Source organism: Balaenoptera acutorostrata, chromosome 5, assembly GCF_949987535.1.
Source record: "Balaenoptera acutorostrata chromosome 5, mBalAcu1.1, whole genome shotgun sequence".
Lineage (NCBI taxonomy): Eukaryota > Metazoa > Chordata > Mammalia > Artiodactyla > Balaenopteridae > Balaenoptera > Balaenoptera acutorostrata.
In genome coordinates this window covers 126910476-126982564 of record NC_080068.1, presented here as the reverse complement: position 1 = coordinate 126982564, position 72089 = coordinate 126910476, and the positions used below count along the sequence as shown (strand labels likewise).

Genomic DNA, 72089 nt, shown 5'->3' with positions numbered 1-72089 from the left:
TTGATTTATTATCAGTATAACAGAAATATTATAATTTTAAGGCAAATTCAAGTAAAATTTCCTCCCTAAGGTTCAGAATGTTAAAATAAATAAAATAGAACTACTTGGTGAATATTAAGTTGAAGGGAAATAATCTGATGCCAATAAAATGAAAGAAATTATTGACTTTCTCATGTCAATTTTTTTCCTAGGATTTAAAAAGAATCTTGATCTTTTATTATAAACTTCTAGTCTTCTATCATTTTTCTTAATAGGTGACATCCTTCCTAGCTTTATTGAACTTCTTCCCCAGTATGCACTGCATAATGGGCCATTTCAATAATGACATGCATATACCAAAATAATGTGTTTCCTTCGCCTTCTGCTATTTTTCTTTGACAATCCCCAGCCCTGGTTTGCCCTCCTTGTCTGCTTCCTTCATTCTTGCTCCAAGGATGCTGAGCATTCCTAGAGAAAGTCACAGAGCTATTCAGATATTGCTAAGTGTCTTCACAATGAACTGTATCTACTTCTTAAAATAGAACCCTGATTTTTTTTCAGGGCAGCAATGTGTCTAGCTAATACAATTTATTTCCCAGCCTACTTTCTGTAGTTCTGGTAAATTAGATGTGTGCTGAGAATGACTGGGAAAGTTTTACTTTCCTGATACAGGTGCCACCCATTTCCTATTCCCTATTTCTTCCCTCATCTTCTTCCTGGCCCCAATGGATATGAGAAGCTGGAGGTAGAATGTCATCTTGAGACTATGTAGGGTCACCAACTGTCCTGGTTTACCAGGGACTAAGGAGGTTTCTCAGTGTGTTACTTTCAGTTTTAAAACCAGGACAAGTTGGTCATCCTACCATGAGCTGACAATGAAGTGAAAGATACTTAGGATGACAGAGAGAAAGATGAAGGGGGCTTCCCGAGTTCTGTTGAGCTACTATCTAAGCATGCCATCAGGCTTTTTATTACACAAGAGAAACAAGCCCTTATGTATTAAACCATTGGATGTGGGTTCTGTTACACGTGCTCAAACACAATCTCTAACTGCACTCACTACCTTCATACAATCTGGTCCGTTTGAAGTGGACCATAGTCCATTTGAATGGTGTAACCTGTAGTTGTGCAGTGAACAGCCTATGCAGCTGTATGTGGTGACCCTTACCCAAACTATACTTCCCTAAAGCCATGAACCTCCTAATGTTTCAACCATGATTTGATCTTACAGACAATGCTGTTTTTCAGATACACTCCTTCTCAAAATATCTCCAAACCGTTTCCCTTTCTTTCTTCCATGTGAACTCTTAGAAAAAAGGATTACTTCTCAAAGTGTACCTCTCCCAGGATAAAGTTGGTCACTTCTCTTCCCACCTCCTCTGGGCTCTCAGTTCACCTGATTTGATTGAAAAATATTCAGTTTTATTATCCTTTTTTGATTATAACAACCAATTTGATGAGATTCTCACATCAAGGTATGATCCTTGGGTAAACCAGTTTGTCCCCATGTTAGATATTCTAGTATTAAAAGTAAAATTTTGATTTTTAATGAGTTTGTTCACCCAAAATTTAGATCTATCTTTTATCTGCATAAGTTTCTTAATTATGTGTTCTTAGCAAAATATAGAATCCCCTAAGAAAAAAGAAACAGAAATGAAACAAAACCTTTTTATTACTTAAGGCTAATGCTAAACCAAAATGTTTTATTCTTTTTAAATTTTGAAGTAGTCAATCTCTAGGCATTCAGAAATTAAATCAACATTATTGAGATTATGTGCTTCTGATTTAGATTACCCCCTGACACACCATCCCAGTTATATATAAAACTATGTTGGCAAATTGAGAGGGCAGCTTCTGATTCTCATTTATTTTAAGGCACTTTGCTAGAACCAGATGTTTTTTGTTTGAAAATATCATATGGCTGTCTGGCAGGCTAGAATCAGAGATGTTCTTGTTGAGTAAAGGTTTCTAATATGATAAGAAATATGCAGTGGGGAGAAAAGAAACTTGGAAATAAATATAAATTCTCATTCAGTCTATAAAATTTTTAAAAGTTCACTTCTGTCTCATTTCTCTAGTTCTCAAATGGATAGAAAACTAGGATGGTATAAATAATGTTTCAGTTCTTCAAGACTATTTCAATTGCCCAAAAGACTAGATGAAGAGAGAGACAGAGAAATAACGTAATAATTGCAGAACACTAGGATATTTCTTATTTCCTCCAGGTAGTGTTTTAGTTATTTATGACCATATAACAAATGACTCCACAACTTAGAGGCTTAAAATAGCAATCAATTTGACATCTCTTATGGTTCTGTGGTTCGACCGGGCTCAGCTGGACAATGCTGCCAGTGGGCTCACCTGGGATTCTTTGTGAGGTTGCAGTTAATGGTAGCTGGGGCTGGAGTCATCAGGAGGCCCAACTAAGACGCTGGGCTGGCTGGACCTCTCCACATCTCCATCTGACCTCAGGTCCTCTCCATGTGGCCTTCTTGTGTGGTCTCTCCACATGGTCTCTTCAGCAGGGTAGCCAGACTTCTTCAACAGTGATTCCCAAAGTTGAGCATTCCAAGACGGGACACAGAAGCTGTCAGTCCTCTTCAGATCTAGGTCTGGAGTGAATATAACATCACTTCTGCCACATTCCATTGGTTAATGCAAGTCACAGGTCAGACCAGGTACAGTGGCGAGACAACTGCTTAAGCGTGTAAATTTCATCAGGTATGCTTCCTTGGGGGTGTCTCTGTCCTACCTACTCCGGACTGGTCGCATTAACAGTTGGAAGAAAGGCATAAAAACATTGCTTCCTTTTTCAGGAGCATGGAGATCTATACATGTGCCTTTCAGAAAATAATTTGGGATGGTATTTTCAGTATGGTTCTAGAATAGCGATCATCTCTGATAGGGTGCTTGCTGTGTTTCATGGTTAAAAGACTTGGCAGATGGCGGACCTCAAACAATTCAGTTCCAGACTTGGGATTTTAGTCACATTTTTCAGTCAGAAGAATTTTTAAAAACAGAGAGGGCTTACTCACAATTAAATGAACACGTAAGGGACGAGCTAAAGGAATGATCACATTTTAGGCTAACTGAAGAGTGCTAATAAGAAATATAGGCACCCAGATAAAACTGACTATTAAGGAAATTATCAATTACCTTTTGGAGGTCATTTGACATCTAGCCTAATGGAGAAAAAATAAAACAAACGAGCTTTCTGAGGAGTTAACTGCCCTGCCATGGGCCTCTTGGCGCTGCTATATTGTACAACTGTCTCTGCCTGCACCATCACCATTAATATAAACGAGTTCCCTGGCAACGTGTGTGGGATGGGAAGCGTGGGATTCCCAGGAGCCTCTGTGACCTTAGAAAAATGCCTTCCAAGATGAGTTACTCCCACAGACACTTCGTTCAGCTTATTTTTATGCTTTCTAGTATATAATACTTATCTTCCAAATTAATACAAACCTATCTCCCAGAGCTTGCTAATACCAAGGCAGGTTGGCCTAGTGAGTAACAGACCTGGAAAAAGACAAAATAAGGAATGCTTCTAGAAGAGCAGAGAGACTGAGGACAATAATATCTCTCATTTCTCTGGGAACCTATCAAGTTAATAACTATGTACAGCAAATCAAGAGATTAATTATATTAATATTTCACTGTAATTTGGTCAAAGAAGACATAGTGGACATAATAAAGTTATGCAAGTCTACTTTGATCAATGACATTTAGCACTAGTTTCAAGTTACTATAATTATATCTAATTATTGCTATTTTTTTACATATAACCATGTGACCTAGGAGTCAGGAAGGTAATATTGCTAAATCAGTTTCGGCTGTCCTCAGATGTTTAAAATGAGGTTCAGAGACTACTTCACAAATGACCTTTACTAGGATGAAAGATTTGATAAACGGATATGGCGACTCTGTGGTTGGGTATGGGCTTATAGAAGAAAAAGTAGGAAAATGCAATTATAAGGATCCATGGGAGGGACATATTTTAGAGGATCCTAATCTGCTTCTTTAAATTCCTTGCTGTATTTGAGAGGTGGACCAGAAGACGAATTCCGGATTCATTCTGTCATGTGTACCGTAGGTGTAATTTTGGAGTCTATTGAGAGTTTTTGTTCTAAAAGCTTGGAGGATACGGTGGCGCCTTGTGAGCAGCTACTCAGTAACCACAGCTCGTGTGTCTGAATTCCCCTTGGCTGGAAATTCTGCAAAATAGATCTTATTTTGGAGTTTGTTTAATTCTTTGAAGGAAAGGCCCTATACCTTACACATTTTGTAAGTAAAAAACTCTTTTTAGGCTTGTCTTCAAGAACAGGAACAAATACAGCTGGCAACGGTAATTTTAACATGTAAGGCTTAAATAAGCATTCTTTTCAAAAGGGTATTTAAGAGGGCGGCCACAGCTGGATGTTCCTATCATTATGCTTACTCTGTCAATCAAAGGCTTTCTATAGTCTAGGACCACATCAAGTCCAATTAACATAACTAACATAACTTGTGCATGTCTGTGTAAACCAAGCACTGTTACTATTAGTAGTATTAAAATAATCTGGAATAGGTTTAGTAGACCTTCCTTCATATTTATTTCCAGCTTCTACCGTGGTCGTGTTTAATAGTGTGTGAGATACATTAGCAATGAACAGAGTTCTTTAAATTTGCGGGGAAATCTGAAAGACTGCCAGCAATAACTCTTTTCTGGACTCTTTCCAGATGCAAAGTAACTAACCCCTTCCTCTCAAGGATGGTGTGCAGGATACTAGCTGAAAAAACAAAATTCAGCTTGATATGAGAGGCTAGGTATAGCCAACTCCTGGTCTTGGTAGTATTCAGTGAAACTTTCAAGCTTTCAAGCTGATCCTACCAGGTACTTGGTGTGCTAGTCAGGTGTGCCCTGGCCTGCTGCTGCTGCCTTTGACATGCATGAACTCACCAGGCTGCCACTTCTGAGAATCAGTGGCAAACACGGAAAATGAAAGGTAAGGTATATCTGAAATACATGAAACAGAGGCTGAGTCACCCTGTAATAGAGCGTATATCAAGTAGGCCGAATGCTTTTACAATGAACAGCATTCTTTTAAATTTGTGACATAATCTGAAAGACTGCCAGTGATAACTACTTAAAGAATTACTTTGGGGCTTCCCTGGTGGCGCAGTGGTTGAGAATCTGCCTGCCAATGCAGGGGACACGGGTTCGAGCCCTGGTCTGGGAAGATCCCACATGCCGCGGAGCAACTAGGCCCGTGAGCCACAACTACTGAGCCTGCGCGTCTGGAGCCTGTGCTCCGCAACAAGAGAGGCCGCGACAGTGAGAGGCCCGCGCACCGCGATGAAGAGTGGCCCCCGCTTGCCACAACTAGAGAAAGCCCTCGCACAGAAACGAAGATCCAACAGAGCCAAAACTAAATAAATAAATAAATTTATAAAAAAAAAAAAAAAAAAAAAATTACTTTGTCACAAACTACTATGTAAAAAATAGATAAGTAACAAGGATATACTGTACAGCACAGGGAAATATAGCCATTGTTCTGTAATAACTTTAAATGAAGTATAATCTATAAAAAATACTGAATGTTGTACACCTAAACTAATATAATATTGTAAATCAACTCTACTTCAATTAAAAAAGATGAATTACTCTGTAAATAAACCTGAGTGACCTATACTAGTTAAACCAGAGGACTAAAATGAGTCCTCTAAATTTTCACAGCATTTCATTTAGAATCACTGAAACTCCAAAATCAAAGTGTTCGTCTTCTGCAGCTTTTTAAAGTACCGTAATTACTGAAAACAAAGGTTTCAAAGAGTAAGATACTGAAATTTATCTCTACCAGTCAAAGAAGGAATTAAATGTATTACTTGATGAGAGTACAAATATTATAAAAGACCCTGTTTTCAAATTTATAATTGGGCTTTGGAATATCTCAATTTGTGGGGAGACTCTTGATGGGGCTGCTGTTTTTAATTGGATAAAATTATATTTTGTATCCAAATGGGTTAAAAATCAGAAGACATATAATTTTGCAGTATCTAAATTTAATTGAAACCGTCAACATAAACATATATAAAGAAAATTTATACGAGGAGCTTTGTTTTGTAAAAATATTTGTTGAAAGATGTTACTCTGTTTTAAAAAACACACACCTCAAAAAAGATTTGAGCTGAAAAAATTGTACATTTGAGCTGAAAAAAAGAAATTAGAATGTATTTTATAAGAATATATTTTCTTTATCAGAGTTTGCTTTGAACTTACTAGGTACCTCAGTACTTATGGGAAAAACTTTCAATTAGAATTATTATGGTCCACCAAGAAGCATTAGTTGAAGGTGTCAATAATTTCAAATTTAGGGGCTTCCCTGGTGGTGCAGTGGTTGAGAATCTGCCTGCCAATGCAGGGAACACGGGTTCGAGCCCTGGTCTGGGAAGATCCCACATGCCATGGAGCAACTGGGCCCGTGAGCCACAACTACTGAGCCTGCGCGTCTGGAGCCTGTGCTCCACAACAAGAGAGGCCGCGATAGTGAGAGGCCCGCGCACCGCGATGAAGAGTGGCCCCTGCTTGCTGCAACTAGTGCCGCAACTAGAGAAAGCCCTCGCACAGAAACGAAGACCCAAAACAGCCAAAAAATAAATTAATTAATTAATTAATTTTAAAAAAGCCAACGTTTAAAAAAAAAGAAAAAAAATTCAAATTTATGCAACTGTGAAGAAGATTTCAGGCAATTTTATGAACAAATTAAAAATAAGGAAAATCATATTTAAGAAAATGCATTCTTTAGAAAAATACCAGTACTTGATGGTGGAGAAAATATGCTAAGAAATTGATTAAAGTATGTGAAAATGCACTAAGTGTAAATACGTAAATACTCTGCCTATGTCATTTTTAGCATTCAGGTAATTGGTAAAAAGATATTTTGTAAAATTTGGTATGTAAATATATATTTATGTTTTAATATATATTTTATTGTATTTTTTGAAAAATAATGTTTAAATAGAATATCTCTGTCAAATACAATACAACCAAGTTTTCAGTCAATAAATAAGTATATCTAAGAATTATACAATTTTAATTGTTTTTATTGTCTCCTTTTTGTTCTCAAAAATGCCCTGGTTTGGTCAATAATAGGCCCACTAAGCCAGACTGTTTTTTTCTTTTTTTTAAACAGTGGAGATTTCAGACTTTTGGTGAGAGAGACAGTAATTTGGCCGAGAGGAGTTGGAAAGGGCTTAAAAAACATCATTGCTTCATATCAAAAACTGGTGAGATAAATGGGTATTCTGAAAATAAAGAATGGCTAGAGCAGTCCCAAGTTTCCTTTGCCATCTGTGTCCATCCATCTTTATAACCTAGCACTATGCCCAGCCTAATACCATACCTGTAGCAAGTCTCTAAGTAAGTGAGTGTGACAAAAAGGAACAGACATGCTTTACATGCACGGAAACTTGCTACATACCTACAGGGGTGTGGAGGGCATAGTCCCTGCTTTTCAGAAGTTTTTCTATTAGGGAAAGCAAAATCCATAAAAATGAAACGTGAAATAAACTTTAAAGTAAAAAAAATTCTAAATGGGTCTGATGATTAATTACAGCTTAGTTATTGCTAAAGTTATTTAGAACAGCATTTCATGATGGTTAGTTACCTTAAAAAAATAGGCTCACTAAATCAAAAGTTTCTGTAACTTCTCTCCCTATTGGGCAGAAATTATTTTAATTATTGTATTAGCAAATAGTTTAATGGAAATGATTATATGATGTACATATTTCTTATTTAAAATTTTCTCTAGGAGATTAACCAACATGGCGGAGTAGAAGGACGTGCACTCACTCCCTCTTGCGAGAGCTCCAGAATCACAACTGGCTGCTGGACAATCATTGACAGGAAGACCCTGGACTTCACCAAGGAGGATACCCCATGTCCAAGGACATAGGAGAAGCCACAGTGAGACGGTAGGAGGGGCGCAATCAGAGTAAAATCAAATCCCATAACTGCTGGGTGGGTGACTCACAGACTGGCGAACACTTATACCACAGAAGTCCACCCACTGGAGTGAAGGTTCTGAGCCCCACGTCAGGCTTCCCAACCTGGGGGTCCGGCAACGGGAGGAGGAATTCCTAGAGAATCAGACTTTGAAGTCTAGTGGGAATTGATTGCAGGACTGTGACAGGACTGGGAGAAACAGAGACCCCACTCTTGGAGGGCACACACAAAGTAATGTGTGCATCGGGACCCAGGGGAAGGAGCAGTGACCCTGGGGGAGACTGAACCAGACGTACCTGCTGGTGTTGGGGGGTCTCCTGCCGAGGCAAGTGGTGTCTCTGTTTCACCGTGGGGATAAGGACACTGGCAGCAGAGGTCCTGGGAAGTTCTCCTTGGCGTGAGCCCTCCCAGAGTCTGCCATTAACCCCACCAAAGAGCACAGGTAGGCTCCAGTGTTCGGTTGCCTCAGGCAAAACAACCAACAGGGAGGGAACCCAGCCCCACCCATCAACAGTCAAGTGGATTAAGGTTTTACTGAGCTCTGACCGCCACAGCAACAGGGAGGGAACCCAGCCCCACCCATCAACAGTCAAGTGGATTAAGGTTTTACTGAGCTCTGACTGCCACAGCAACAGTCAGCTCTACCCACCACCAGAGCCTCCCATCAAGCCTCTTAGATAGCCTCAACCACCAGAGGGCAGACAACAGAAGCAAGAAAAACTACAATCCTGCAGCCTGTGGTCCAAAAACCACAGTTACAGAAAGACAGAGAAGATGAAAAGGCAGAGGGCTATGTACCAGATGAAGGAACAAGAAAAAACCCCAGAAAAACAACTAAATGAAGTGGAGATAGGCAACCTTCCAGAAAAAGAATTCAGAATAATGATAGTGAAGATGATCCAGGACCTCGGAATAAGAATGGAGGCAAAGATTGAGAAGATGCAAGAAATGATTAACAAAGACCTAGAAGAATTAAAGAACAAACAAACAGAGATGACCAATACAATAACTGAAATGAAAACTACACTAGAAGGAATCAATAGCAGAATAACTGAGGCAGAAGAACGGATAAGTGACCTGGAAGACAGAATGGTGGAATTCACTGCTGCAGAACAGACTAAAGAAAAAAGAATGAAAAGAAATGAAGACAGCCTAAGAGACCTCTGGGACAACATTAAACGCAACAACATTCGCATTATAGGGGTCCCAGAAGGAGAAGAGAGAGAGAAAGGACCAGAGAAAATATTTGAAGAGATTATAGTCGAAAACTTCCCTAACATGGGAAAGGAAATAGCCACCCAAGTCCAGGAAGCGCAGAGAGTCCCATACAGAATAAACCCAAGGAGAAACACGCCGAGACACATAGTAATCAAAGTGGCAAAAATTAAAGACAAAGAAAAATTACTGAAAGCAGCAAGGGAAAAACGACAAATAACATACAAGGGAACTCCCATAAGGTTAACAGCTGATTTCTCAGCAGAAACTCTGCAAGCCAGAAGGGAGTGGCATGATATACTTAAAGTGATGAAAGGGAAGAACCTACAACCAAGATTACTCTACCCGGCAAGGATCTCATTCAGATTCGATGGAGAAATCAAAAGCTTTACAGACAAGCAAAAGCTAAGAGAATTCAGCACCACCAAACCAGCTCTACAACAAATGCTAAAGGAACTTCTCTAAGTGGGAAACACAAGAGAAGAAAAGGACCTACAGAAACAAACCCAAAACAATTAAGAAAATGGTCATAGGAACATACATATCGATAATTACCTTAAATGTGAATGGATTAAATGCCCCAACCAAAAGACATAGACTGGCTGAATGGATACAAAAACAAGACCCATATATATGCTGTCTACAAGAGACCCACTTCAGACCTAGGGACACATACAGACTGAAAGTGAGGGGATGGAAAAAGATATTCCATGCAAATGGAAATCAAAAGAAAGCTGGAGTAGCTATACTCATATCAGATAAAATAGACTTTAAAATAAAGAATGTTACAAGAGACAAGGAAGGACACTACATAATGATCCAGGGATCAATCCAAGAAGAAGATATAACAATTATAAATATATATGCACCCAACATAGGAGCACCTCAATACATAAGGCAACTGCTAACAGCTATAAAAGAGGAAATCGACAGTAACACAATAATAGTGGGGGACTTTAACACCTCACTTACACCAATGGACAGATCATCCAAAATGAAAATAAATAAGGAAACAGAAGCTTTAAATGACACAATAGACCAGATAGATTTAATTGATATATATAGGACATTCCATCCAAAAACGGCAGATTACACGTTCTTCTCAAGTGCGCACGGAACATTCTCCAGGATAGATCACATCTTGGGTCACAAATCAAGCCTCAGTAAATTTAAGAAAATTGAAATCATATCAAGCATCTTTTCTGACCACAACGCTATGAGATTAGAAATGAATTACAGGGAAAAAAACGTAAAAAAGACAAACACATGGAGGCTAAACAATACGTTACTAAATAACCAAGAGATCACTGAAGAAATCAAACAGGAAATCAAAAAATACCTAGAGACAAATGACAAAGAAAACACGACGACCCAAAACCTATGGGATGCAGCCAAAGCGGTTCTAAGAGGGAAGTTTATAGCTATACAAGCCTACCTAAAGAAACAAGAAAAATCTCAAGTAAACAATCTAACCTTACACCTAAAGAAACTAGAGAAAGAAGAACAAACAAAACCCAAAGTTAGCAGAAGGAAAGAAATCATAAAGATCAGAGCAGAAATAAATGAAATAGAAACAAAGAAAACAATAGCAAAGATCAATAAAACTAAAAGTTGGTTCTTTGAGAAGATAAACAAAATTGATAAGCCATTAGCCAGACTCATCAAGAAAAAGAGGGAGAGGACTCAAATCAATAAAATCAGAAACGAAAAAGGAGAAGTTACAACAGACACCGCAGAAATACAAAACATCCTAAGAGACTACTACAAGCAACTTTATGCCAATAAAATGGACAACCTGGAAGAAATGGACAAATTCTTAGAAAGGTATAACCTTCCAAGACTGAATCAGGAAGAAACAGAAAATATGAACAGACCAATCACAAGTAATGAAATTGAAACTGTGATTAAAAATCTTCCAACAAACAAAAGTCCAGGACCAGATGGCTTCACAGGTGAATTCTATCAAACATTTAGAGAAGAGCTAACACCCATCCTTCTCAAACTCTTCCAAAAAATTGCAGAAGAAGGAACACTCCCAAACTCATTCTATGAGGCCACCATCACCCTGATACCAAAACCAGACAAAGACACTACAAAAAAAGAAAATTACAGACCAATATCACTGATGAATATAGATGCAAAAATCCTCAACAAAATACTAGCAAACAGAATCCAACAACACATTAAAAGGATCATACACCACGATCAAGTGGGATTTATCCCAGGGATGCAAGGATTCTTCAATATACGCAAATCAATCAATGTGATACACCATATTAACAAATTGAAGAATAAAAACCATATGATCATCTCAGTAGATGCAGAAAAAGCTTTTGACAAAATTCAACACCCATTTCTGATAAAAACTCTCCAGAAAGTGGGCATAGAGGGAACCTACCTCAACATAATAAAGGCCATATATGACAAACCCACAGCAAACATCATTCTCAATGGTGAAAAACTGAAAGCATTTCCTCTAAGATCAGGAACGAGACAAGGATGTCCACTCTCACCACTATTATTCAACATAGTTCTGGAAGTCCTAGCCACGGCAATCAGAGAAGAAAAAGAAATAAAAGGAATACAAATTGGAAAAGAAGAAGTAAAACTGTCACTGTTTGCGGATGACATGATACTATACATAGAGAATCCTAAAACTGCCACCAGAAAACTGCTAGAGCTAATTAATGAATATGGTAAAGTTGCAGGTTACAAAATTAATGCACAGAAATCTCTTGCATTCCTATACACTAATGATGAAAAATCTGAAAGAGAAATTATGGAAACACTCCCATTTACCATTGCAACAAAAAGAATAAAATACCTAGGAATAAACCTACCTAGGGAGACAAAAGACCTGTATGCAGAAAACTATAAGACACTGATGAAAGAAATTAAAGATGATACAAATAGATGGAGAGATATACCATGTTCTTGGATTGGAAGAATCAACATTGTGAAAATGAGTATACTACCCAAAGCAATCTACAGATTCAATGCAATCCCTATCAAATTACCAATGGCATTTTTTACGGAGCTAGAACAAGTCATCTTAAAATTTGTATGGAGACACAAAAAACCCCGAATAGCCAAAGCAGTCTTGAGGCAAAAAAATGGAGCTGGAGGAATCAGACTTCCTGACTTCAGACTATACTACAAAGCTACAGTAATCAAGACAATATGGTACTGGCACAAAAACAGAAACATAGATCAATGGAACAAGATAGAAAGCCCAGAGATTAACCCACGCACCTATGGTCAACTAATCTATGACAAAGGAGGCAAAGATATACAATGGAGAAAAGACAGTCTCTTCAATAAGTGGTGCTGGGAAAACTGGACAGCTACATGTAAAAGAATGAAATTAGAATACTCCCTAACACCATACACAAAAATAAACTCAAAATGGATTAGAGACCTAAATATAAGACTGGACACTATAAAACTCTTAGAGGAAAACATAGGAAGAACACTCTTTGACATAAATCACAGCAAGATCTTTTTTGATCCACCTCCTAGAGTAATGGAAATAAAAACAAAAATAAACAAGTGGGACCTAATGAAACTTCAAAGCTTTTGCACAGCAAAGGAAACCATAAACAAGACAAAAAGACAACCCTCAGAATGGGAGAAAATATTTGCAAATGAATCAACTGACAAAGGATTAATCTCCAAAATATATAAACAGCTCATTCAGCTCAATATCAAAGAAACAAACACCCCAATCCAAAAATGGGCAGAAGACCTAAATAGACATTTCTCCAAAGAAGACATACAGACGGCCACGAAGCACATGAAAAGATGCTCAACATTACTAATTATTAGAGAAATGCAAATCAAAACTACAATGAGGTATCACCTCACTCCTGTTAGAATGGGCATCATCAGAAAATCTACAAACAACAAATGCTGGAGAGGGTGTGGAGAAAAGGGAACCCTCTTGCACTGTTGGTGGGAATGTAAATTGATACAGCCACTATGGAGAACAATATGGAGGTTCCTTAAAAAACTAAAAATAGAATTACCATATGACCCAGCAATCCCACTACTGGGCATATACCCAGAGAAAACCGTAATTCAAAAGGACACATGCACCCGAATGTTCATTGCAGCACTATTTACAATAGCCAGGTCATGGAAGCAACCTAAATGCCCATCAACAGACGAATGGATAAAGAAGTTGTGGGACATATATACAATGGAATATTACTCAGCCATAAAAAGGAACGAAATTGAGTCATTTGTTGAGACGTGGATGGATCTAGAGACTGTCATACAGAGTGAAGTAAGTCAGAAAGAGAAAAACAAATATCGTATATTAATGCATGTATGTGGAACCTAGAAAAATGGTACAGATGAGCCAGTTTGCAGGGCAGAAGTTGAGACACAGATGTAGAGAATGGACATATGGACACCAAGGGGGGAAAACTGCAGTGAGGTGGGGATGGTGGTGTGCTGAATTGGGTGATTGGGATTGACATGTATACACTGATGTGTATAAAACTGATGCCTAATAAGAACCTGCAGTATAAAAAAACAAACAAAACAACTAATACTAAACTTTCATTGGGTTATTTGTATGGAAATATGTTAATATAAATGTTTCAGACATTACATGAAATTTCTAAAAATCTTATATTTGTATTTGTATGGAAATATGTTAATATAAATGTTTCAGACATTACATGAAATTTCTAAAAATCTTATATTTGTATTTGTATGGAAATATGTATGGAAATATGTTAATATAAATGTTTCAGACATTACAGGAAACGTCTAAAAATCTTATATGTTCTGGTATAAGGTTATAAGTAATAATCCTAGTTACTACTTTAAAATGTATATCTCAGAAATAACTAATTTTCTTGTCAACTGCATTATTATGAACTTTCATCAAATCTTTAACCATGGTCATTTTTAAGTCTTCTGTCATTTACAGACAGTTCTGGGTGTACTCTGATGATTTTGCAAATATGTTCCTATAAAAGGGTTTCATCTTCAAGAAATTCATGGAAAAGACTCTGACAAGTACAGGTTTCTGGTAACTGACTGTACTGCTGAACTGAATGAATAAGCATTTTCAGAACTCTAATGAAAAACTGATGAACTCATAAAAGTGCTAACAAAAGATCAAGATGAAAAAAAAAATTAATTACATGGGACTGAGTGAACTGATGAGGATGAGTATAATTTTTGTGACTTTCTGTCTGAATTAAAAAAAAAAAAAATCCCACAAGGACTCAGAGGCAAAGAATATACAAATCAATTTTCACTGCAAAGTAAAGAGCTGTTACAGTGGAGGATTACTGGACTGAATGTCAATATTATGACATAGTATGAGTGTGTTTCATGTTTGGTAATTGCAATCATTGTTGCTTTTGTTGTGGTCATCCATGTACAATGCTTGGTGTCAGTCTATTTATCTCTTGTAAAAATAAAATACAGTGTGTGTGTGTGGAAAAAATAAATAAATAAAATTTTCTCTAAACATGTAATTTTACAACCATGAAACTGAAGGAGTCAACTTTTCCAATGACAATAATGTATGGCAAACAAGTTAAGTGGTAATTAAAATTGCTTAAGCAAACGAATATCAAAATTGTATCTTTTAAAAAATCAATTTTCCTCACTCGAATTCTTGAGGATTTATACTCTTCTGCATTTTTTGCTTGTGTTTTGGAAAAGAACCTCAGAATTTGCAACAAATGTGTTAAAGTTAAAGATTAAGATCAACAAACTTCAAATGCCATGGATAGCCAGGGAATAAACAGAATGCAAGAGTAAGCAAAAGCACAATCCATTTTTCTAGTTAAGAGTGATAGCTAAACTTTGGAATTCCTAAAAACAGATGGGAGACTGGCTCAACATTTAAGAAATAAGCACATTTAAATTAATGGAGAATGGGAGGAAAGCTCATGGTTTTAGCATAAATAATAAAATAATAAAGATACATTTCCTACTCCATCAGTTGACAGTACTTTCCCAGCAGAAATTTGGAATCTAATCCAGGTCCACGTGAATGCAAACAACTGGCTTGTCTAGTTCAAAAGTAACTGCCCTGTGGTCAGGTCCTCTAGGGCAGTTCATGTTATTCTGCATTCTGACCTCGACCATAGTCTTTTTCTCATAGAGTGGCCTCTGTGGGTAATCAATTGGTCCAGAAGGGCAGGGGCCTGAGACCCAATCGTGATTGCTTTCAACCTCCATCTGGCCATGTCCTTCACATGAGGCAGGTGGGAACATCGCCCCACACCCCTACGATTTTTAGTTTTACAACCTTCTACCCGGTCTTTACTTGCTTCTCTTAGCCCCAGACTGATAAAGTTAAAGCATCACCGGAATTTAATAGATTGAAAGGGGACCCGGATGACTGAGGAATACAACGGGCCCGGAGTGGCCTTTGGGGACAAGAGGGTTAAGGGAGTGGCAAGGGGCAACTCTCCCAGCTCAACTGCCCCTCCTAGCATCGGACACGGCCCCCAAAGCCAGCGGAGTCCCTCAGCCTGGAAGACAAAGGAAGGCTCAGGGCCGAGTGCTGAAGGGGGGGCAGCGACTCGCGTGAGCTCCGGGACGCGAGAACGCAGCCCCCGCCCCTTTCTCCGCCCCCGTCCCTGAGAAAGGCGGAGCCCCGAGGCCGCCCCCAGAATGGTCTCCCCGCGGCGCAGGCAACGGGTCCCAGGCGGTTGCACACGCCCAGGCACGGGCGGCGACTGGACGGCCCGGTGGGGGAGGGGCGAGGCAAGGGGGCGGAGCCGGCGGCCGAAGAAAGGCCTTGCGGCCGGGAGGGGCGGGGCTTGTGCCGAGGGGGCGGGGCCGAGGGGCGGGGCGGAGCCGGCCGGTCCGGGGCTGCCTGAGACAGTCACTGCCCTGACGACGGCGGCTGCGGCGGCGGCGGCGGCGGCGGCGGCGGTTGGCCAGTGGGGGTTGGGAAGAGCACAGCCAAGGCTGCTGGGGCAGCTGGAACTGGCAGTTGCCGGGGGCCAAGAGGAGGATCTGGAACCCGGAGCGTGCTCCGGGCCGGGCGGAGGAGGCGGCTGCAGTTGGAGACCGGAGAGCGCTGGCGGCGGCGGCGGCGGCTTCTCAGCGAAGCAAGTGTTTGAAGCTGAGAGTCCTCGGCGGCGGCGGCGGCGGCGGCGGCGGCCGGGACCGAGGTAACCGAGGGGCGGCGGCGGCGGCGGTGGAAGCGAGGCCCCACGCTCAGGTCGGATTCTTGGGGGCATGTGCCGGGGGCTATGACCTGACCCACCCACCCAGCCACCCTGTCCTGCCTCCGGCCCCAGACCCGACTTCTCCCGTCGTTCCGCCGCGGGCCGGGCGGGGGCGGGAGCGGCGCCCGGGGTAGGGGCGCGGAGCTGGACGCCGCCCGGAGGCGACCCCTCCTCAAGGATTGGCAAGGACGTCGGGCACCCCCTCCCCCTTCAAAAGACACACCCCGATCTCGGGGCGGGGCGGGGTGTCGAGGCGTTCCCAGCCTTCTGGAAGGAAGACCTCGGTGTGGAGGCTGCACCTCCGTCCGTGGCCTCTCCAAGGTGGCCCCCCTGTGGCTCCTTGGGGCTGTTGAAACCAAAGGTGGTTCCCGTCGCTGGGAATCCCGGAGTTCCTTTTGTCTGTCAGCTGAAACTAGAGGCCGGAACTGTAGGCGAACACCCACCGGTCCTGAAGCCCTCCGCTCCTTATCCCTTTCCTGCCTGGAAGGCACTCTGCCCCGCAGCCTTTTCTGCGGCCACAGTAGTAGATTTCATTCCTAACCCCCCTCCGAAACGTTCCCCCCTTCGGCTCAGAGGAAGGAAGCATTCCCATAGTACTTGTGTTCGGATTTATCATTCATGTAAGCTCACCCGCCTTTTTTTCTTTCCAACCCATTCCCATCTAGCCACAACCCTGATAATCATCCCCTAGGTTTTGCAAACTATCAACAAAGAAGTGTGGCTAGTCGCGTAAACAGAGCCCTTGACTGGCTGGGCTGTGCAAGTTAATGTGGGTAAAGTTAATGTGGCGCTGTTCTACCAAGCTGGTCGGAAAGACCTTTTTGGCTAGAGTTAAGGATGTTACTGCATGTGCCTAAAGTCTTTTTTTTTCTCTCCTTTCTACAGTGAGGCTTTAAAAATCCAGGGTAACTTGATTAAAATGTAGCTGTTTGGGAAGCCTAACTATAGAGGAAGAAAAATACAGAAAGGAAAATGTAATTATGATTTTGGGGTAGTTGTCCAACTTTTTGAAAGTGCCGAAGATGAAGTGTATGGATTTTTGAGATTACTGTAACTGGTAAATTGTATTCTTTGATAAGTAAGCTTTTAGCATGTGATATTTTGCACTGAGATATTTTTGTTTTATTTTAGTTACTGGTGGGAATTATTGATTACCTGGACATCTTAAACCGAGAAGCCTGTGAACAGGTTCATTAAGAATCTATCTTGAAAAATGCGTTTTATGAATGCTTTGAATTAAGAAGGTGTTAACAGTGGTTTGCCATTTTTGCCACATAAGAGACAGTAATCTGAAACAGTTCCTTCCCTGGCAGTTGCCCATATACTTAAAACTGGCAGGGTCTAGTACTTTGAGTGACTATCCTTCAACAGGGAGTAGAGCACTGACAATCTACTGTATAAATGTAATCTCTTTGGTAGCATTTACTATAATGGACACCTTTTCTGCATCTAATTTTCAGATACAGACTTAACGCTTGCGATCTGGAAAAGCATTTTGTACAAATTGAAAGATTGGGCTTTCTCTTCAGTTTTCCAGATGTATTGTCTCATCTGCATACTTGAAACATCCACAATCACATGAACTCCAGATGTAACCATGGAGTTTTGCGACCCATCAAGATATAGGAAAAGTGTTGGCCAAGGTTCGGGACCAGGCAGTTTTCCATCAGTTCAACAATTAATATAAACTATTATATTCTCTGCTGATTATCAGGAATAAAGAGCCAAATAAAGTCATGCACATTCTGTTGGCAGACGGACTATGTGGCTGTTGAATTTTACTGTAACTGGTTACTCTTGTCATTCAAAGTCAACTTAATATGCAAGTTACGTCCTAATGGATGTAAAGACCTGTGTTGATGTACCCAGATTCTAGCAAATGTTGACGCTAAGAAACCTATTATGACTAATCCTTGGGAAGAGAAAGTCTGCAAAATGGCTCAAACGAGTTTACTGCAGGGGAAGCAGTTTTACTGTAGGGAGTGGGTTTTCCACAAGCTTCAGCATTGCCTCCAGGAGAAAACTAACTGCTGCAACAGCGCTATCAACACACCACCCCTTGTAATGAATTCTGGGAATAACGCTAGTGTTGTCTCTGGCAAAGGAGCTGCCTGGGGCGTGTTATTGGTAGGAGGGCCTGGCAGTGGCAAGACAGCCTTATGCACTGAGCTCTTGTGGCCAAGTTCACCTACAAGCTTGCAAAGAGGCTTACATCGCCAGGCTTTGGCCTTTCATTTCTGCAAAGCCCAGGACTCTGATACTTTGTGTGTTGGAGGGTTTATTAGAGGTCTGGTTGCCCAGATCTGCCGCAGTGGACTTCTCCAAGGATATGAGGACAAGCTAAGGGATCCAGCAGTTCAAAGCCTCCTACAGCCCGGGGAATGTGAGAGAAACCCAGCTGAAGCATTTAAAAGGTAACAATAAGAATGTCATGGTGTTCTGGTTTCTGTGCAAAAATTAAAGTTTTTTTCATTTTTTTTTTGTTTGTTTCTTAACTTTGCCAGTGCTTTTACTACCGCTGTATATTTGGGGATAACCTGGGGTTATGAATACACCTGTTTACTTTGTTGAAGGAAATAAAATTTAAGCTTTGTATTGTAAGGATATGGATTAAAAGTATATCTTTTACTTGTTTAATAACAGAACGTGAAGCACTGAAGAAACTTAATTTGAGAGGTGTGATATTCTTGCAGACTTTTTAATGTGTAAGTGCCATCCAGTAAAACTCAGGGCAAATCTGTTATCTTCTGCTGTTAGCCATCAAAATCAGCGTTAGAATTGTTATATCATTCTTAAATTAATGAGGAAATAGGTTAGGCAATACCTGTATCACAAGTATGAGATGCCAGGTTTGATAGACAGTGTTCAAAATGGAATCACTGTGTATGGAATCAATAATGCAGTCTTTAATATTAAACTTAACTTTTAAGAGACTTAAGTCTCTGACCATAAACAGCTCTTTTTCTCTTGACTTACTGCTTTTTCTGGAGATACTATCACTAGTTGAGGAGCTGAGTTTTCATTTCTTATAAGTAATTTCATAAACTGCATTTATTGACACCTTAGGAAATGTTTCAAAGAGCTTATAGTCTAAGTTGAACTTAGTCTAACTAAATTATGTAATTATGCAATTTGTTTTATTGGAATTAGCTATGTAAATTTCTAATACCTTTAAATATTTAAAATCAAGTCTGATAACTATATTTTTGATATATTCTGATTCTAAGCAAATCTCTCTCTATAGTGTCAGAGATTTTCTTGAAAAAGATCCTTCTACTCAGATGGATTTTCTGTAATTTTTTTTCCTGTGAGTTTTAGTTACTCATTGAAGGGGAATAAGAAGCCAATAGAGCTGTGTGTAAAAACCACACCAGTATTGATTTTCTGGTTGACAGAAGGAGCTAATCACTTTGTATTCCCAGTCTGTATTTGGTTAGGGAAAACCTAGTCTTTCCACTTGGACCATTTTGGTGCTCTTATTAATCTTCCACTGGATCTTTCAAAAACTTGGGTCGCTTTCTTTTTCATTAAAGTAATGAATCATTAAATAAATTAGGTAACGTTGATATTGGAAAAGCTGTTTCTGATAATTCACAGAGCTACATTTCCTTCAAGACTGTGAAGCAGTAAAATGACCATAGTCGAATGCAGACATGAGAACACAATTAAAAATTAAAAAGAAATATTTTTACATAGTCTATGGCATTAGATGATCTAGGCCTCTGCTTTTGGACAAATAGTTAAGATTTCATTGTGGGTTTTATTAGTGACTGATTGACTTTATAGATAAGTCCTTTAGAGAATTTTGATAGGAATGTATTTTTGATAGGAATTTTATTTAGGCAGGGTTAGATGTAATTCAACAAGTAGACAATGGAACAAAAGATAATTATTTTCAAAGAGTTGCAATATTTTGAGGGAGACAGAGCTGGAGGTAATTATAACATGATGGGAGATGAAATATAAACAAAGAAAAGTATTTTTTTTTTTTCATTTTTGACAAAAACAACCTCCCAAACCAGTTTGTGTATTGTTACTTTCTTAACATCTAACACTGGATAATATTGATGGCTTTATATATTCATGTGTGAAACAATTTAATAGAAATAGAAAATTGATAAAGATAAATCTTAGTTCTTCACAGATCCACAAAGTTGGGGAAATTTCAGAGTGATTCAGTAATTAATACTTTTTATCTGCTTTTCTTCAGTTTTACGTCCTAATTTTTTATCCCTATTTTTTTACCCTTAATGATACTAGATACAGTATGTAGTGCTGCAAGCTAACTTCTTACATGAAGTCACATAGCTAAGTGGTAACTTGTTAATTACCAGTTTTTTGAAATCACATTTTCTTCACGATAATTAAAAAAAGACTGAAAGGAACTTCATGTTAATCTTAAACTTCATGTTAAATATTGCTACTTCTTTTTCTTCTGACATGGTAGAGTATAGTCTGTTGATTCTGAGATTTAGTTGTCAAGAAATTTCTTCTGACATCCATTCATTCATTCTTACAGCAGATGTTTATTGAGAGCCTTTTGTGTTTTAAGCACAGTTCAGCTGGAGATATTTATTGAGAACTGTCTGTGTGTTAGGTATTCAGATGTGGATAAATCAGTGAACCGAACAGACAAAATACTGTCTTCATGGAGCTTTAAGTTCTTATGCTAATATTTATCTTATTTCTATAAAAAGAAATAATATTGATACTTCAGGTATCAATATATAGATACTTACTGTAGATGCAGCACATGAACATTTTAACACGAATGGAATTAGATTATCTGTTGAAGAGAATGATGAATGAAGACACATTAATTTCTTATTTTTGTTCTTCTCCATTTTTCTTCACTGGTTAAAGTGAAAAGCTATTGTTACTACATTTAGAATATATATATTTTATCTGTTTCTATTGGTGGAACTAAGTTGATGACAATTACATTTTTACTTGTTTTGAGAACCAAATGCTGATTTCTTTCATTCTGCCTCCCGCTTCAGGCTTTTATTGCAAAACTTTGCCTTTTGTGTTGAATTATCTTTTCTAGAATTAGTGTTAGAAGTAGAGTTTCCTAGTAGTCCTCTAACTGTAAAACAAATTCCAGTTGTTTTTGACAGAAGGATCAAGGCATCTAAGTTATGGAATGAGGGAGGGGCTAGTGGTTTTAGATCCTGTGATTGGTTTAGAAGCACAGCTGAAGATGGTTATTTTTTCAACCAGAAACTTCTTTCTGAACTTTACTATCATGGTCCTTGAACCCCCAAGGGTCTTTTTTGGAGAGTTAGATGGATGTGGAGTAGAAGTACAAAGCTTTGTTCCTAGTGGATATCATTCTCTTTTATTTCTGGTTAACAATCTGCAAGGCCAGGTGTGAGTCAATTCTGTGTATGATGTCAATTTTTCGGAGTCGAGTAAAAAGATTTTGTTCTGTGTAATGTTGATAGGAATTAATTAAACATCTTCAGTGGTACCACAAATTAAGTGTAAATGGAATAAAATCGTGATGAAGAATTAAGGATGAACGACTCTAAACTTTGAGAGTTTAGTAGAAAAGTCGTGTGAGAAGTGGTGAAAGACAACAATGGCTTGTTGGAAAAGGATTGGGAGCTGGAAGACTGGACTGTGACCTTTGTTTTTATGTTGACTAAGAATCCTTGAATGGTGAAATTTTCTTTCTAATCTTTTTATCTCCCTCTTGAACATTTTATAGTTCTTCACTGGTATCTCTTTAGATTTTTAACTTCTTTTGTAATTACCTATGCATACATGTTCTGTAATCTCCTCTATTAGGCATATGTTTCTTCGTGACATTATTCATGACTGATTAATCTTTTATGTTTACCATAGCGCTTTGAAGAGCACTTTGCATATAGTAAGTGCTGAATGATTATCATTTGAAGGAGTGAATAATACTACTTACCTATCTAGAATGTGCTTGAACCTGATTGAAGGACAGCTGAAGTGCTTGCATAAGAAAGGAAATTGAAATGTTATATCATTTAGGTCAGTTTTAAATGCAGACCAGACTGGTATAGTGATTATTAATTTATTAACCTGCTGTCTGCTCTTTAGTATGTATGAATGTGGATTGGTCCAGATAGTTTTACGTGGCCAGATGTCTGTCTTCTGTCTTAACTGGCTCCAAGTATTTTTGGCAAACTCAACAAAGGGGCAAAGAACAGAATGGGACTGGAGCGTGTGCTTCCTTCTTACCCTCAGTTGTGGGGTATGTTCAAGGCAAAATATTTCCTTTCCATTATCTGTCTTGAATATCTAAGACTATTTAAGATAACCATCATTATCTATTCTTAAATATTGTTGGATTAAAAGATCTTGTAAAAGTGTCTTTACAGTTCACATTTTGAATAAAATAAATGAAAATATAATTTTCATAATCAAAATTCTACATTTCTTTTAGTGTAATAGTGTCACTTTCCACTGAATTGTCTGTTGCTTCCAACTCTTAAGTTATTTTGACTTTGATATGGACTTCCATGCATTCAAACCCTCGCACTTTCCCTTCCTAAAATCTTTTCCTTTTACCCTAGACGGCCTTTCTCTCTCTTTTATACTTCATGTCTAAGTGCTGCTTCCTTTGGTTCCTGGTACCTTTGTCATTTGCTGAACTAGTCCTCAACATTTAATCAGTTCTGTAGTGGCATAACATATTGCTCCATATTTATACTGTTTAACATTAACCACGTTCTTAATTCTGCTTGGCCATTTTTTTATTTACTTCTTGATAACTCAGATTTTATTTTGGATCAGAAAGAGTGAAGTAAAGTAGTGCCCTATAGGTTGAATATATTTTTTATCCAATTCAGGAAATTTCACACACCTATCCAGATTTGGGGGTTTTCTTGAAAAAAAAAAATTGGAAATTTTGACACTATTAGCTTTTCATTTTTTTTGAAGCAATAATCTGGTGGCACTGTGTTAGCTGCTGTCTTTATGTGGGGCCTACACATTCTAATTTGATTCCGTCTCCTCCACTCTCTATTATTCTATCCCAAGACTACTTTGTTTGTTTATATATGCCAGCCTGGCTCCTGTGGGCATTTTCAAACATGAACATGTTTTCCATTCCTCTGAGTAGAGAAACACTATAATTTTTATCTCCCCCCAAATTTGCTATTATATTATCTTGAATTTGTACATGCAAGTACTACTACTTCTTCCCTATCACCTCATTTTTTCTTAACGTGCTAAAATCTGACTTCTACGTCTACATATTTACAGAAAGATGTTTAAGCATAATAGCTTTTCTGAATCCACTACTCAGTCAATCTTTAGCCTTAGATGATATACGTTAGAACTTTCTTCATTATTTGTGCTTTCTCGCATTCAGAATCTCCTGTCTGACTGTATCCTTTGGTGGCCCTTCCTCTAGGTTCTCTCTGGCTGTTTGTCCAACAAAGCTTCCTTAGATCTTCTCTCTTTGTATATACACTCCTTCGGTAATTTTATTTACTTACATGGCTACCAATGCTCATGTCTAATATGATAGCAATCAGATCTACATCAACAGCCTTTGTCTTCATTCTGATCAACATGTATCTTTTCACTGGAGTGTCTCTCACTTACCTTCCTCGTTCAATCCAGCGTCTCTTTTAGCATTTCTCTTCGTTGACTCATTCATTCCTTTTTTTTTTAATAAATTTATTTATTATTTTATTTATTTATTTTCGGCTACTTTGGTTCCTTGTTGCTGTGTGCGGCTTTCTCTAGTTGCAGTGAGTGGGGGCTACTCTTCGTTGCGGTGCGCGGGCTTCTCATTGCAGTGGCTTCTCTTGTTGTGGAGAACAGGCTCTAGGTGTGTGGGCTTGAGTAGTTGTGGCACACGGGCTCAGTAGTTGTGCCTCGCAGGCTCTAGAGCACAGGCTCAGTAGTTGTGGCACACGGGCTTAGTTGCCCCGCGGCATGTGGGATCTTCCTGGACCAGGGCTCGAACCCGTGTCCCCTGCACTGGCAGGCAGATTCTTAACCACTGCGCCATCAGGGAAGCCCCATTCATTTCTTAAACAAATAACCAGCACTTGCTATGTGCCAGATGTGTGCCAATGTCCAGATAACAGGACTAAAGTGGTGAGCCAAACAGGACGCTGAGCTCAGTGGGGGGAAATACATTGAACAAATAATCACAAAAATAAATGTAAAAATGGAGCTTTGGTAAGTGCTAAGAAGGAGGGACACAGGCTGATAAGAAAGCATGTAATATGAGGCTTGATCATTGTCTTGGCTTCTGGGAAAACTGACTCTCTTATCTAAGTTGTTCCATAATTACTCTTATTTCCTAGACCCTTTCTACTTAAAAGTATGATCTTAAGAGCAACAATAGTGGCACCACCTGGGAGGTTACTATAAATGCAGAATCTCCCATCTACTGAACTGAATCTGCCTTTTAACAAGATTCCTAAGTGAATTCTGTGCACATTGAAGTTTGAGAAGCACTGCCCAGGCTAGATTCTAGAATTTTCTTTGACTATTTTCTATTATATATCTCTATTCTATGGTATTTAATCTTTTTCTTGGAATGGTTCTTGAATTCTTTTCCCCTAATCTAGAATTTTTGTTCATCACCTCCTGGATGTTCTACTTAATCTTAGCCTCTCTATATGTATTTCATTTTGGTAACAGTTGGCCAATTAACCATAGTAAAACAGTGCTTTCTTTAGGCCATTCCTCTGAGCCTGTGATAACCTCTACAACAAATTTAAATTTCTCTGCTTGGCTTCAAAAGCTCTTCGTAATTTGGTTCTCTTCCATCTAAAGTATGTATCATGTTTCCAAACTTCACCAGAACACATTAAGCTCATTTATTCTTTCAAGAAATATTTTTAAGCATATGAGACAATGTTAAAGTCGACAAGAGATATGAATAAGAATAGCCTTATTTTTCTTAGTGTTTAGTAAGAACTTGATATACATAGTAAGGATATGGACCTTTTGTTTGTTATATATTTTGCAGATTTTTTTTTTAGTTTGTTTTTTAGCCCTTAACTTTGTTTTTAGCAATTTTGCTTTTTAGAAAATATCTATGAAGTATAATGGCTTCTATACAATGAAATGGTTTGATTTTATGAAGTAAAATAAGTAAATACTTATTTTTCTCCCCTTCAAAAAATCTTTGAAGTGTGTTCTGATTGGTTGCCTGTCTTTCCTCTCTAGTTGTTCTAGTGATGTCTTTGACCATACTATACAATTGTTTTAAATTTCAAACCAGTTTCTTTCTTTCATGTTATCTTAATCTCAGAAATATCCCTAATGTCATTTTTTTTCTACAACACATGTAGTGTAGCTAAATATAGTCTTTGGTAATAAAGTAGAATTTGAAAATGTTCATGTAATTACTTAATAAAAATAGGTATTAATTAAGAGAACTAATTATATCTTAATTGTGGTTATCTTGAGAAATGATTTGGAACATTCCAAAAACTGGTGACCTTTTACAGTTGTGACTCATGATTTGAATATATAGAAACTGGTGTGGATTGAATTATTTGCTTTTGTTCTTCTTCTCTCCATGTATCCTTGGTCTTTGCCATGTGATATTGCAGTCCTTCAGCTAGAGAAGTGTACTTCTCTGCCTTTTGATTTTGGCTCAGCCATGTGATTTGCTTTGGCCAGTGGGATGTTAGTAGACATTACCCAAACAGAGGCTTACCATGTGCGTGAGTGATTGGGCTTGTCCTTTTTGTGTCTCATTACCTTCAGAAGAACATGTTCTGGTGAGCTTGTTGGTCCAAAGAGGATGAGGGAGATGTGGAGTAAACCAGACCCAACCTGAAGCTTGACTCCAAGCCTGGAGTACAACGAACTCATAGACACAGGAGAAAGTATAAATGATTGTTATTTCAAGCCACTGGGTTTTGGGGTGGTTGTGCTATATCACTGTTGTGGAAATACCTAACAATACAAAACTTAAGGAAATAATATTTCAAATAGGAAATCATTAATTTTCATTAAAAATCTAGGAGTCCTCATTGATTCCTCAATTTCACTCACCCCCTACACTCAAATCCGTCAGGTACTTTTGTTCTGTTTCCAAGATAAAACAAATACCTCAACTTTTCTTCATCTCCATTGCTGCCACTCCCATTATCCCTTTCAGTGGTGTCCTAACTGGTCTTCTTGTTGCTATTGTTGTCCCTCTTATCTTCACAAAGCAGTTAAGGATAATCAGATCTTGTTAATAACTCTCTGCATAAAACCTGCAGATAGCTTCTCACTACCTTCCGAATAAAATCTAAGCTTTACATGGTCTAGCCCTTACCTAGCCTTTGACTTCAGCCTGTACTGTTTTCAGCCTTGTTCATTGGTTCTTCATCCACATTGTTATTATTGTTCTGAAATAGGTCACATTCTGGCCAACAGATTTTTGTATGGCTACTTGCTCTGGTATCACTTAGTGTACCAGCTTTAATGTTACGTCCTCTGAGATCTTCCCTTGTCCACTGAATCTTTAGAAGTCTCCCCACCCAGTCATTTTCTTAAATCACAACATCTCACTTTGTTTTCTTTATTTCTTAATTTTCAGTGTCTATCATGATTGGGAATTATTTTGTGCATTTGTTCACTTTGACTTTCTGTCTGCCTTCTGGAATGAGCAGAGTACTTGTCTGTCTTGTGTCTTTATATCTCCAGGGCTTAGAATATAGCAGAGACTCAGTATTTCCTGAATTAATGAGTAACTGTATTTTACTTTAAAATGTTATAATTTTGTCACATTGATAATTTGTATTGCTCTAACCATATTCAGCTTTGAAATATTCTGTTTTCCTGTGGAATAATTCTATATATATAGATTATATAGTTATAGATGAAAAGTATTTAAAACCAGTATTTTTGATGATTTCATCAGTGTCAACAATTCATATTGAAATTAATTTGTATCAATGGAAAATCTTTTTAATAGCATCAGATTTATGTTATGTGATGTGAGTCATATGAGGTCATAAATCCATAGTTTCATCTGTAGAATTCTTATCATTCTTTCAGCCATTGTCATTTAAATTTCATATTCACTTAGAAAGGAGAAAAAACTTATGTAGCTTAAATCTCAGCTAATATGTTTGTTAAATTGCTACTTTAGGGAGAGAAGCAACTTGCAAACGGAGGACTTCACAGGAATTGAAAGGGAAAAAATAATGGTACTAAAGGGGAAGAAATTGTAGAAAATAAATTTACAGAGGAAATGATAGATTGCTCCTACCCGCAAAGGTTCAGTTATACAGGAAAGTTAATAAAATAGAAAAACAAAGATGCATGTACTTCCTCATTTTGCCATATTTGCTCTAAATCTGGGTTTCCTGTTTCTGTTTTAAAGAAAAAATAATCCACATTTGAAGCCACCCAGGTATCCCATTAAGTCTGATCTACTCACACCCCGTAGGTGACCCCTCCTGTGAATTTACTTTTTATGCCTATGCAGTTTGACCAGTTTATATACATAGGGAGATAGATATATATGTATATACACATACTTGTTACATGCTCTAGTTCTGTACATTTTTGATTCCACATCAGCAATTCTCAAACTTTTTTATTCTAGGTCCCCTTTATACTCTTGAAAATGTTGCGGACACTAAAGAATTTGTTTATGTGGGTTGTATTTATAAATATTTGTTTATTTAAAATTTAAACTGATATTTAAATATGTATTAATATATTTAATAATAATAAATCTTTATCTATTAACATAAATAACATTTTAATGAAAGAATAACTATACTGTCCAAGACCAAAAAAACAAAAAAAACAAAACACTTAAAGAGGGGCGTTGTTTTACATTGTTTTGCAAATCTTTTTAATATTAGGCTTAATAAAAGACAGCTGGATTATCATGGTTCTGTTTCTGCATGCAGTCTCTAGAAAACTCCACTTTATCCTTGAGAGAGAACAAGAGTGAAAAAGGCAAATGACATCTTAGTTTTATTATGACCCCAAATAGGGGACTCCTAGGGATCCCCAGACTACACTTTGAAAACCATTGTTCTGTATAAATAGTACTGTGTTGCTAGCACTATTCTGCAACATTTTCTGTGTAACATTTTTTTTTTTATGTTTGGCCAAGTTTTTATATGTGGATCTACATGATTCACTTTACCATACAGTATATAATTTCATTCTTTATACTATAATTCATTTGTTGTCATGTTGATACTCATTTAAGATGTATTCAACTTTTTCAACTTTACAAAACAGTTACGAACATTCTTGGGTATTCTGGTGTGCTTATACTAGGAATATAGTAGTGAAGGGTGATTCCAGGTTGAATACTTAGAAGTGAAATTTTGGATCATAAGGTGTGTATATCCATCTTCAACTCTGAGGAGATAGTACCAACTACCCTTTAAAATTACATCAGTTTATCCTCTTGTAGTACTGTGTAATTTGAGTTTCCATTACTCTACTAGGTCACCAATACTTGCCATAATGTCAGAGTTCTTTATGTTCTGGAAATTGAATGTGAAATGGTACCTTATTTTAAATATCCTTGATCCTGTGGCTTGTCATTTTGCTTGTGAAATTTTTGTTTTGAAATGTACAAAAAAGAATATAGTCAAATATATCTTTTCTTTTTTTAAAATTGTTCTAGTTCTCATAACTTTAATAATTTTATTTATTCATTTATTTTATAAATTTATTTATTTTATTTATTTTTGGCTGTGTTGGGTCTTCGTTGCTGTGCGCGGGCTTTCCCTAGTTGCGCCGAGTGGGGGCTGCTCTTCATTGTGGTGCGCGGGCTTCTCATTGTGGTGGCTTCTCTTGTTACGGAGCACAGGCTCTAGGCGCACTTGTGGCATGCGGGCTCAGTAGTTGTGGCTCACGGGCTCTAGAGCGCAGGCTCAGTAGTTGTGGCACACAGGCTTAGTTGCTCCACGGCATGTGGGATCTTCCTGGACCAGGGATCGAACCCGTGTCCCCTGCATTGGCAGGTGGATTCTTAACCACTGCACCACCAGGGAAGTCCCTCAATCTTTTCTTTTTATGATTTCCTTTACACTTTGGCCTTTTTGGGTCTTAATATTTAAAAACTTGTTTTCTACTTGATTGTTCTAGCAGCATTTGTTGAATGGCTCATCTTTCACTATTGATTTGTAATACCACTGCGGTGAGATACACACACACACATACATACACATGCATGTATTTCTGAGTTCTCTATTTTACTTTGGTTTATTCATTCATTCATTGATTTATCAAATATGTATTAGATACCAGGAATGCACCAGATGCCATTCTTAATACTGAGATATATTAGTAAAAAAGAAGTGGCAAATATCATCTGTGTTTATGGAGCTTACATTTTGAGGGTTGGGGTGGGTGGTTAGTAGAAAAATGAAAAGTTAAGAAGATAGTATATAATGCATAGCATATCATTACGCAATAAGTGCTACGTGGAAAATCAAAGCAGAGTAAGGATGGTAGGAGTGATGTGTTGAGTAGGTTGGGGGAGGAGTGTTGCTATTTATATAGGGGAGGCTAGGGCATCCTGAAGGAAGTATCCAGACTGAGGATATATCAAGTGCAAAGTCTTGAGGTGGGAGTTGGCTTAATATTATCCAAGAGAAACAAGGGGGAGCCTGTGTGGCTGGAACAGAGTGAGCAAGTAGTTGAGTAGATGAGACAAGTAGAGATGTAGTTAGGAGCCACATAATGTATGGACTTGGAGGCCACTATAAGGACATTGATTTTTACTTTGAGGAGATTGGAAGTCATTAAGTCTTTTAAACAGAGTAGTGGAAAATCATATGACATGATTTTAAAGGATCACACTAGCTACTGTGTTGAGAACTGGGGTGGTAAATGTGGAAGCAAGGAAACCAGTAAGTGGCCAGTGCAGCAATCAAGGTGAGAGACAGTATACTTGGACTAAGGTGAAGCGGTGGAGGTGGTGAGAAGTGTTGTATTCTGATTATTTTTAAGATTGACCTGATAGCACATTGGATGGTGGAATATGAGAAAAATAGAGGAGTAAAGGATACTTGGCTTGAGATAGGATACTTGGTTAGATACTTAGAACCAAGTACTTAGATAGGATACTTAGAACCAAGGATACTTGGTTCTAAGATACTTGGCTTGAGAAATTGTAAGGATGAAGTTGTCTTTTACTGAAAAGAAGAAGACTAACAGGAGCAAGATGGAGTTTGAGGTCAGAAGTTTAGTTTTGCGTATGTTCAACATTAGACGTCTGAAGTTAGGTAAGCAGTTAGATTTACAAGGCTAGATTCAAAAGAGAGGTGCTGTCTCTATATATCAATTTGGTTTCAATGGAATATAGATGGTATTTAAGAGCATTAAGTAGCTTATGTAAGGAATGAATGTAAATAGAGAAGACAGAAGATCCAAGATCTGAACCTTAGTGTACTTCAAAATTCAAAGGTTGAGAATATATGAAGAAAAAGTAGCTAATATGAAAGGAGCAGAAAGCCAGGTGACAAAGTGAAGACAGTGTCATTAGAGGGAGGAAGTGATAAGCTAAGTCAGGTATTTGCTGAGTTGAGGATTGATTTTAGTAACATGGAGGTCTTGGGGTATAGGTGGAGTGGAAAATAAACCTTGATTATAATAAGATCATGAGTAAGTGAGAGGAGTAAATAGTAAATATCAGCAGAATTTTTGAGGCATTTTGCTGTAAAGAAGGGGAGCAGCAAAGTTGAATAATAGCTGGAGAAGGATATGTGTTTGAGGGTGATAAAGAAGAGATGAGATTGATGATTTGAGAGAGAAAGGGCAAAGTGCTGGAAATAAATCATTGAGAAGGTAAGATAAGAAGGATCTGTTATTAGAGTGGATGGGATAGGAGCACAGACGGTTCATCCATAGTTAGAGGAGGGGAGGCAGTGTATGTAGATATAAGTGCAGGTGGGTTGGGAGAGTAGATGTTCCAGTGAGTTTGTGGAAGTTCTCTTCTAATTATATATGCCTAGAAGGGTGTGTGTGTGTGTGTGTGTGTGCATGCACACATTTATATATTAAATGTTACTTATACTTATTTAAATAATTTTTTATTATCTAGGAAACAAGGTCAATAGATGCAAGTGAATATGGGGAGCAAGGAAATCATGGAAGTTTGAGAAGAACGAAGTGTAAAATATCATCTAGGCAAGTGGGGCATGGATGGTTTAGTGTTTCTCCAAGTGTGGTGTAGGCCCCTGCAAGGTCAAAATTATTTTTAAAATAATACTAACACATAACACAGTATTTGTTTTTTCACTCTTGTTCTCTTTTGAGGGTATAGTGGAGGCCACATGAGAGATTGAGTGCAAATATTCTGGCTGAGATTTTGATTAGGGTTGCATTGAATCTTAGATTAATTTGTAGGAATTGACCTGTTTGCAGTGTTGAATCTCCTAACCCATGAATATATCTCCTAATTCACTGTTGAATCTCCTAATCTATGAATATATCTCCTAATTCAGTGTTGAATCTCTTAATCCATGAATATCATGCTAACAATAATATCTAGATTATTTAAGTCTGTATTTATTGTCTCTTTTTCCTCTAGATTACCAATCACGTATTTCTGCCCTTTTTCTGTCGGATAATTTTTGATTGTATGTCAGACAGTGTGTTAAATGACTAGAGTTCCAGATAATATCTTTCATCAGAGAAGGTTTTCGTTTTTCTCATTTGGGCAGAGAGAGTGAGGGGCTGATATAATCAGGGATGGAGGTGGGCTGGGGCTCCTTTGTAGTCTTAGTAAGACTGCTAGTTTATTTCTATTATTTTGGTGTGGACCTTCTAAGCTTTTGATTGAGAGTTCCAAAAGGACTTGATAATTCAGTTCTTCCCCAAGAAATATTTATTTAGTCCTTTGACTTCCTGCCCTTTATACCTTCAAATTCTAACAAATGTCTTGAAGAGGATAGGTTTTGTGTTTAAAGCAAGTACCCTCCCATTAGCAGAATTTTGTCTTCAACATACAGACTATGGGAGATTTCATGCTGGCTTTTAGACACACTCATCCTAGTTCCCCAGCTTTTTAAATACAACCCAGAATTTAGCAAATGTACCTTGGAGAAAATCAGCCTCTTGTTAGGGACACCTCAGATTTGCACTTTCTCTGAAAGAGACATAGCTGACCTCTGAAAGTTGTGCTGATTTTATTCCTCTGGTAGAGTCCCTCAGGGTGGCCCAAGCCTGATTCTCAGTCTATACTTAAAATCACTATATGCCTCAAATCAGCAAATGACCCCTGAGGAGAAAGCAGCAGGTGGTTTGGTTTTTTGTTTTTGTTTTGCTCATTTTGGATCAACTCCCATCCTCTGGAGTTCTAATTCATTTTGTTCTCTTGCTTCAACAGCTTTCTCATATCTTTAAAAATGTAAATTTTGTAACGGATAACATTTTTTTTCTAGCTATTGCAGCGGGAGTTTTGGGCTGCTGCCACCTACTGCATTTTATCTGGCAGTGGAAGTCCCGATGAGGAAGATTTCTCTGGTTCTCTCCTGTTTTATTTGATTTGTGGCTTTGCTTGGTAAATAATTCCTTTCTTAAAAAATGGATTTTATTCCCTCTTTTATTTATCTGAATATCACAACTACATTTTCTTCATTCTTTGGCAGTTTTATAAGTTACTTTCATTTGGACATGAACACGTATTCTGATTGTTGAGTTTGCTGCTTTTTCTCTGAGCGCTATAAATTTTGTAATTTTTTGTTCACTCTCCTGTTTGGTTCACCACTTCTACCTCTGCTCTCCTTGCTCTGATTGCCGATTGCTTCCACCACTCCCCACCCTCAGTGCAGTCTAGGATGAGGGCCAATAATTGAGATACGAAGCTCGCACTCCAAGCCGATACAAGTGATTTTGTAGATTTAGTCACTGACCCATGTTCATTTTAGGTTCAGTTCCTGTCTCCATGGAGGCTGATTTTTTGCCCTCCCTGCTGCTTCTTAAAAGCCATAGCTCTAGGCGGTAGTCTGTGCTTTTTGTTTCCTTCTTTCATTAGTAATAAGGAGAGCCCCTGTTCCAGCCCCTAGTTTCAGTGAATCTGAGTCCTATTAGTAGAGGCAGGACTACTACCTCGCCCCTTTTACTTCCGCCATCTAATCCCCAGGCTGCCATTGCAGACTTGTTTGACAAGCTGAAGTTTTTGGTTCACTCACAGCATTATGCTTCTTTTCTGTTTCTGATACTTTGAAATGTTTATTTTATCTTTGACTCTGGTTATGTTTTTCTTATTTCATTTTGTTTTTATATTCCATCATTCCCTGCTATATTTTAGCAAAGGGGAAACAGTTCATAAAAGCATGCAGTTACACCAATATCTTGGTCAAAGTTTAGAGAGAAATTTTACCCTACATTTTGGCCAAGCTCCTGACCTGATTTTAATTATCAATTGTATTAGATTTTTTTTATTGAGTATATAAATTTGATCCCTAACTGGTTTGAGGTATCTTATACCCTGTTTCACATTTTTACATGCTTTAATTTACTGGAGGGTAATTTCATTCCTAAGAAAATAGGGAAACAACCTAAGTGTCCATTGACTTAGATAAACTGATAAAGAAATTTTGATATGCATATATACACATAATTCAGCCATAGTAAAAGAAGGAAATTCTGCCATTTGTGGCAACATGGATGGATCTTGAGGGCATTATGCTGAGTGAAATAAGTCAGACATAGAAAGACAAATGCTGTATGATTTCACTTGTGTTTGGAATCTAAAAAACCCAACTCATTGAAATGGAGATCAGCTTTGCAGTTCCCAGAGGCAGGGGTTAGGAGGTGGGGGCATTAGGTGAAGGTGGTCAAAAGGTACAAACTTCCAGTTATAAGAGGTGTAATGTACAGCATGGCAACTATAGTTAGCAATACTGTATTGTATATTTGAAGGGTGCTAGGAGACTAGATCTTAAAAGTTCTCGTCACAAGGAAAAAAATTATTAACTGTGAGATGATGGATATTAACTAAGCTTATTGTGGTAACATTTTACAATATGTACATATATGTGTTATATACCTTAAACTTAATACAATGTAATATGTCAATTATATATCTTAATGAAATGGGAGAAAAAAAGAAAAGTAAAACCTGTGTTTGTTTTCATAAGACAAGATATATTAAGTAAGAATTATTAGTGATTTAGTTTTTCTACTTGCTTCTCATCTTTTTAAAAAACTTTTATTTTAAAGCATAGCCTTTCGAAAGAATTTAATCATTTCATTAATAAAATGACGGGCCAGTTTTTCAGCATTGTACTTCCAGATGGTTTTGGAAAGTGCTAGGTATTTAGGATTACCCTTCTAGGTAAACTTCAAATGTATAATATTTTGATGCTAAATTTTACCAGATAGTAGTGAGATTTTTAGACTGCAGAATTCAAACTGGGTAATCTGGTAATATTATGTATAATTTTTTTTTTGGTTGAAAAAACTTTCTCAATTGAATTCCCTTTGCAACTTTGTGAAAAATTAGCTTCCTGTATTTATACTGGTCTGTTTCTAGACTTTCATGTGTCTGTCTTTTGCAAATACCATACTATTTTTTTTAATTTACAGACTTTATTTTTTTAGGTTCACTGCTCTTAAGGGGAACATGTAGAGAGTTTCCATTTATCCATCCCTGCACACACACAGACTCCTCCACTATCGACATCCTGCATCACAGTGGTGCATTTGTTATAACTGATGAACCTGCACTGACACATCATTATCACCCAAAGTCCATAGTTGACATTAGTGTTCTCTCTTGGTGTTGTACATCCTATGGGTTTTAAGAAATATATAATAACATGTATCCACTATTATTGTATCATACACAGTAGTTTTACTGCCCTAAAAATCCTCTATGCTCTGCCTAGTCATCACTCCCTCCTCGTAACCTCGGGCAACCACTGATATTTTACCATTTCCATAGTTTTGCCTTAAGAATGTTTGACAATCAGAATCATACAGTATGTAGCCTTTTCATATTGGCTTTTTTCACTGGGTAATATACATTTGATTCCTCCATGTCTTTTCATGGCCTGATAGCTCATTTCTTTTTAGTGCTGAATGATTTTCCATTGTCTGGATGTACCATAGTTTATTAACATTCACCTACTGAAGGACATCTTGGTTGCTTCCAAAGTTTGGCAGTTTTGAATAAAGCTGTTATATACACCATGTGTGCAGGTGTTTTCATGGACATACCTTTTCAGTTCATTTAGGTAAATACCAGGAACACAATTGCTGTTTTGTATGGGAAGAGTATGTGTAGTTTTCTGTGAAACTGCCAAACTGTCTTCCAAACTTGCTGTATACCATTTTGCATTCCCACCAGCAACGAATGAGAGTTCCTGTTGCTCCACATCCTTGCCAGTATTTGGTGTTGTCAGTGCTTGGATTTTGGCCATTCTAGCTTATATGTAGCAGCTTGTCTTAATTTGCAATTCCCTAATGACATATGATGTTGAACTTCTTTTCATATGCTTACCTGCCATCTGTAGCTTCTTTGGTGAGGTGTCTGTTCAGGTCTTTTGCCTACTTTTTATTCAGTTTGTTTTCCAGTGTCCAGGTGCATCTGCCCCAGGTAAGTAAGTGCTTGGGTTCTGTGTCTGCCTGCAGATGTCTGTGTCACCTTAGATTTTGGGCTAGTTGGTTGCCCTGTGACCTAAGCACTCTCATGGGTTCATGAAAAGTCTTGAACTTGCAGTTTGCCTGGCTTATTTTGTTGTAAGACTGGGAGGGAGACTCTTAACTAGTTCTCTACACCTGAGGGTGTGAGCCAGAGAATGAGATGAAACTCAATGTTCAACAGTGAAAACCTTAAGAAACTATTGTACATGTAGTATCTGTCTAATAGTATACTCCTTATAATACTTGTAGGAGCTTTTAAAAGTTAATTAGCCTCGGGCTTCCCTGGTGGCGCAGTGGTTGAGAATCTGCCTGCCAATGCAGGGGACACGGGTTCGAGCCCTGGTCTGGGAAGATCCCACATGTCGTGGAGCAACTAGGCCCGTGAGCCACAACTACTGAGCCTGCACGTCTGGAGCTTGTGCTCTGCAACAAGAGAGGCCGCGACAGTGAGAGACCTGCGCACCGCGATGAAGATTGGCCCCCGCTTGCTGCAACTAGAGAAAGCCCTCACACAGAAACAAAGACCCAGCACAGCCATAAATAAATAAATAAATAAATAAATAAATAAAATTTAAAAAAAAAGAAGTACTGATCTAGAGCACCCCTCAAAAAAAAAAAAAGTTAATTAGCCTCTTGAGAAAGAGGCAGTAAGTAAATTCACTGTATTAAAAAAAAAAAAAAAAAAAAAGAATGGATTTCATTTCAGAATTGCCCTAATGGTCTTTTAGCTGCCTTTCTGCCTGAAAATCAGAAGGCCAGCTACAGAAGCATGATGCTGCCGGTGCTTATTTTCAACATAGAATTGAAAATGGGGGGAAAGCTAGCTCAAGGACTTTAAATTCATAAAAGTATTAAGAATGTAATATATATTGCCTGAATTTTAATAATGTACCTAAGAAATGTAAGACATTTAATAACATGTATCTACAAAGGTAAAACCCTGTGGCTCACTGCTGTTTTTAAAGACGGTGGTTATCTTTGTATGAATGTAATAATCTAATACTATTACATTATCTCATTTTGAAGATAATATATACATACATATTCACAAACAGAGGAAAATCTGTTTTAGACTTCTAAAGCACTCTTGCTTTGTGTGTGTATACTTTGATGGGATTGTCATTTATAAAATGATAAAGTGTAATCTGGTAGAGATATGGATCTGTGTGTCACTTGGTGGTGTAGGTATCCCCATATGGTGCTTTTGTTGGAATAAATGCAAGGGAACTGAATATGGGAATTCTGAGTCCAGAAAATTTTTTATCTAGTGTTTCAGAGTAGCAATTTTCCTATTAATTACCATTCATTCAGGAAGCAAATTTTACTGTTTGTGATGTGCAAATAATGGTTTTGAGTGCTGGGAATCTAGCAGTGCACAGGATGGGCGCCATCCCGGGGGAGGCAGCATGGAAGTGGAGGAGCTTCACCCCAGCCTTACAGTGAATGCAGTACACGAGATAATGCAATAAATTACTTTGAGGATGGGATCAACACTACAAAGAAAACAGGATGAGTTGTTAGAGGAACAGTAATAGACGATGAAGGCCATTTAAGACATGGTGACCAAGGAAAACCTCTTCAGGGATAAACTTTCTGTTGAAATCTGAAGGAAGAGAAGTTCGGCCTGGGGGAGCTTTCTAGGCAGAGGGAGTACCAAGTACATAGGCCCTGAATGGAGGAAAGCTTGGGGTTAGGACTGAAAGGGGGGACCGTGGCTGGAATAAAAGGGAGGACTCAGGAATTAGTCCTAGGGTTTTGACTTAAGAAACTAGGGGGGTGATGGGATACCACTAATTGACATGGGGAAGACGGGTGGGGAGGAACTTATTTGGGGGGTAAATTGAGAGAGAATGCTTCTTTAAATATGTTAAATTTGAGATGCCTGTACGACATCCACATGGAGATGGTAGTAGACAGTTTGGAGTTTAGAGGTGAGCTAGAAAAAATTACTCAACATTTTTAAAGCCATAGTTTGGCTTCTGGTTTTAACATGACTGACTAAGGCCTGGGAAATAGTCTAATAGCAAGAAAGTGAAACTATGAGAGGCCTGTAAACCCCAGCCTCAAGTTAAATGTGGAAGTTAATATCAAACTGAGATGCAGACAAAACTGACACATTTATTCTCTGAAATAAATGTATACCCTGAACATCATCAAGAGCATAAAGGCCCTCATTGGGAACCATGGAGACAGGTTATAGACTTATGCTAGAAGTTTCCCTGGACCTAGTTAAGCAGAAGGGAAGAACAAAGAGGGCTGGGAAGAATGAGTCACCCACATGAGCTATGTGCAAGAGTCAGACATTTGGGGGTAATGGCGAGGGGGTTGTGGTGAGAAAGGCCTCCTTGTGTACATCCCCACAGCTTCTCATCTTAATTGGCTGGGGAGAAGCAGAAGCGCAAAGAAGTTGTTCATTCCCATAACTCTTGAGTCATAAGGAGATTCTTAGAAGCCTGGACACTGGACACACTAACCTGCAATTGCTGATCCAGAAAGAAGTTATCTTACTGAAGAGCTGTCACAAGATATGTAAAAATATATCTCAAAAACAGTAGGGAGAAGGCATCTAAAAACAGCATCAGACTAGGACTTCCAAAACTATGTTGAATAATAGTGGCAAGAGTGGACATCCTTGTCTTGTTCCTGATCTTAGTGGAAATGCTTTTGGTTTTTCACCATTGAGTATGATGCTTGCTGTGGGTTTGTCATATATGGCCTTTATTATGTTGAGGTAGTTCCCTCCATTGCCCATTTTCTGGAGAGTTTTTATCATAAATGGGTGTTGAATTGTGTCAAAAGCTTTCTCTGCATCTATTGAGATGATCATATGGTTTTTATTCCTTAATTTGTTAATATGGTGTATCACATTGATTGATTTGCGTATATTGAAGAATCCTTGCATCCCTGGGATAAATCCCACTTGATCATGGTGTATGATCCTTTTAATGTGCAGTTGGCTTCTGTTTGCTAGTGTTTTGTTCAGGATTTTTGCATCTATGTTCATCAGTGATATTGGTCTATAATTTTCTTTTTTTGTGATATCTTTTTCTGGTTTTGGTAATGGATAAAGAAGGCACATATATACAATGGAATGTTACTCAGCCATAAAAAGAAATGAAATTGAGTTATTTGTAATGAGGTGGATGAACCTAGAGTCTGTCATACAGAGTGAAGTAAGTCAGAAAGAGAAAAACAAATACCATATGCTAACACATATATATGGAATTAAAAAAAAATGGTACTGATGAACCTAGTTGCAGGGCAGGAATAAAGAGGTAGACAGAGAATGGACTTGAGGACGTGGGGTGGGAGGGCGAAGCTGGGGTGAAGTGAGAGTAGCATCGACATATATACACTACCGAATGTAAAATAGTTGGCTGGTGGGAAGCAGCAGCGTAGTACATGGAAATTGGCTTGGTGTTTTGCAATGACCTAGAGGGGTGGGATAGGGAGGATGGGAGGGAGACTCAAGAGGGAGGGGATATGGTGACATGTGTATGCACATGGCTGATTTGCTTTGTTGTGCATCAGAAACTAACACAGTATTGTGAAGCAATTATACTCTAATAAAGATCTAGTAAAAAAAAAATCTTAACAGTCTATTTTAAGTGAATAACAATTTAAGTTTGAAGGCATAATAAAGCTCTACATTTTACTCTTCCTCCCCCCAACAAAAAAAAAAAAAAAAAAAACAGCACCAGAAATGCTCACCAGAAAAATATTGCCATGGAACAAAAAGAAAACCGTAGCCAAACATATTGTCTTAAATGAAAACATAATTAATGAGCAATTGCCTGACTTAAACAGTTGCATGAAGCAGAGATATAAATGCTTGGAAAAGAGATGGTGAGACAACAGAATGAGATGAAACTTAGCCAAAATATATATGGGGATTTACTCTGTGAAAAGAGAGATATTTCAAATCAAGTCAATAAGAGAAAGATAATTTAGTAAATAGTTTGGGGATAACTGTGGAGCCATGTGGGGAAAAAAAATTGGAAACCTAGTTCACATCCTATGTCAAAACTAATGTGATTAAAAAATAAAATTTTCAAAGCTTTTGAAGAAAACATGAGGAAATGTTTTTTTAAACCTTTAGAGTAGGGAAGTCCCCTCAGAAATGAAACATATAAAACTCAGAATTCATAAAAGAAAAAAGACTGATATGTTAACATATAAAACTCAGAATTCATAAAAGAAAAAAGACTGATATGTTATATAAATGTAAAACAACAGAGAAATTGTACATTTCAAAAAAAACCACTTAAAAAGTCAAAAGAAAAGTAACAAATGATGGAAAATATTAGCAACAAAATCATTTTCTTAATACTCTCCAAAAAAGAGAAACATTAATCTTTTGGAAAATGGATAAAGGATATGAAGACACAGTTTAAAGAAAAAGAAATATAACTCCTAGACATTTGTAAATAAGATTGACCTCATGATAAGGAAATGTCAATTAAAAGCATAATGATGCCATTTTCTGCATATCTGTGGAAAATAACGTTAATTGCTATAATGGAGGGGCTAGGGAAACAGGCACTCTTACGCAACTGTTGGGAGGGTATATTTATATAATTTCTAGAGGGTATTTTGACAATATCTGTGAAGATATACCCAGATATGCCCCTTAACCTAGCAACTCTAATCCTAATAATATATCCTACAGATATACTTGTATATTTTAAAGTGGTATGTATAAGAATATAGTAAATTTAAACTGAATCATATGAATAATCACATTAAATGTAAATGGTAAATACCCTAATATAAATGGCAGTTTGTCTAATTAGATAAAAATGCAAGATCTAATTATATGTTGCCTAAGACAAATACATATAAAGAGACATATAGCTTAATTTTTAAAAAATGAAAAAATATATACCTGACTGTTTTAGCTTACTGCCCTTGGGTTCCTTTGTTTTTGAGGCAGAGATAGCAGTATGCTGATTTTTTTTTTTTTTAATTTTATTATATATTTTTTTATACAGCAGGTTCTTATTAGTTATCCATTTTATACGTATTAGTGTATATATATCAATCCCAATCGTCCAGTTCATCACACCACCACCCTCACTCCCCGCCACTTTCCCCCCTTGGTGTCCATATGTTTGTTCTCTACATCTGTGTCTCTTATTTCTGCCCTGCAAACCAATTCATCTGTACCATTTTTCTAGGTTCCACATATATGCGTTAATATACGATATTTGTTCTTCTCTTTCTGACTTACTTCACTCTGTATGACAGTCTCTAGATCCATCCACGTCTCTGCAAATGACCCAATTTCATTCCTTTTTATGGCTGAGTAATATTCCATTGTATATATGTACCACATCTTCTTTATCCATTCGTCTGTTGATGGGCATTTAGGTTGCTTCCATGTCCTGGCTATTGTAAATAGTGCTGCAATGAACATTGGGGTGCATGTGTCTTTTTGAATTATGGTTTTCTCTGGGTATATGCCCAGTAGTGGGATTGCTGGATCATATGTTAATTCTATTTTTAGTTTTTTAAGGAACCTCCATACTGTTCTCCATTGAGGCTGTATCAATTTAGATTCCCACCAACAGTGCAAGAGGGTTCCCTTTTCTCCACACCCTCTCCAAGCAGTATGCTGATTTTTAACTGCACAGGGGCTCGGTGCCCCTAACCCCCAACTTGCTCAAGGGTCAGTTGTATATAGAACAATTGGACAACACTATCACCACTTGACCTAATTGACATTTATAGAATAGTCCATCCAACAATAGCACAGTCTTTTCAAATGCTCACACGTTTACTAAGTTAGACATTCTGGACCATAGAACAACGCTTAATAAATTTAAAGGTGTGCAAGTTATACAAAGTATGTTATCTGATCACAATTGAATTTAAATAATGGTAACACAGGAACATAAAATACCTGGGAGGTCCCCAAATATTTAAAAACTATACCACTCACTTCTCAGTAACCTGTTTCAAAGAAGAAATCAAAGGGAAATTATTTTGAATTGGATGATAGTGAGAATACTTGAGGGAAATTCATGACATTAAAGGATTATATTAGAAGTATGAAACAATGATTTCAGTTTGTATTATACGGAACTAGGAAAAGAAGAACACACAACCTGGAGTAAGCAAAAGAATGGAAATAATCATCAAATCCTATCAATTTCACCCACCAAATTTCCCTAAGATCTGTCCACTTCATTCTGACCCTGCTGCTTACTACCTTATTTATAACATTGGTTTTAGATAGACAGTAGACCGTCGTGGATAAGAGTGTAGACTAGGGGGTGACTGACCATCCTGGTTTGCCCAGGAGTGGGGCGTGGGGGGCATGGACAGGGAGGAGGAATGGCTGGTTCTCAGCACTTGGTGCTTAAAACTGGTAAAGTCCTCGGCAAACCAGGCTGAATGGTCTACCCTTGTGTAGGTTCTAGAGCCAGACCCTGAACTTCAATCCCTTCCTTGAGCTTTGGATAAGTGACTTCTCCTCGTGTGCCTTGTTTTCCTCATCTGGAAATGGGTATTACAGTAGTACCCATCTTAAAGACTTAATGTGAGAATCAAGTGAGTTGATGCAAATGTGAAGTACTTAAATGCAATACAGCACTGAATTAAAGTTAGCAGTGATGGCCTTGGTAACAGTAGTTCAGGATGGAGATTGTTTTTTCTTTTTTTTCCCCTTAAATTCTGAGCAGTGGCCTCCTATCGCACTCTTTCCTTCTAGACTTACTCTGTTTCAGGCTTTCCTTCAACTGTAGCCAGTTATCGTTCTAAACACAGATATAAACATATCAGTTCCGTGCTTAAAGTACTTCACTGGCTCCTTAATACCCTTAGGTCAGAGTTCACATTTCAAAATAAAGTTTGTAAGGCCCAGCATTTACTCTTTCAGTAATTTTCTTCGGTATGTTGTTCACTGGTCTTTCTCTTCCCCCAGCCTGTCCATGTCCTATTGCCTTAATTAGATTTTTTTTTCCTGTGTCTGTTGCCTTACTCTAGAACTTTCTCCTGACTAAGCTCCTCTCCTAACTTTGCTGACCTCTCCCCCTACCCTATCCTGATCAAAAATAGGTTAGGTGAGGGCTTCCCTGGTGGCGCAGTGGTTAAGAATCCACCTGCCAATGTTGGGGACACGGGTTCGAGCCCTGGTCCGGGAAGATCCCACATGCCGTGGAGCAACTAAGCCTGTGCGCCACAACTACTGCGCCCACGTGCTGCAACTACTGAAGCCTGCACACCTAGAGCCTGTGCTTTGCAACAAGAGAAGCCACTGGAATGAGAAGCCTGCACACTGCAACGAAGAGTAGCCCCCGCTTGCCGCAACTAGAGAAAGCCCGTGCATAGCAACGGAGACCCAACGCAGCCAAAAATAAATAAATAAATAAAATTAATAAAATTAAAAAAAAAAAAGTGGTTAAGGTTATGGTCTCTCTCAAGTGGCACTGATTATAGGATATTACTATAGTATATTATGATAGTATACTTTATATGTACTATATATAGAAATATATATATATACTGTATATGTGTATATGTACTATATATGTAGGTAAATATATAGCACTGGTTTTTCGTCAATCTTCTTTGTTCTCATAGTAGAGGAACTATATACATAAGGTACAATAAAGTAAATTTTCCTAAATTTATAACATTCCTTCTGCCAGGATGGCCCTGCCTTCCCTTTATTGTAAAATTTATTGCAAATTTATTACTATTCCTGGAGAATTTTAATTGATCCTTCAAAACTTAGTTCATCCTGAGCACCTAATGTTTGAACATTTCCCTGACATTTTCTGCCTTTCTTATCTACTTCCCTTGAGTTGATCATTTCTTATCCACTGTGTTAGTAATTTTACTGCTTTTTTGGTAGCACTGAGCAGCCTACATTGAAGTTATTTGTTTTCCATTCTAGGCTACAACAGTGTGAAGTCTTTACTTCCTATGGGATCTCCTATGGGTACAACACTATGCTAGGTTCTGGGGTTATACTCATGAGCAAGACTGACATAGTCCCTGTTCTTTTGATGCTTAATTTCTAAAGAGAGAAATAAGAATTAATGACATTAAGTAAGTTTAACATTACAAACTTGATAATGCTGTGAAAGAGAAATACTTGATGTTGTGAAAGCACATTATAGGGTCCCGGTTTTGAGAAAGTGACTCTCAAGCTTACCATTGAAGACCAAGGAGGAGTTAATCACATGAAGAGAGAAGGGAAGCACAGACCAGGCAGAGGAGACTGCAAACCAAAAGGCCCTTGTGTAATTGTATCTAGTCAAAGTCATGGAAAAAGCTAGTATGGCTGGAGGAACATTGTGCAAAGTTTGATCTGCTGCAGTAGGAGCTCTGGAGGGAGTGGCTGGAGGCATGTAGATTAGTGTGGTTCCTGGGTGAACGGGACGACAGCAGTTTGGAGTAGGGTGATGATACAGACCAGGGTGGGTTTGAAGACTTTTATAAAGAAGTATTGACAGGACTTAGTGATACATTGGATCTTGGTTGCTATCAGGATTGAAAGATTAAAAAGAGAGTTGTAGAAAGGATTATCTGTACATTTCTGGTGTTCATAATTAGATGGATTCTGTCCTCTTCACCGTTGTGTCTTTCAGTACCTCATTCAGCACATGGAATGCTCATGTAAATATTTGTTGAAAATGAATGAGTATTGTTTCAGTTATGAAAAAGTTGCATTCAACTTCAGTATAAATTATCTGAGTAGGAAATGTGTTCTGCAGTGGGATTAAACCTAATAATTTATTCTTTACATTGAAATTTGAACATACATCAAATGGAATCTAGACTGTAGTTTATCTTTGAAAAGTCTTTTAAAATACAACTTGTTTATGACAAACTAGATGAAGTGCAGTCATTTTGTGAGAGACATGATGATAAAATCTTCTAAATTCTAGAGAACTCTTGATATCTTTTCTATTACTGAAGTGATCCCCAGTTTCTTTTTCCTGTCAATACATTTTAGCTTCGTTATAAACAATTCAAGCTTTTATTATTGATAAAAATTTCAGGAAAGGAATAGTGAAATCTTGTTTCAGGTTCCTACTGCCCTTCTTAAGAATACTGAATCAATAATACACACACACACACTTTATTGTGGAAAATGTTGTTATTGGAAATGTGAACTATTTAGGAACAGTATTCTCATTAAAGTAAGGAATTGAAACTTGTACAATAGTTTTATTCTAAAACACTAATTTTTTTCTTAAAACAATATTTATAACCTGTAATTCTAGTGTTTGGATAATAAACCTTAATATCATAGCCAATAACATTCAAAATGCTCACATGGATGTGTTTTACAGGTGTGTCCTGCTCCCTCTTTTGGGAATGAAGCCTCCCCAGCAAAGCCTCTATCTGCTTGTGGATTCTGTGGATGAAGGGTGTAATGTTACCGAAGGTGAACAGACATCTACCAGCTTATCTGGGACTGTGGCAGAGCTTTTAGCTGGTCACCACGAGTTCTTTCCACCATGGCTATTACTTCTCTGTTCTGCCCGAAAACAGAGCAAAGCTGTTACTAAAATGTTTACTGGTAAGCGTAATTCCTGCCATCTTCAAATGTTTTTCATTGATGAACTAAATAATACATGTGGGGCTTCCCTGGGGGCGCAGTGGTTGAGAATCCGCCTGCCAATGCAGGGGACACGAGTTCGAGCCCTGGTCGGGGAGGATCCCACATGCCGCGGAGCAACTAGGCCCGTGAGCCACAATTGCTGAGCCTGCACGTCTGGAGCCTGTGCTCCGCAACAAGAGGGGCCGCGATAGTGAGAGGCCTGTGCACCGCGATAAAGAGTGGCCCCCACTTGCCACAACTAGAGAAAGCCCTCGCACAGAAACGAAGACCCAACACAGCCATAAATAAATAAATAAATAAATAAATAAATAAATAAATAAAACTAAAAAAAAAAATCACATTAGGATTTTAAAAAAAAATACATGTGTTTCTTTCTTAGAGGAGAGTACTCAGTTGAAAATCTGGTCATTGCTTCTGCTATTCTGTCAGCTGTTCTATCTGTTCTATCAGCTGTTTTCAACTGTACTTTTTAAAGGTTGTATTAAAAACAAGCCATAGAATATTTTAAGATCATTTAATAGTACCTTTTGTTTTTTTCAAGATTCTTTATCTAACATCTTTAGTAAAGGTTACGAGTATTTCATGCCATATTAGCTGCTTTATATCTGTAGGGCTGCATTTTTTATGCTGATGTGTCCTGATCAGCTTATGATATTTCTTCTAACTAGACTGAGAGTAGTGAATATGCCTATTTAAAAATCAGTGGCAGTTTCTCTAAGACGTTTTTCCTGGTTTAAGAGGAGAGACAGAGTCAACAGCCATTTAGGATACCTCTTGAAGTAGATCCATTTTTTAACCCTTTTCTGATGTGTGAGAAAACAATCTATACAATGTATAAAAGTACCTGATCAGGTTTTTTTCCTTTACTTTTCTTGTTTCCCGACTCTACTTTTTCTTCTTTTTTTACTACCACAATAAAGTTGTGGTTACTCCTATTAGATTATGTAAAGCCCTTTTTTTCTTTGTGCTATGGGAAATAAAAGCATAAAACAAGGACCACTCACAGGATTTATAGTGTAATTGGAGAGATAATTAAGTTATTGGTTAATTACCCATATCACTTGTAAATAGTTCTGTACATTTTACAGAATGGTGAAACCCTACTAATTTGTTAAAATGGTTTCCTTTAACCAGATTTATTCCCTCTTTTAGATTCCCTTGCTACTAATAACAGCACTTTTGATTTGATTTCCATTATACTATTCTGTTCTGTTGTTATTGAAAATCTAGTTGATAAAAGTTGGGGGATTAACAGGATAACAGCTAATACTTAATGTAGCTCTTAGTATGTCAGGTCCAGATAAAGTTAAAGCCCCTTTTGGTCTATGTCATCCCATTTCTTTCCCTTCTTCATTTGAGACAACCAGTATTATTAGTTTATTTTCTGTCCTTTCAACTCATATTTATATTCTGTATATTATATTTTTATAGTTCACATAAATGAAACACTGCATACACCATCCTAGCTATTCCCATTTACTGGCTATGTGACCTTATGCAGCTTACCAATATGACCTGTGCCTCAGTGCCCTTATCTATAAAAGGAGGATTACACATTCCTATTACTTTCCCCACAGAGTTTTTGTGAGTCTAAATGACAAATTACATGTGAAGCACTTAGAACAATGCCTAGTACATAATAAGTGCTTCATAAGTGTATTGCTGCTATTATTATTATTATCACTATATCCTTTTGTTTTATAGCATTATTTTTGAGCCCTATTCCTATTACTACTTATAAACCCAGTTCATTGGTTTTAACTGCTGTATATTATTCCTTCCCATGAATAAATCTCCAGTTTTTCCATTATCCTATTCATGGACATTTAATTATTTCAGTTTTTCATATTACAAAAAATGCTTCATGAACGTACTCGAACACATCTTGTGCACGTGTGCTAAAGGTTTACATTACAAACCTAGACAGAATTACTAGAGGATAGAGTGTGTACATTTTGAGCTTTAGTTAATTTTGCCAAATTGCTATCTAGTGTGCTTGAAATAATTTATGCTCCTGCCAGCAACACATGAGATTTCCCTTTTTCTCTATGTTTTCGTCAGTTCACATTTGCTATTTTCAGATCTGCATTTTCTGCTTTAGGGGCTTGTGCTTGATGTTCCCTCTGACTGGAATGACCTTCTCCTGAACTTCTTACTGTCTTAACATTTCTATCTCTTCTCAAATACCAGTCTCCTGCAGCCTTCTCTGTATTTTTCTATCCGATTTCTGTTTTTGCCACCTCAACTACTTAGTCACACACTTTTCTTCCTATGTCTTATTACTGTTTAAAGCTGTTTACATTTTACATTTGTTTTCTTACTTGGGTGTCTCCTCCACTAAGATACAGCCTCCATAAGAACAGGAAATTTGCTTGTCCACCACTGTATCTCCTCAACATCTAGATCAGAGCTTGGAACAAAGCAAATAAATGAATTTGTGTTTCTTTGAACTATGTCTTGGTGGAAAAAGCAGTGAACCAAGAAGGAGTAAGGAGGAACTGAATATGGTCTTGTTCTCTTACCATACTCCTTCTTCTCAAATGTTGTTGATTATTAAAAATGCTGAGCTGTAATAAGCATCAGATCACATCTCCATTGATGATAGGTTTGGAATTTGGGAGTAAACGTTGAAGAATATTACTAAAGTTATGAATACATATTTTCAAGTTGCTTTCAAAAGATATATGTTACATATTTCTACCTGAGAGTGTTGGTTTCTCGGAACTTCCACCAGTATTGAATTATATTTTCGTATTTGTAGATTTAGTGTGTGAAAAATAGTATCTCATTTTTATTTATACTTCTTACTTACTATTGAATCCTTCCCTTATGCTTAATTTATCGTCTCTTTTTTTTCCTTTGAATTATTACTTTCTCACCTTTACCTAGGTTTCCTCCAGGAAGTTAGTGATATTCTTATTGATTATTAAGAGGGCTTTTATTTCATATTTTTTTATTCTTTGCAACTATTTTCTTCAGCTTCTTAAAACTGTAGTAATTCTTTTGAAGTCCATTATATTCACTCTAATGTATTGTCCTTTACTATTGTATATTCTTATTTTTACATTTAGTGATTTTTATTCTTATATATTCTACCGAATGGTGTGAAATAAGACTCTAACCTGGATACTTTATCAAATCACAGATCTTCTCAGCACTGTTTATTAACTCCCTGTACCACTAGTTGTCAGTGCTTCTTTTACCTTAAGTGTAGGCATATGTGCATATATGTGTGTGTGTGTTATTGATGTATTTCTAAACCATCTGTCTGCTCTTCTAAACTGTCTGTTGGCATTTTTATGCAACTGTCACATTGGTTTAATATTTTAAATTTTCTGGGCTTCCCTGGTGGCGCAGTGGTTGAGAATCTGCCTGCCAATGCAGGGGACACGGGTTCGAGCCCTGGTCTGGGAAGAGCCCACATGCCGCGGAGCAACTAGGCCCATGAGCCACAACTACTGAGCCTGCGCGTCTGGAGCCTGTGCTCCGCAACAAGAGAAGGCCGCGATAGTGAGAGGCCCGCGCACCACAATGAAGAGTGGCCCCCACTTGCCACAACTAGAGAAAGCCCTCGCACAGAAACAAAAGACCCAACACAGCCAAAAATAAATAAATAAATTCATTAATTAAAAAATTTTTTTTTAAATTTTCTTGTACAGTTACTTCCCAGTCATCTTTGCCATCAATATTATTCTAAAATATGTGTTTTAACTTTTATTCCACTAGATTGACTTGAACAGCTTTTTAAAAATTATAACTACCAATGATGTAAACAAAAAATTATTACATTTAGTTAAAATTTAGGAAAAGTTTGACATTTAAAATATGCTTTCATTCTGTCCATGAACATAGCATTTTTTTCTTATTAAAAAATTTTTTCAGCATTCCTTATATTATGTCCTACATGTTTCTGCTTTCTACTGATGTTTTAATGAAATATATGGATTTTGAATTGAGATGTATGCATTCCAAATTAGAATTGGCAGGTGCAACTTATCTCACAGGCTTGACATAAGAAGTGTTATGTATGATAAGTACTGGAAGTGCTGCTTTAAAAATAATTGACTCTCAATAAATGTTGATCTCTTATATTTCTTTCAGAACCAAACCAAGAACCAAACCTGTTACTGTGGAGGGTTAGCCTAGATTCTGTCTTAATTACCTCAAGTTTCAATCATGCTATCTTAGTTACGTAGGTTTAAATTACAGATATTTATTCATAATAGGCAATATGATCTTTCATGCCAATCATTATCTACAAGATCACTTCGGAAACTTTAAAACACTGTACAACATAAGGTGGTAGTTATTATTTTTTAAAATCCTTTTTATTAGCAACATGCCAGGTGTTTTCCAGCTTAAATTGTTTTAATGAATTTATAAAGTCAAAAGCAAATGAACACACAAAAAAGGTTTGGAGGCAAGTTATCTCATATCACTGATAAATGTAGAATGTTATACACTTCTAGGCATGTTTTAAATTCTTCAGATCAGGAGTGTCTTTTTTCGTAATTAAAATTTATCATTTGAAATTAATTCTGTTGAGACTAATCAGTTATATGTTTAATCAATCAATTGCATGTATGTAAATATATATAATTACAGATTCCATTTTATATAGATTTAGAGGTATGCAAATGTGTTATTTCTTCATGTGTCATTCTTGTTAGGTTGTGTTTTTCAGTAAATTTGTCCATTTCATCTAAGTAATTCAAGATTAGTGTCACAAAACTGAATTTATCAACTTTCTCTCCAAACCTGTTACTTGTCCTTTAGTGGTCTCTTTTTCCATGCTTTTGGCCACACCACAAATGAATGTCAACTTTGACTCCTGTTCTCTTTCCTTCTCCACACTTACTAAGCTCTACGTAATCTAGCTCTTACTAGTAATTTCCAGATCCAACTTTTATTTTTATCTGTTGCTGCTACTGCTTTGGTTGTTGAGGTTTTCAGTGATTCTTTTTTGTTTTTTTGAATTTTATTTTATTATTATTTTTTTATACAGCAGGCTCTTATTAGTTATCTATTTTATACATATTAGTGTATATATGTCAGTCCCAATCTCCCAATTCATCTCACCACCACCACCCCTTTTTTAAAAAATTAATTAATTAATTAATTTATTTACTTATTTTTTGTCTGCATTGGGTCTTCGTTGCTGCACATGGGCTTTCTCTAGTTGTGGTGAGAGGGGGCTACTCTTTGTTGCGGTGCGCGGGCTTCTCATTGCGGTGGCTTCTCTTGTTGCGGAGCACAGGCTCTAGGCGCGCGGGCTTCAGTAGTTGTGGCACATGGGCTCTAGAGCGCAGGCTCAGTAGTTGTGGTGCACGGGCTTAGTTGCTCCATGGCATGTGGGATCTTCCTGGACCAGGGCTCAAACCCGTGTCCCCTGCATTGGCAGGCTGATTCTTAACCACTGCGCCACCAGGGAAGTCCTAGTGATTCTTATGTAGACTTTATCACAGCCTCTGTAAGAGGTTTTGCCTCTAGTGTTGACTCCACCTGTTCGTCTTTAGTGATGTTAGAATAGTCTTTCAGAATGCGGATCTGCCTTGGTCCTCACTGACTTCTAACCACAAAGTGAAAGTCTCATCTCCTCACATAGTACCCGGCATATAGTAGGTGATATATACATTTGTTTTATTCAACTGAGTAAGAGTATTTTACTCAGTATTAATTGACCATCACTAATCTTTGCTGAATTTCTAGATTTATTCCTCTTAAGAGAGTTCATTCACTTAGCAGTTTTTTCTTCTGGAAGATGAATTACACAGTTGTCTAGTCTATCCATGTCTATAAAACAGGATATCATCTCCCTTCGGAAGATGATATTATGGTTTCCTTTAAAGAACTTAAAGTGAGTTTTGAATAGCTGTAACTAGTATGGTTTTAGGTTGGTTTGAAGTTTATTAAGTTGCTATATTATCACAGTGCTGAAATTTTGTTAGCATAATTTGACCAAGTTGCATCTTCAGATTCAAGCTGTTTATTGACAATCTAAGATTTAATTATTTTAACTTGGTAACATGTAAAATAATGTAATTTAAAGGCAGCGACAGGTGATATTCTAACTATATGCAAATATTCAATTCCATAATTAAGACTAGTGTACCTTCAGTTATGTGGATAGAAATATGTAAATTTTTCACATGGAAAAGATCAGCTTACAAAAACAAACAAACCTTATTTATGTCTCCTGCAACTTTTTTTCCTAATCATTTGGGGGAATCAGAAAATCTTCCCGATGTGCTTGGCTATGTATGTAAGATGTCTAATGCTCAGTTTAGTATCTCTTATCATGGAAGTTGAGAGGAGCACTGAGCCACTAAACGAATAAGAAATAGTTCCATTTGTGGATAGGAAAATGAAATCATTTATCTGCCATCAGTGTGTTTTTCCAGAAGGAAAAGAAAACTGATTCATATACTTCTAGATATCTCTTGACTGGTTTATTAGTGTTAATTGACTTATTATTGATTTATTTGCTTCTCTGTTTGTCACATGTTGAAGACATTCTCTTTGAATATATGGCAACTTTGATAATCATTTTCAATTGACATCTACTTTTTTGTCCTTAGGTTTTCGAAAAATAAGTTTAGATGACCTTCGGAAGGCATATATTGTTAAGGATGTTCAGCAGTACATTCTTCATCGCTTAGATCAAGAAGAAGCTTTGCGACAACACCTCACAAAAGAAACTGCAGAGATGTTAAATCAACTGCACATTAAGAGCAGCGGATGCTTTCTTTATCTAGAACGAGTTCTCGATGGAGTTGTAGAAAATTTTATTATGTTAAGAGAGATTCGTGACATCCCAGGAACTCTAAATGGTCTGTATCTCTGGCTGTGTCAGAGACTTTTCGTAAGAAAACAGTTTGCAAAGGTTCAGCCTATTTTGAATGTGATTCTTGCAGCCTGCCGACCTCTGACCATAACGGAATTATATCATGCAGTATGGACCAAAAGTATGTCATTAAGCTTGGAAGACTTTCAGCGCAAGTTAGATGTCCTCTCCAAACTTCTTGTTGATGGACTAGGAGATACTAAAATACTGTTTCACTATAGTTTTGCAGAGTGGCTTCTGGATGTGAAACACTGCACTCAGAAGTATTTATGCAATGCAGCAGAAGGACACCGAATGTTGGCTATGAGTTATACCTGTCAAGCCAAGAATTTAACACCATTGGAAGCACAAGAATTTGCATTGCACTTAATTAATTCAAACTTACAGTTAGAGACAGCTGAGTTAGCTCTGTGGATGATATGGAATGGTACACCTGTCAGAGACTCCCTGTCTACACTAATACCCAAGGAGCAAGAAGTGCTACAGCTGTTGGTGAAAGCTGGTGCTCATGTCAACAGTGAAGATGATCGCACGTCATGCATAGTCCGACAAGCCTTAGAAAGAGAGGATTCCATTCGGACATTATTAGATAATGGAGCATCAGTAAATCAGTGTGATTCAAATGGGAGAACATTACTGGCTAATGCTGCTTACAGTGGCAACCTTGATGTAGTGAATTTACTCGTCTCTAGGGGAGCAGATTTAGAGATAGAAGATGCTCATGGGCACACACCACTTACCCTAGCTGCTAGACAAGGACATACCAAGGTGGTTAATTGTTTGATTGGTTGTGGAGCAAATATTAATCATACTGATCAGGATGGCTGGACAGCATTAAGATCTGCTGCTTGGGGTGGTCATACTGAGGTCGTTTCTGCACTACTTTATGCTGGCGTCAAAGTGGATTGTGCAGATGCTGATAGCCGAACAGCTTTGAGAGCAGCAGCCTGGGGAGGACATGAGGATATTGTACTGAACTTGCTACAACATGGTGCTGAAGTCAACAAAGCTGATAATGAAGGTCGAACTGCTTTGATAGCAGCAGCCTACATGGGACATAGAGAGATTGTGGAACACCTACTGGACCATGGAGCAGAAGTTAATCATGAGGATGTCGATGGCAGGACTGCACTCTCTGTGGCTGCACTTTGTGTTCCTGCAAGTAAAGGACATGCATCGGTTGTTAGCCTTTTAATCGATCGAGGTGCTGAAGTGGATCATTGTGATAAAGATGGCATGACTCCACTGCTGGTGGCTGCCTATGAAGGACACGTTGATGTGGTTGACTTGCTTCTAGAGGGGGGAGCAGATGTCGACCACACAGATAACAATGGTCGTACACCCCTGTTAGCAGCAGCTTCTATGGGTCATGCTTCGGTTGTAAACACACTTCTGTTTTGGGGTGCAGCTGTGGACAGCATTGACAGTGAAGGGAGGACAGTCCTCAGCATAGCTTCAGCCCAAGGAAATGTTGAAGTAGTACGTACTCTACTGGATAGGGGGTTAGATGAAAATCACAGGGATGATGCTGGATGGACACCTTTGCACATGGCAGCTTTTGAAGGTCACAGATTAATATGTGAAGCACTTATTGAACAAGGTGCTAGAACAAATGAAATCGATAATGATGGGCGGATACCTTTCATATTAGCTTCACAAGAGGGTCATTATGATTGTGTTCAAGTATTATTGGAAAACAAATCCAACATTGATCACAGAGGTTATGATGGAAGAAATGCACTGCGGGTTGCTGCATTAGAAGGACACAGGGACATTGTTGAATTACTTTTTAGCCACGGAGCTGATGTGAACTACAAAGATGCTGATGGTAGGCCTACACTTTATATTTTGGCCTTAGAAAACCAACTTACAATGGCTGAATATTTTTTAGAAAATGGTGCAAATGTAGAAGCAAGTGATGCTGAAGGAAGGACAGCACTTCATGTTTCCTGCTGGCAAGGCCATTTGGAAATGGTGCAGGTTCTGATCACCTACCATGCTGACGTCAACGCTGCAGACAATGAAAAGCGCTCTGCTCTGCAGTCTGCAGCCTGGCAGGGCCATGTAAAAGTAGTGCAGCTTCTGATCGAGCATGGCGCCATGGTGGACCATACCTGTAATCAAGGTGCAACTGCGCTCTGCATTGCGGCCCAGGAAGGGCACATTGATGTTGTGCAGGTTTTATTAGAGCACGGTGCTGATCCAAACCATGCTGATCAATTTGGACGCACTGCTATGCGTGTTGCAGCCAAAAATGGACATTCTCAAATAATTAAATTATTAGAAAAATATGGTGCATCCAGTTTGAATGGCTGTTCTCCATCCCCTGTCCACACAATGGAGCAAAAGCCTCTACAGTCAGTGTCTTCAAAAATGCAGTCGTTAACAATTAAATCAAATAGCTCTGGCAGTACTGGTGGAGGGGACGTGCAGCCTTCGCTGCGCGGGTTACCAAATGGGCCAGCTCACGCATTCAGTTCTCCTTCAGAATCGCCAGACTCGACAGTTGATCGGCAGAAGTCGTCATTGTCAAATAATTCCCTGAAAAGCTCAAAAAATTCATCTTTGAGAACTACTTCATCTACAGCAACGGCTCAAACAGTGCCAATTGACAGTTTTCACAGCTTGTCATTTACAGAACAAATTCAGCAGCATTCGTTGCCGCGCAGTAGAAGTCGACAGTCAATTGTTTCCCCGTCTTCCACAACACAGTCCTTGGGACAGAGCCATCATTCACCAAGCAGTGAGTTTGAGTGGAGTCAAGTAAAGCCCAGTTTGAAGTCAACTAAAACAAATAAAGGGGGGAAATCAGAAAATGCCAGCAAATCTGGGTCAGCTGGGAAAAAAGCTAAACAAAATAATTCTTCACAGCCAAAGGTTCTAGAATATGAAATGACTCAGTTTGATAAAAGAGGACCTACAGCCAAATCTGGGACTAGTGCACCATCTAAACAGATGCCAGCAGAATCGCAGTGCAAAATTATACCTTCAGCTCAGCAAGAAATCGGTCGATCGCAACAGCAGTTTCTTATTCACCAACAAAGTGGGGAACAGAAGAAGAGAAACGGAATAATGACAAATCCAAATTATCATCTTCAGAGCAACCAGGTTTTTCTTGGTAGGGTTTCAGTCCCACGAACAGTACAGGATAGAGGGCATCAGGAAGTGCTGGAAGGATATCCTTCCTCGGAGACGGAATTAAGCCTTAAACAAGCCCTGAAGCTTCAGATTGAGGGTTCTGACCCAAGCTTCAACTATAAAAAGGAAACACCATTATAAAAGGTAACATTTCATCAACATAAAGAATAAATGTCCAAAGTGTAGTTCCCTCTACTTAGAATACTCTTCCCTAATCCACACGGCCAGTTCCCACACCTCATCACTATTCCTGTCGTCTTCTCAGCAAGAACCTCCCTCATCACTCTTTGGAATTTGAATTCTCCCACCTCCAGCACTCCCTTTCCCCCTTTCCTGCTTTACATTAGACACAGTACTTACTATTTAACATGCTTTATATATTTTATTTATTATTATGTTTATTATTTGTCTCCTCTCTACTGAAATGTAAGCTTTGTGAGAGCAGGGATTTTTATCTCTTTTGTTCACCACTGTATTCCAGGTACTTGGAATACTGCTTGGACCTATAGTAGTTTCTCAGTAGAAATGTGTTGAGTAAGTGAATGAATGAATGAGTGGGTGAATGAATATGCTATTTATGGATCTCAGATTAAGAATTCCTTCCTATACAGTCATTTCCCCCCTTAAAAGTTCTCTGATGGTAACAGAGGCAGGGGCTATTTCAGTAATATTCCCTTTTGGGTTTGAACAAGGTAGTGTATATAGTGCTTAGTAGGTAGTTAGTGAATGTTAATTTCCTTCCTTTTTCCACCCTGGAAGAAATAAAAGATTTAATCATGAAAGGTAATTTTTATTATGACAAATCTCATAAGAATCTTCCAAGTAAAATTTACACATATCAAGAATAGGTGTGGAAAGATGATAAATGGATGTATTGGCAAGAGGGTATTTAGGACCCAGTATATTTAGACGTAAGAATTAAATGTTAAAACCTCAAAATAAAGTTATATTTATTAAATAAAAACATTTTTTCCCTCCTTTTCACTACAGTGGATGCTACAGTAATTACATAGGGGAAGTTAATGGGAAAACAGATGCATAATTTTATATTATGGATACTTTTTCGGAAATACATTTCTCATATTCGAGATAAATTCAGATTTCACTAGGAATTTTTGCTAACTTATACTACAAGTATATTTATCCCACTTTGCTTAATCATTTTTCATCCTCTAACAAAATTGTACTCTTTTCTTTAACAAACTTGAAATCTTTCTTTTGCTTTTTTGTCTTTGGAGATATATTTTTAGGGATGTTTTAGGTAAAACATTATTATAAATACATTTCCTATACCTTATAATGATAAACACCCTTCACTGTGATTCTACAGACGACTAGTCAAATCTCATTCAACAATAATTTGTCTAAAAGTAGTTAATACATTCTCCAATGTGATTTATTTTAAAAATATTTAGTTCTGATGGTACAGCCCTCCAACTCATTCTATCTTTTGTAAAGGTTAAGTGTAGATATATATTATACAGTAAAACATATGAATTAAGGTAAACACTTTGTGGAATCTTTAAAAGTGATTTATATGTTAAATAATGAATCTCTAAAAGGTCTACTTTTGTGCTTTACATAGTAAATATATGTATATATTCTTTTGTAGGGTTTTAAAACGATGTAGTTAGATAATAAGTATAATATAGAAATTAATTTTTTTTTTAACTTTTGCATTAGTTTCCTATTCTGTGAAACAGAAGACATTGTGATTGGAGTGACTCTTCAGCTACTGGATGAAAACATAAAATGCCTGTTGATTTGCTGAAAAAAAAAAAAATGAAGAATGTGATATCTGCAGTACAGTTACCTTAAATACTGTAATGTGCCTAAATAGTAAGGCTGCCTTCTCAGTGTAACCCTCTGTACTTTAAAAAATCTCATTTTGTGTGCTTTGTATTCACTACCCAAGCGTAAGCACTTTTTTTTTAAATGCAGATACATACTGCAGTTCCCTGATAAAAGCTGAAAAAGATTTTGAGTAAAGTATTTTAAGTTAAGATTTGATAAATGTGCATGTGCCATGATCAAATATATATGAAAAGGCAGTGTTCTTTGTATTTATTTTTTTCTTTCTGTGGCAAACAAAACTTAAGCATACTGTTTCAGTTGTATTTGCCTTGTTGTAGTGTATGGCTTGTTTCCTGTATCCTTAAAAATGTCACTCAATAAAATCATGCAACTATTTTACGTTCACTACACCTTCAGCACTGGTTAAAAATGTGTTTCTATTTAATGCCACATCGAGGTGAAAAAATAGTTTCATGAAAGCTTTTTAAAATGTCTAGTATTTTAGGGATCTGCTCCAAGTAGTTTATATTTGGATTTCCCAGTAGAATCCTCCTAATCTTTGGCTAAAGGTGTCAAAAAAAAAAAGAAAAAAGAAAAAGAAAAGAAAAAAGAAAAGAAAAGAAAAGACACACACAGACTATAGGCAGAATAAAGTTCTGCTTCATTCACTGGGATGCAGTTTCACCTTCCACTCACTTGTCATTCCACCTTCAAGAAGACAGATGATCATTCCTGAGGCATGAAAATTCTCAGGGACAGAGCCAGGCCTCAGTGTCATGAGTGTAGAGGGAGATGCACCTGTCTATCTGAGGGTAGATTTTTGATCCCTGAACAATTCATTGACTACCCTTCTCTCTTCCATCCAGTTAAATAAAATATCTACCACTGTAAATTGTGATGCTAGCTTCTCTCTCAGTTGTTTCTATTTTGTAAATCACTGCATGACCAAAATAGCCCCACTCAGAATCAATTGGATCAATTTTAGTGATTAGTTGGATGAATATTCTTGGTGAATATAACACATGTTTTCCTTCACTGATGACACCACTAACCTATCGGCCATAGCACAGGTGTATTTTTTTTTTTTTACTGCTATTTGATAAATGGTAGTGATGGATTTGCACTTTTCTGTCCACATACTCTTTCCTGTTTTTCTCTTTGGACAATCGCTTCCAGAATGATGGATGCCTGGGTTAAGGGTGAAGTCTGTAACCAAGGAAAACAAAGTTGACCACTCAAATGAGCATGTGACCCAGAGCTTTAGCCTCCTGGGTGGACTCTAAACCAGTTGAGCTAGCTTAGTGGGTTGTGTGCATGTCTGGAAAGATTAAAATTTATTGTTTAGAAACCAAGGTTGTAGGTTTGATCTTTGAAAAAGCCCTGGGATCTTACAAAACCCAGAAATTCTGTTCTTTCTATGTGCATAAGGAGGAATAAGGGAAGAGAATTTGGAGATTCAGCACAAAACCATTGCTACTACTGGAAAAAATCTTTAGAAAATGTCTTAGTAACTGAGGTCAGTAATGTCATCTTCATATATGAAGGACATATACATGATACATTGTTCACAGAAATAGAAATGTATAATTGGTTGTGATAAATGTTTCACTTGATCTTCCTATAAGGCTTTTATTTTTGCTTCTGTTTTTTAAAGTCAGCAAAACTCATGCGTTTATGTCATCAGTAAGTCATAATCAAGAATAGGAGATAAGTTCAATTAATATTAAGGTGACATGGCAATATTGATTACTCGAATGTGAATGTTTCAAGTATTGAATTTTTGTCCCTATGGGACATTGATTAAATACACTTAATAGGACTCTTGCAAAGTAGCCTTAAAAGTGTTAATGATTCTGTTAATAAATATGAACACATCCTATTATTATAACCAACTTTACTCATATCTCAAATACAGTACATTTACGTAATTTTAGAAGATGAAGCTCCAATTTCTTATTAGGTATATTTTTCTTTAGAAAGAGAACCCTGAAAGCTGCCAGTTTTTCTAGTAAACCTTGAATTATTGGAATTGTATTTATTTAATTTTATTGTTTTTACAAAAATGCACCTTGTGGCCAAAGGGCAATGATATGACTCATAACATAAGGGATTTATGTTTTCTGAAGAGCTAAATGTTTTCATATCCATACTATATACACTTGAAACAGTTGGTAGGAAGAGAACCTGTTGGAAAAATATGATTTTCAAAAGTAAATATTCCTCTGGATGTTTTTATATTAATTAAGTTTTGGAATAGAACAGCAATGGCTTTCAGTTAGAATAAGGATGAAAAGGGGGCTGAAGATGCCCTGCTTTGCTTATTTGTTTCTGTGGGGATTTATTTAATACCATGACCGACAATAGCTTCTGCTTCATTAAGAGAGTAAAAATAGTCCCACAAATATAAAACTCCTAAATAGCTATTTTTAAAATAAAAATGTTTAAATTTTGTAAATCACCTGATGCCACAACACAACCATGATGCCATGTGCTTATAACAGTTTTATACCATTCCATGTGTGCTCCTTCCCTAACAGTCATGAGTTGATAATAAAGGAAGTGATAAAAAAATACAGCAATGAAAAATAAAATCTCCATGTTTGTAGGAAAGGTTTTGGAAGGAAAATTGACCAGAACTCAGTATGTCCTGCAAAGTACAGCCAGTTATATGTTATGTCCTTCACCCTCACCCCCATGCCTACTGGGATCCTCACCAATAATAGTTCACTGATTAAAAAAACAGGAGTAAGTACTTTTTCCAATGTTGTTTGCCTATGCAAATGTTTGTTTTACTTTAACGTCCTCCACTTACACTTCTCAGCAAATGTAGTTTCAGACAAATGCTTTTTCTTTTTTTCATTTTTCCCTTGGTTTGGGGTATGTAAATAGCCTAAAATGTACATTGAATTTCACATTGTAAAAGTTTTATTTTATTCCTTGTATTATATTAAGCAAAAATCCCTATGTATATGAAAGTGCATAATAAATATATTTGCTTTACAGAGGATATCTTGTTTTAATTTTATCCTTGAACCAATAGAACATCCATGAACGTGCTTGCAGTAAAAACAACTGCTAGTTGTTTTAAGTTAACTTCTTTTAAGTACATACTGAGCAAATGAATTTTGGAAACATTTCACAAAGAAAGAAATGAGATATAAAATCTTTCAAAGGAAGGTAGAAAAACAAAAAGATCTAGCCTTAGTATCTTCCTAAAGTTTCTATAAGGACTTAATATTCTCCCCCCACCCCCAAAAACATACTGTATCTCACCATGTCAGGTTTCCTGCCTCTGAAATTGCAGTAATCCAATAAATTGTGTGCATGTGTGTGTGCTCCCCTCAGAATATCATGGGCATCTTAAATTTGATATTTTGGGGTTTTATTGCAAACAATGGTCATTCATTTTCTAAATAATTTTCTATGTATGCTTCACTCAGTAAACTTAAGTCACTTCTTCAAGACCTTCTGCTTCTTCCACCAGAACACAGTATTGTGTGTGTGTGTGTGTGTCTGTACTCCATAGAGGTTTCTAAAAGGGCCAACAAGGCATGTTCTGTTAGGTAATTTTACAATAATTACAGGGTTCTATAGTCATTACCTCACATTCTTTATAAAATTGTTGGAATAATAAAAGTCTTACTCTAAAAATTTTTAATAATTTTTTTTTTAAAACACAAATGGGTGATGTACATAGAAGAATTTTAAAACAGACTGGTTGACTAAATAAACTTACATGGAATTTTCTAGCTGGTGGTCCAAGGAAATACACTGGGAACTTGGCAATGACTAATGTTTTCACTCCTTTGGCCTAACAGTTGGAGGGAATCCAACTAATAGTAGTGAGATACATATCAAAGGCATAGATACCTGAATTTCTGGGAAAATTTTATTCATCATGCAAATATATGCACTAATCTCATCTTTAAGATAGGGTCTCTGCTTGCTTGTCTTGTTAATATAGTAAAATTAGAATTATCCAATATTAAAATGGAGTCATTTGAAATTTACTGCATATTTAGATTTCTACTCTTAAATACACACTGTCATTACCACACTGGCAAAATTTAGCTACATTCTGATGACCGTATTCTTAGAAGAATATATTTTTAATGTTTAGAAAAAGCCCCTGTGTACATCTAGCTTTCTACTTATTCTTGTTCTAAATTGATACAAAGGTATGTCCCAAAAGAACTGATGCTGCAATTTTAATGTGTCTGTTACTCTTATTTTGTTTGTAAACTTGGGTTGAAATATAACATACACAGGAAGAAACACAAATCCTAAGTTCCTGTCCTGTACATTTTTATAAAGTGAACATACCTGTTTAACCATCGCCTGATCAAGAAGTAGGCTGTAATCATACTCTCAGAAACCTCCCTTGCCACTTCCTAGACATTACCCCCAACAAAGAAAACCACTATTCTGCCTTTCTTCATGATAGATTAGTATTGACTATTTATTTAAGCTTCATAGAAATGGAATCAAACAATATGTCCTTTTTGTGCTATTTTCTTTCCCTTAATGTTATGTTTCTAAAACTATTCACACTATGTGTAACAGTGGTGTACCCCTTTTCGTTGCTATAGTATTGTCTTTTAAAACTGTTGTATAATATTGCATTGTGTGAATTGACCATACTTTCAAAAATCCATTTTACTACTAATGGGTATTTGGATTGTTTTGGTTTTGGGCTCTTGGAAATTCTGCAGGCAGTTACATTTTTGTGCATATTTTTGGTGTCCATATGTATACATTTCTTTTTCATGATGAGTGAAATTCCTGCATCTTATGGTATGTGTATGATTAGCTTTAATAATGTCAAACAATTTTCCAAAGTGATTGTATCAATTTCTACACACATCAGCCATACACACTAGTCTCTTATTGCTCTACATCCTTGTCAATACTTGGTATTGTTTAATTTTCTTCTTTTTTCTTTTCTCTTTTTTTTTGTCATTCTGTTTTATTGTATTCTAGTATTGCATTTGAGGTTTGAATTTGCATTTCCCAGATGACTAAAGAAATTAGACGTTTTACATATGATTTTTGTCTATTCGTATATGCTGACTTGTGAAGAAATTTGCCCCTTTTCCCCCTTGGGTTTCTTGGTTCTTAGAAATTCTTTTATGTTTTGGATATAAATCCTTGTTATAATATATACAATGCAGATATCTTCTCTGATTCTGTGCTTTGCCCTTTCACTCTCATAATGGCATGTTTTAATAAAGGTTCTTATTTAATATTTTTTAGAAGTTATGCTTTTTTGTGTCCTATTGTATAAATATTTGCCTGGCCCAAGGTCATGATGACAGTCTCCTATGTTTCCTTCTAATAGGTTTTTGTTTTACCTTGATGAATTATCAAATTAATCCAGCATTATCTATTTCTCATTGTATTTTAGTATCATTTTGTCATAAATCAGGTATTCTTGTAAGGGTGGATCTTTTTTGTCCATCCTTGAGCCAGTATCAGACACACTTAATTACTGTGGCTTTAGAAGTTTTAATATCTAGTAGTGTGAATCCTCCCACTCTTTTCTTCTAGATTGCCATGGCTCTTCTTAGCACTGTTTTGCGTTTCCATAGAACTTTTAAAATCAGCTTCTCAGTTGTCATTTCAAAAAGAAACTTGCCAAGAGATTTTGACTGAGATTGCATTGAATCTGCAGATCAATTTGGAGCTGGGTGAATTGATCTGTTTATACATTTAGTCTTCCAATCAATGAACTTGTGTATCTTTCATTATTTTCAGTAATGTCTCTTAGTTTTCTGTGTAGAGGTATGTGCATCTATTAGATGTATTCCTAGATAATGTGTTGCTCATTGATGCTGTTGTAAATGGTATTTTTATTTCATTTTATATTTGTTATATATAGAAATCATTTCAGTATATTGATCATGTATTCATAAGTCTTGCTGAATTTTTTAATGTGAGGTATAACTTACATACAATAAAATTCATCCTTTTTAAGGATAGTTTGATGAGTTTTGACAAATGTATACAATATCAACACCACCACAATTGAGATACAGAATATTTCCATCACTTCATAAAGGTCCTTTGTACATGTCCTTTGGAAATCAATTCTCTCGTCTCACCCCCAGCCTCTGACAACCACTAGTCTGATTTCTTAATAGTTTTGCCTTTTTAGAAATATCTTATTTGCATTTAGATATTTGTGTCAACATATGATTTCATTTGTCTTGGGTAAATATCTAGGAGTGGGATTGCTGAGTTGCAAGGTACGTATACCTTCACATTTATAAGAAATTAATGAAACCCTTTACAAGGTGGCTCTACCATTTTGCATTCTTGCCAACAGTGGATGAGATTTCCAGTGTCTCCACATTTTCACCCACACTTGGAATTGTCAGTCTTTTTAATTGAAATTGTCATTGAGATGACTGTAGCCTCACATGCGGTTGTAAGAAATAATAGATACCCTATGTACCCTTTCTCTAATTTCCTCACGTGGTAGCATCTGGGGAAACTACAGAACAATATCACAGGCAAGATATTATCATTGATAAGATCCACCAATCTTATTCCAATTTCCGTTTTACATGTTCTCATCTGTGCGCGCGTGCACGCGCACATGCACACATTTATTTCCGTTCAGTTTTATCATTTGTGTATGTTCCTATATCCAACACAACAGTCAAAATACAAAACAGTTCCATGCCTACAAGGATCCCTTGTGTTGCTTTCATAACTACACTCACCTGCTTCCTATCCAGCCCCTCCATTCTTAATTCCTGGCAACCACTAATCCAGTCTCCATTTCCATAATTTTATTATTTCAAAATTGTTAAATAAATAGAATCATAGCGTATGTAATGTTTTTGGCTTGGCTTCTCACTCAGCAGAGTTCCCTTGAGGTTTATCTAAGTTGCATGTGTCAGTAGTTGTTTTTCTTTTTACTGCTGAATATTTCATGGTGTGTACATGCCACAGTTTATTTGACGATTCACCCATTGATGGGCATGTGGACTGTTTCCAGTTTTGAGCTGTTATGAATAAAGCTGCTATCAATATCTGCGTATAGATTTTTTTTGTGAATATAAGGTTTCATTTCTCTAGAATAAATGCCCAGACTTCAATTGCTGAGTCACATGGTAATTGCATGTTTAATTTTATAAGAAACAGCCACACTTTTCCAGAGTAACTATATCATTTTACATTTTCATCAGCAATGTGTGAGTGCTCCAATTTCCTCACATCCTTGCCAGAATTCGTTGTCACTGTTTTTTATTTCAGCCATTCCAATAAATATATAGTAGTAGCTCATGTTTCAATTTGAATTTCTCTAATGACTAATGATGTGGAACATCTCTTCATGTGTCTATTTGCCATCTATATATTCTGTTCAGTGAAATGTTTGCGTTGTTTGCCTATTTTCCAATTGGATTTTTTTGGGTTTTTTAATGTAGAGTTTTTTATTTGTTCTAGATACTAATCCTTTGTCAGATACATGGTTTGCAATATTTTCTCACAGTCAGTAGCTTGTCTTCATTTTTTTCATATACTCTTTTACAGAGCAAAAGTTTTAAATTTTGGTGCCCTCCAATTTATCAAATTTTTTAAATTATGGATTGTGCTTTTTCTGTCAAATCTAAGAACTCTTTTCTTAGCCCTAGACCCCGAAGACTTTTGTCCTTTTATTCTAAATGTTTTACAGTTTTTACATTTTACATTTAGGTTTAGGTTGAGTTCATTTTTTTTCTTGGCTATGAAAGTCCAATTACTTCAGCAACTTTTGTTGAAAAGTTTATTCTTCCTTCACTGATTTGCTTTGGCACCTTTGTCAAAAATCAGTTCAGCATCTTTGTGTGGGTCTATTTCTGGGTTCTCTATTCTGTTCTTTTGATCTGTGTGTCTCTTACTCTGCCAATACTGCTCTATCTTGATTGCAGTAGATATATAGTAAGCCTTAATATAAAGTATCATGATTCCTCCCATATTACTTTTTTCAGATTTTCTAGGGCCTGTGTCTCTCAGTGGAAATTTTAGCTAGTCTAGAGCTAAGTAAATTTATTTAGATCTTTGAGTTCTTTCATCAGCTTTTGTAATTTTTCATTTACAGATCCTGTAAATGTTTGGTTAAGTATATATCTAAGTAATTCATGTTCTTTGAAGCAATTACAGATTGAGCTTTTAATTTCAGTTTACACATGTTCTTTGTTAGTGTACTAACTTTTATGGGTAATCTTGCAGAATTCACTCGTTTTTATTTAAGTGAATTTAACAAGGTCAGTACACAAACACAAAAATATTATTTATACTAGCAACAAACAATTGGAAAAAGAAATTTTAAAAATACTATTTACAAAAGCATCAGAAAAAAATTGAAATACTTAGGGATAAATTTAACAAAATATGTGCAACAAATATACACTGAAAACTACAAAACATTGCTGAGAGAAATAGAGTGATATATTGTCTTCATGAATCAGAGAACTCAATATTCATAAGAAGTGCATTCTCCCCAAATTATCTATAGATTCAGTGAAATAACAATCAAGGTCCCAGCAGTGTATTTGTGTGGATATTAACAAAATGATTTGAAAATTTACATGGAAATGCAAAGGACTTAGGGTAGTCAAAATATCGTTGATAAAAAGAAAAAAAATGGATTTACTGTAAAAGTAATCAAGATAGTATGGTATTGGCATAATGATAGAGATAGATCAATGGAACAGAAATGAGTTAATGAACAGATCTACACATATTTGTTCCATTGACTTTCAACAAAATGCCAAAGTAATTCAATAGTGAAAGGATAGTATTTTCATCAAATGAACATTTGTGTCTAAAATAAAGAACTTGTACTACACAATAATAAGAAAACCTAATTTCATCCTAGTTGAAAAAATGGTCAAAATATTCAAAGATACTACATTAAAGAAGATATACACATGGCAAATAAACATGTGAAAAGAGGCTCAACATTAATCTGTAGGAGAAACCAATTTAAAATCACAATGAGATTTAACTATATATCCACAAGAATGGCTAAAATTCTTTTAAAGGCTGACAAAGAACTTTCTATTCCAATAAGGTGGAACATAGTCATACCCATGTTTTACATATTCCTTATGGCTGCTCTCACACTATAAAAATATAGTTAAATAGTTGCAACAGAGATTGTATGTACGACCCATTAAGCCAAAATTACTATCTTTCCATTTACAGAAAAAAAATTTGCATTAGATTATTTATTTGAGATCTTCTTTCCAATATAATAATTTAATGCTACAAAATTTCCTCTAAGCACTGCTTTAACCACATTCTACAAATGGCATATTGTTTTTCTTTTGCATTCAGTCAAAAGTATCTTCTGATTACCCTGTGATTTCTCTTTTTGACCCAAGTGTATTTAGATATGTATTGTTTGCTTTCTAAATATTTGGGTATACTTTCAGATTTTTCTAGAAAGATACATTTTGATTATTCATTCTTGGCTATTCCATTGGCATTAGAGAACATACTTTTTATGACTTCAATCTTTTTACATTTGTTGAGGTTGTTCCATGGCCCAGAATACACCTATCTTAGTAATGTTTCATGTATGTACAGTTGAAAAAAACACATGCTGTTGTTGGATGAAATGTTATATATATGTCAATTATGTCAAGTTGGTTAAGTATTGTTCAGCTCTTACGTTTTCTTGTTTACTTGTTCTATCGATGAATGAACAAGGAGTACTAAAATCTTTAATTATAATTGCAGATTTGTCTTTCTCGTTTCAGACCTTTCAGATTTTGTTTATGAATTTAGAACCATTGTGCCCTCTTGATGAATTGACCCCTTTATCCTTATTCAATGTACCCCTTTATCCGTGGCAAAATTCCTTATTCTGAAGTCTCTTTTGTCTGATATTAATGCAGCCATTACAACTTTCTTCGAAGTCTTTTTTCCTAGTATATTCTTCCATCCTTTTACTTTCTGCTTTTTTTTATTGGAGTATAATTGCTTTACAATGTTGTGTTAGTTTCTGCTGTACAATGAAGTGAATCAGCTATATGTATACATATATCCCCTCCCTCTTGGATCTCTCCCACCATCCCACCCCTCTAGGTCATCACAGAGCACCAAACTGAGCTCCCTCTGCTATACAGCAGGGTCCCACTAGCTACCTATTTTACACATGGTAGTGTATATATGTCAATCCTAATCTCCTTTACTTTTAACCTATTTATTTCTTTATATTTGAAGTGGGTTTCTTATACATGGTATGTAGTTGGTCCTTGCTTCTTTTTATCCAATTAACAATCTGTCTTCTGATTGGAATATTTGACCATTTCCATTTAATATAGCTAATATGACTGAGTTTGTCTACTGTCTTGCTACTTGTTTTATGTTTGTCTCCTTTGTTCTTCATTCCTTTATTCTCTGTTTTCCGGTTTTATTTTGGAGTATTATTTTATGGTTCCATGTTATTCCAACTATTAGCTATTATTTATAGCTCTTAATTTTGTTTTTTAATGATTGCTCTAGGGTCTACTGTATACATCATTAACTTATCACTGTGTTCCTTCAGATAAGATTACACTTTACATATAGTTTAACAACCTTATAATAATATGTTTCGATTTTCTCTTTCCCACACTTTGCGTTATTGTTATCATATATTTTATATCTACACATGACTTAAACCCCACAATGTATTCTTACTATTTTTGCTCTAGATATTCAGCTATTTTTAAAGATTAAAAAAACCCCAAAACTTTATATTTACCCATTTTTTACCATTTCTAGCACTCTTTATGTTTTATTTTTTTTTCACATCTTTATTGGAGTATAAATGCTTTACAATGTTGTGTTAGTTTCTGCTGTGCAACAAAGTGAATCAGCTATACATATACATATGTCCCCATATCCGCCCCCCTTGACCCTCTCTCCCACTCTCCCTATCCCATCCCTCTAGGTGGTCACAAATCATCAACTTGATCTCCTGGTGCTATGCAGCACCTTCCCACTAGCGATCTATTTTACATTTGGTAGTGTATATATGTACATGCCACTCTCACTTCTTCCCAGTTTCCCCTTCCCCCACATGCCCTCAAGTCCGTTCTCTATGTCTGCGTCTTTATTCCTGCCCTACTACTAGGTTCATCAGTACCGCTTTTTAAAATTCCATATATATGCGTTAATATATGGTATTTGTTTTTCTCTTTCTGACTTACTTCACTCTGTATGACAGACTCTAGGTCCATCCACCTCACTACAAATAACTCAATTTCGATTCTTTTTATGGCTGAGCAATATTTCATTGTATATATGTGTCGCATCTCCTTTATCCATTCGTCTGTCGATGGACATTTAGGTTGCTTCCATGTCCTGGCTATTGTAAATAGAGCGGCAATGAACATTTTGGTACATGACTCTTTTTGAACTATGGTTTTTGCAGGGTATATGCCCAGTAGTGGGATTGCTGGGTCATATGGTAGATCTATTTTTAGTTTTATAAGGAACCTCCATACTGTTCTCCATAGTGGCTGTATCAATTTACATTCCCACCAACAGTGCAGGAGGGTTCCCTTTTCTCCACACCCTGTCCAACATGTATTGTTTGTAGATTTTTTGATGATGGCCATTCTGACCAGTGTGATGTGATACCTCGTCATGGTTTTGATTTGCATTTCTCTAATGATTAGTGATGTTGAGCATCTTTTTATGTATTTGTTGGTCATCTGTATGTCTTCTTTGGAGAAATGTCTATTTAGGTCTTCTGCTCATTTTTGGATTGGGTTGTTTGTTTTTGTGATATGGAGCTGCATGTGGTGCTTGTATATTTTGGAGATTAATCCTTTGTCTGTTGCTCCATTTGCAAATATTTTCTCCCATTCTGAGGGTTGTCTTTTCCACTTGTTTATGGTTTCCTTTGCTGTGCAAAAGCTTTTAAGTTTCATTAGGTCCCATTTGTTTATTTTTTGTTTTTATTTCCCTTGCTCTAGGAGGTGGGTCAAAAAGGACATTACTGTGATTTATGTCATAGAGTGTTCTGCCTATGTTTTCCTCTAAGAGTTTTATAGTGTCTGGCCTTACATTTAGGTCTTTAATCCATTTTGAGTTTATTTTTGTGTATGGTGTTAGGGAGTGTTCTAATTTCATTCTTTTACATGTAGCTGTCCAGTTTTCCCAGCACCACTTATTGAAGAGGCTGTCTTTTCTCCATTGTATATTCTTGCCTCCTTTATTAAAGATAAGGTGACCGTATGTGCATGGGTTTATCTCTGGGCTTTCTATCCTGTTCCATCAATCTATATTTCTGTTTTTGTGGCCAGTACTGTACTGTCTTGATTACTGTAGCTTTGTAGTGTAGTCTGAAGTCCGGGAGCCTGATTCCTCCAGCTCCGTTTTTCTTTTTTAAATTGCTTTGGCTATTTGGGGTCTTTTGTGTTTCCATACAAATTGTAAAATTTCTTGTTCTAGTTCTGTGAAAAATGCCATTGGTAATTTGATAGGGATTGCACTGAACCTGTAGATTGCTTTGGGTAGTATAGTCATTTTCACAATATTGATTCTTCCAATCCAGGAGCATGGTATATCTCTCCATCTGTTTATGTTATCTTTGATTTCTTTCATCAATATTTTATTGTTTCCTGAGTACAAGTCTTTTACCTCCCTAGGTAGGTTTATTCCTAGGTATTTTGTTCTTTTTGTTGCAATGGTAAATGGGAATGTTTCCTTAATTTCTCTTTCTGATCTTTCGCTGTTAGTGTATAAGAATGCAAGAGATTTCTGTGCATTAATTTTGTATCCTGCAACCTTACCAAATTCATTCATTAGTTCTAGTAGTTTTCTGGTGGCATCTTTAGGATTTTCTATGTATAGTATCATGTTATCAGCAAACAGTGACAGTTTTACTTCTTCTTTTCCAATTTGTATTCCTTTTATTTCATTTTCTTCTCTGATTGCCATGGCTAGGACTTCCAAAACTATGTTGAATAATAGTGGTGAGAGTGGACATCCTTGTCTTGTTCCAGATCTTAGAGGAAATGCTTTCAGTTTTTCACCATTAGAATAATGTTTGCTGTGGGTTTGTCGTATATGGCTTTTAATTTGTTGAGGTAGGTTCCCTCTATGCCCACTTTCTGAAGAGTTTTTATCATAAATGGGTGTTGAATTTTGTCAAAAGCTTTTTCTGCATCTATTGAGATGATCATATGGTTTTTCTCCTTCAATTTGTTAATACGGTGTATCACATTGTTTTGTGTATATTGAAGAATCTGTACATCCCTGGGATAAATCCCACTTGATCATGGTGTATGATCCTTTTAATATGTTGCTGGATTCTGTTTGCTAGTATTTTGTTGACGATTTTTGCGTCCATGTTCATCAGTGATATTGGTCTATAATTTTCTTTTTTTGTGGTATCTTTGTCTGGTTTTGGTATCAGGGTGATGGGTGGCCTTGTAGAATGAGTTTGGGAGTGTTCCTCCCTCTGCAGTTTTTCGGAGGAGTTTGAGAAGGGTAGGTGTTAACTCTTCTCTAAATGTTTGATAGAATTCACCTGTGAATCCATTTGGTCGTGGACTTTTGTTTGTTGGAAGATTTTTAATTACAGTTTCAATTTCATTACCTGTGATTGGTCTGTTTATATTTTCTAATTATTCCTGGTTCAATCTGGGAAAGTTGTACCTTTCTAAGAATTTGTCCATTTCTTCCAGGTTGTCCATTTTATTGGCATAGAGTAGCTTGTAATAGTCTCTTAGGATGCTTTGTATTTCTGTGGTGTCAGTTGTAATCTCTCCTTTTTCATTTCTAATTTTATTGATTTGAGTCCTCTCCCTTTTTTTCTTGATAAGTCTGGCTAAAGGTTTATCAATTTTGTTTATATTCTCAAAGAACCAACTTTTAGTTTTATTGATCTTTGCTATTGTTTTCTTCATTCTATTTCATTTATTTCTGCTCTGATCTTTATGGTTTCTTTCCTTCTACTAACTTTAGGTTTTCTTTGTTCTTCTTTTTCTAGTTGCTTTAGGTGTAAGGTTAGATTGTTTATTTGAGATTTTTCTTGTTTCTTGAGGTGAGCTTGAATTGCTATGAACTTCCCTCTTAGAACTGCTTTTGCTCTGTCCCATAGGTTTTGAATCGTTGTGGTTTCGTTGTCATTTGTTTCTAGGTATTTTTTTATTTCTTCTTTGATTTCTTCAGTGATCTCTTGGTTATTTAGCAGCACACTGTTTAGCCTCCATGTATTTGTGTTTTTTAAGAAGAAGAGAAAAAGAAAGTGCCTGAGAAAATATTTGAAGAGATTATAGTTGAAAATTTCCCTATCATGAGAAAGGAAAGAGTCAATCAAGTCCAGGAAGCACAGAGAGTCCCATACAGGATAAACCCAAAGAGAAACATGCTGAGACACATATTAATCAAACTATCAAAAATTAAATACAAAGAAAAATATTAAAAGCAGCAAGGGAAAAGCAACAATTTCTTTGTTTTTAGATCCAGTTTCCTAACTATTATCATCTCTCTCCTGATCAAGAAGTCCTTTAACAATTCTTATAGCCCATGTCTTCTGGCAATGATTTCTTTCACCTTTCATTTGTTTGAAAAGTTATTATTTCACTTTTATTTAATTTTTGAAAGATATTTTTTCTGAGTATATACATCTGTGTGTTGATTTTTTTTTCCCTCAGTACTTTAAAGATGTTGCTCCATTGTCCTCTGGCTTCCAAAGTTTCTAGTGGGGCAAACACTGTCATTCTTTGTTTGTATTTAATTCCTCCCCTGACCACCCTGCCCACTACTCCCCCCTGACAACCTCTG

General features: G+C 36.9%; 1 protein-coding gene across 4 annotated transcripts; it reads left to right on the top strand.

The window, feature by feature from the left end:
* The first annotated feature begins 16067 nt into the window (after positions 1-16067).
* ANKRD50 (ankyrin repeat domain containing 50) lies at positions 16068-60316 on the top strand. 4 transcript variants are annotated; one of them, XM_057547139.1, is made up of 5 exons: positions 16068-16329; positions 17916-18800; positions 45264-45493; positions 52114-55661; positions 57201-60316. In XM_057547139.1, the coding sequence occupies exons 2-4, from the start codon at positions 18289-18291 to the stop codon at positions 55656-55658; spliced, it is 4287 nt and encodes a 1428-aa protein (XP_057403122.1). In that variant the 5' UTR covers positions 16068-16329; positions 17916-18288; the 3' UTR covers positions 55659-55661; positions 57201-60316. The 4 variants fall into 4 exon arrangements, with proteins under 4 accessions (XP_057403122.1, XP_057403120.1, XP_057403121.1 ...); XM_057547137.1 differs by having other exon boundaries at positions 17847-18800; XM_057547138.1 differs by having other exon boundaries at positions 16068-16379; positions 17847-18800.
* Positions 60317-72089: the final 11773 nt, after the last annotated feature.

Excerpts from the sequence above, each read along its gene's own strand:
- ANKRD50 (XM_057547139.1), top strand. The coding sequence starts at position 18,289 with ATGACTAATCCTTGGGAAGAGAAAGTCTGCAAAATGGCTCAAACGAGT. Across the intron at positions 18,801-45,263 it reads CCAGCTGAAGCATTTAAAAG|GTGTGTCCTGCTCCCTCTTT; the intron begins GTAACAATAAGA and ends TGTGTTTTACAG. Across the intron at positions 45,494-52,113 it reads TGTTACTAAAATGTTTACTG|GTTTTCGAAAAATAAGTTTA; the intron begins GTAAGCGTAATT and ends TTTTGTCCTTAG.